Source organism: Drosophila montana, unplaced genomic scaffold, assembly GCF_035044405.1.
Source record: "Drosophila montana isolate Dmon_TW-CO22-7 unplaced genomic scaffold, ASM3504440v1 contig_3266_1, whole genome shotgun sequence".
Taxonomy (NCBI): domain Eukaryota; kingdom Metazoa; phylum Arthropoda; class Insecta; order Diptera; family Drosophilidae; genus Drosophila; species Drosophila montana.
In genome coordinates this window covers 287,827-357,543 of record NW_026998148.1, presented here as the reverse complement: position 1 = coordinate 357,543, position 69,717 = coordinate 287,827, and the positions used below count along the sequence as shown (strand labels likewise).

The window sequence follows — 69,717 nt, the reverse complement described above, 5'->3', positions numbered from 1 at the left end:
AATAAAAGTAAACGAAGACAAACGTGACTGACCAAAGTATAAAATAATAATAAAAGTGTTGCAGCTATTCAAACCGACTGCGCAATGCTCTATTTCCAGGGTAATTACCCATCAAGTGACGAAAAGAGTATTCCAGATTATTGTATTATATTACATCGCGTCCATTCTTTTTAAAGAAGTTCAACCTTTGACTGAAATCGGCTTGGTTTGATTACTTTGTGTTGAAAAAAAGTGTCATTTTATGACTTGACATCTTAATTGCCAAGTTTAGGGCTTTTGTATTTAATAGAAAGATTAGCCGAAAAGGTTTCAATCATTCACGACATTTAAAGTTATCTTCCCTTTCAATTTGTGGCAGCCAGGTCAGGTCATATCATCAATTTGGCAGCCCCAAATGTCAAATGCATTGGAATTTTGGGTCACAGCGAGGCCAATGTGTGACATGGCAATATAAATCAGTTGGAATCTGTTAAATCTCATGCCAAGCTGGATGATTTATTAAATTAGGTTCTCGGGCTCGGATAATAATGTCAATTTCCTGATGTGAAAAATCAACGAAAATTCTCACAGAATGTTCAAAAATGTCAAGCAGTTAATTAAGTGCATTGCCCTTTGCATTACATTTTTCAGTTTGAGCTAAAATTATGTGTAATGGGCATGAAAAGTGCACTAAATGAAACCATCAAGAAGGTCTGGCACATGACGTCGGCAAGTTGCTCGGCAATTTGTGATTTTCCAACAAATTCAGCACAATGAAATTCTATTGTCGGCGGCTATTGTCTTTCCCCTTTTGCTGGTGTAAGTTCATCTGAAAATGGCAGTCTGCCAATCTGATAGAGGCGGGGACGAGACACAGACTCAGTCGTTTCCACAATGGGATGCATTTTGTACGACTTACAAAATATGAATGGCGCCATAATTGCGAGGAATTTGGCTGGAAATTCGCGTAATAATCCCTTTTGATTTGTCGCCTTAAATGTTAAAGTAAACAAAGAACACAAAAAACAAATCAAAAGCCAAGTTCAAGGCAATGTGAATTATACTCACAATCCAGTAGTGCGTTTCAGTATGTTTGCTTGAATTCAGTTGCATCGCACGTTCCTTTCATTTATGCACGTCACAGTGGGTCGGCTGAAATGTAAAAAACCCACTGATTGATGCAAAAGTTTATAATACAAATAAAAAATAACATATGTAAGGTTTCTTTTAACTTCAGTTGAGTAAGTTGAGGAAAATCTCTTCCAACGCCCACTCTTATGCAGAACTGCAGTTCATTAGACAACTTACTTTAAGCATTTACTTTACATTAGCGATAGTAAATGGATGCTAGGACAACCCATTGATTAATGCAAAAGTTTAAAATACAAATAATAAATTACATATGTATAGGTTTCTTTTAATTTCAGTTGAATAAGTTATGTTGTTCAAGGGAAATCTCTTCTAATGCCCACTCTAATGTATAACTGCAGTTCATTAGACAATTTACTTTAAGCATTTACTTTACATTAGCGATAGTAAATGGATGCTAGGACAACCCATTGATTAATGCAAAAGTTTAAAATACAAATAATAAATTACATATGTATAGGTTTCTTTTAATTTCAGTTGAATAAGTTATGTTGTTCAAGGGAAATCTCTTCTAATGCCCACTCTAATGTATAACTGCAGTTCATTAGACAATTTACTTTTAGCACTTGCTTTACATAAGCGATAGTAAATGGATGCTAAGACAACCCACTGATTAATGCAAAAGTTTATAATACAAATAATAAATTACATATGCATAGGTTTCTTTTAATTTCAGTTGAATAAGTTATGTTGTTCAAGGGAAATCTCTTCTAATGCCTACTCTAATGTACAACTGCAGTTCATTAGACAATTTACTTTTGGCATAAGCGATAGTAAATGAATCTTAACACAACTCACTGATTAATCAAAAAGTTTAAAATAAAAATAATAAATTAAAATGTATGGGTTTCTTTTAATTTCAGTTGGATAAAACTTGAAATTTTCTATACCAAATCTTTTCCACTCGTATGTAGAAATCCACTCTCATTAGTTAATTTACTTTTACCACTTGCTGTACATAAGCGATAGTAAATGGATGTTAATGCCTACATCAATATCCGGATCATTACATTTCATTGATTTGTTTTACTAAATATAATTGGCAAAATGTAAGCAAACTCATCACACCCACCGATTCAGTGAGCCGACAGATTAGCTTCCCTCATCGAATTTCAAGAGCACTTAGTTTCGAGACGAGCTTCGCTAAGGACGTCCAGCTGGGCGTCCTGTGGAGGGGCGAGCGAAATTCTTGGTGTAGGCATGGGTGTGGCTGTGGGCGTGGGTGTGGGCTTGGGTGTGGTCATGCCAACGGAATGATTGCTTTGATTTACGAGAACCTGCTCGTTGGAGTGTTCCAGTGCGACGCCTGTGAAATTATCCTAGCATAGCTGTGCAATTATGACAGCCAGGCGCGTCTGTGGACGTCGGGGAGGTCTAACATCTTTGGATTTACTGAAACATTTTTGTTCGCTCTGAACAAATGGCAAACTGTTGATTTAGGCTCCGAGATGCTAGTCATGTTTTCTCGGTGTCGTCTCCCATCGCATCGCTTGGCACGCGCCCGACAATTCAGCTTTATACAGGGGACACATCACAGCTTCCACAGGGACAAGACAGATGTTCAACTTGTCTGCAATCTTTTGCATACTTTTCTTTTGACTAACTTACTTTGCAGTACTCCTATTAAAAGTTTATTTACATAATATTTTATTTACGTAGTTGACGAAATTGTAACTATACGAGAGCGAAAGAATTACCCACAAACAAATTTAACATGAAAATCGCATGCAAAACAAATGCAATTGATGGACATCGCAAAAAAAAAGAATACAAATGTCAAATTGTAATTTTGTTTTGTGCCAAAATTAAAAACAACAGAACAGACAAATTTACAAGCCTCGAAAGCTTTCCCAAGCTGCCCATTTGCATCAAGTTATGCACCCTTGTTTACAACGCTCGATGCCAGAAAAGTGAAAAGGGGCGAGGGGAGTGTGAAGAGCATGTGGCGCGAGTTAACAACTTTGCTTTATGATCGAAAAGTGGCCCAATAAAAATGTCAATAATACGATACAACACACACAGACACACACACAAACACACACTCGTAATGAACTCGACAACTCGGCACGCGAGTAAATTACTAATACGCAACGTAAGCCGCACGTCTGGTGGAAAATCGAGTGCGAGGCAAGTGCAGCTGACCGACTGAAAGTGTGCCACATGCGGCATGTGTTCATTTATCATCACTCGGCTGTCATGTTAAGCCAGCCAGCGTGATTTGTCCAACTTTGATCCAGAGCCGAGTGCCACAAGGGCGTGGGCCTGACACAAACATATTTGATGGCTTCACTTGTGTGGATTTTTTTATATTCTTGTATTTCTTGTATTTCTGTTTTCTGTGCGTGTTAGCACTTACTTTTCTGTGGCAAAAACTTTTATTCTTACAAAGCGCCCAATTCCGTGCACTGTTATAGGAACATTACGCTTAAGCGATTAGTTAATTATATTAATTAACGCAACTTGCTCTGTTCCACATAGCCTTGACATATGCCCATTCAATTTGACATTAATTGTAGGTTATTAATTAGGAGTACAAAATTTAATACAAATTTAGTTTCGAGTGGATCAATTAATTTAAATTTGGGTAGAAAAGTGACGATTAAAGTTTTATAAAAACTATATTCCGGGCAAAGTCTGGTGAAACTTTCCACCGAATAGCCTATATCCCTGTACGTTTTTCCATAAGAAAACACATTTTTCACATTTTGCAAAAACTGTTTTTAAGCATAGTGGAATTGGGCTATAACTTACACATTATATCTCCCTCTCTCACTTTCTCACTCTCTCCCTCTCTCTCTCTCTCTCGCCCTGTCTCCCTTTTTTATATCTCATTCCATGTCTTGTTCTTAGACTACCTTTACTTCATTTCTTTTAGTAATCAGTATCTGTCTGTTAAAGTATTCGTGCATGAATTTCTGAGTATCGAATAGGCTTATATGTTAGATCAATTTTTAGCTGGACCTACTTAACATATATTTGTATAATCCTGAGTCTAATTTGAAGTACCATTTATAAAAATAAAAAGTAAGTTGACCTGTGATGAGTGCAGCTTTATTTATTGAGTGTAAATATTGCGTTTTTCTTTTAATAAAAAAGCCAAGGAAAATTCGACTATCTACACTTCCGCCAGCTGGAAAGGAAAATAAATGGCGACAGACAACGGCCATGGCAAAGAGAAATGGCCAGAATGGCGCTAAGCGAAAAATAATGTGAAATGTAAATGAAATAAATAAGCCTCGACGCTGGTCAGTTTTGCACGAGTCTGCGCTGAAAATGGACGCCGGCTGCTACCATAAAATAGTATGTGAATTATTTTCAACTCATATGAAACATAATTGAATGGAATAGAGGGATAAAAATTCCGCACCAAGGTGTAATTTGAAATGCAAATGACCAGCAGAAATTAGTGCAATCAAATTGAATTGACAATCAATAAAATTGAAAAGGCCAGAGCACGTAAATGTGTGTAGGTAAAATGTGCAAATGCTTTTGTTGATGAGTTTCACAATCAGTTTTAGTGTGGGGCAGGTCAAGAGAGTTCCTTCCCTGCAAAATAAGATGACCAGATGAAGCCAAGGACTGGCCCGGCTTTTGCTGTATTTGCCCAGCACTTCGACATGACATTTTATTGTTCAATCGCGCGCCGGTAAAGGTCATGTGCTAATCACAGCGACCTGGTGCGGATGTGAGCTTGGAATTCGTCGCCAAACTCTGCCATGTCCGTAACTGCAACAGCTGCCGGATGTAATAAAAGCAACGAGCAGGGGAGAAACAGGAGGTCGCAAATGCACCGGAAGTGCAGGCGGTAACCGTCTACTTTTGCTGTCCATTTGCCCAGCAGCTTGGACCGACATGGCATTTTGTTAGTGTCGATAAATCGCGCGCCGGTAAATTTGAGGTTCCGTTGTGGCAGCTGTTATCGCCGTTCGCGAGCTTTCAGGGCTGGTATTTTAATTTTTGCGATGAATGTGAGCATTTGTAAGGGCAAAGGTATCGTCGGCCCTTAACACATCTGCACAATGCAATCCGTAAGCAAGGCCAGAACGAACAGTAGCTTTTTATTATGGACCGAGAACTCAAAGTAAACACAGCTTTATTGACAAAGAACCTAACGCAATCGTCTGCAAGTGGCGCTCGAATAAGTCATGTTGAGGTTCGACAAACTGCACTACAGTGAAGGAGCAGGCAGAGATATCGGTGTCGCATAGCACACACGGATTCCATAAGCGAGCCAACAAAGTGTTGCTCAAAGTTCTTGTCAGTAAGATGTCAGCTTTGGAGCCTGCCTGCACGCGCCTGGTAGTTTGTTACCGCCTGATGTCCTTGTTGACGATATTCCTTGTGTGTTCGATTTTTTTTTTTACCACACCAAATTGCACTCAGCAGAAATCGCTTTGAGGTTGCCGATGTGTTGGTCTCAGCCATGTTTATTATTTTATGACACGGCAAAAACAGTAATCCGCCGTCACAGACATTTTCCCGCGTGCTGTTATGCCAATTTCAATCTTTTGCTGAATGCAATGTTTGCTTCTTTTATTTGTTTGAAAAGGGCAAACGTTGCTTTTGATGTGCGAGGCCCTTATTTATGCTACAATAAAATCAGCACATTGTCTACCATCCGGGAGACTAGGCACTAAGAATATACGACTACAGTGAGAGAGGCGTTTCCATATTGATTTCGCTCAGACTACAGGGTATATGAAACTCAGATAGTGTCCACACTTAGCTATATATTGACTATATTGAGAACGTCGTTTCCATATTCTTTTGGGTCAAAATACAGGGTCTATGCAAGTAGGCGCTCGATATATAGTCATATTTATGTTCAGAGCTTGCATTTACTTTGCCACTAAACAGTATATAATCTATACGAGTGAAGGTAGCTAGCATAGATATCGGTGTCGAATAGCCACACTACGGTATATCATATAGAAAGTCGATATTTGCAAACAACAGTGTTGATCAAAGTGTTATTTTCATTAAAATGTCAGCTGTTTGAGCCATTACGTGCCTGCCTCGACTACTGACTGCCTGACTGCCTGACTACTGATTTGTGATCAACGCACAGCCCAAACCTAAGAGCTAGGACGCTGAAATGTTGACTGATAGCTACCTTATGTGATGTAGGTGCTACGTTGACGGGGTTTCGGGAAATTCCACCCGCACGTGTGGAAAAATCGCGAAAAACGTTTGAATTTTTACCAGCTGATCGGCCTCAAACTTATTTTCAAAGATCTTTGTTCAAATTGCCATTTGAGGGGTGTTGCACACGTCTCGAAAAATCCATTCCTCCTTGGTGGAAATGGGTTCAAAGATTTGGTGGGTGACGTTTCGCGCTCAAATTCATTTCCAGAGATCTATCACAAAAAGCCTTTGCGACGTGTTTCACACTTTTCGCAGCATTCGAACTGCTTCGGGGGGAGTGCCGATTTCAAGACTTTTTGGGTGAAGTTCTAATTTGTGTGCTTTCTTCAACTTATTTTCAAAGCTCTACATGAAGAACTTAAGATATACGTATTTCAGCGATTTGGAAATTCCACCCGCAACAGTGGTAAATTGGCGGAAAACGGCTTGTATAAAGTTTTTTGCTTACACCATCGGCCCCAAACTTATTTTCAGAGATCTTTGTTCTACTTCATTTCAGGGAGTCTAGCCACTTTTCGAATAATCATTCACTCCTTGGTGGAGAGAGGCGTTGGTGGGTGACGTTTCGCATCAATTCGATTTCCAAAGATCTATAAGAAAAATCATTTGAGACGTGTTTCACACTTTTCGCAGAGTATGGATGAATGGACTCAAAGATTTGTTGTCGCAGTTTTAAATTGTGTCCGATTTGCTTGAAACTTATTTTCAAAGCTCTACCTAAGAATGTGATGAATACGTCGTTTCCATGAGAAATTCCCTTGTATGGATGTTTGCAGAAATATTTCAGCGAGTTATATGAAACTGAGGATAGCTGTCCAGCTAGTTTAGTATATATTAACTATGTTGAGAGAGTCGTTTCCATATTGCCTTGGCTCTCTCTACAGGGTATATTAAACTAGAGAGTGTCCATATTTTGTATATATTATACTATATAGAGTGGGGCGTTTCCATATTGCTTTAGCTCAGACTACAGGGTATATGAAACTAGATAATGTCCATATTTAGTATATATTAACTATATTGAGAAAGTCTTTTCCATATTCCTTTGGGTCAAAATACAGGGTATATGAAACTAGATAGTGTCCATATTTTGTATATATTATACTATATTGAGACAGTCGTTTCCATATTCCTTTGGCTTAAAATACAGGGTATATGTCCATATTTTGTACATACTATACTATATTGCGAGAGTCGTTTCCATATTGACTTAAACTACAGTGTATATGAAACTAAATAATGTCCACATTTAGTATATATTAACTATATTGAGAGAGTCGTTTCCATATTCCTTTGGCTCGAACTAAAGGGTATATGAAACTAGATAGTGTCCATATTTTGTATATTTGTCTTTGTGTATATTTTTCATTCTGACTATGTGCAATTCTTTTATGCACTGTTTGTTATCCTCCCGTTTGTTATTTAAAACGCAGCTCCACTTTTTTATGTTTGTATTATTTTTTGGTTCGTCCAACGACGGTCTGTGATTTGAGCTGACACAATGCATATATTTGTATTTAATTTGCGTGTGCTGCATTCCAAGGACTCTAAAGTCTCTAACCGGCCCTGACACACATTTGGCTAGCTGGCCCAGGAAACCGGCTAAATTCGCGCTCAGTTTTGCCAGGCTTTGCCGGGCCGGTAAAGAGATTAATTACCCGAATCCGGCTGACGGTTAGCACATTTCCTGTCAGCAATATTCCGCGTACAGTTAATTAGCGGAGCTGGCTTGACTGATGATGACTTCTGTCAGCCTAACGTGCAGCATAAACAAAGCGTTCTCCGAATTCATAGAGCCTTTGGCCAGCACATGGCTAACACAATGGTCAATTACGCGCGCCGCATTCGACCATTCTGCTCCAATGGAAAGCCCGTAATTGTTGGCTGTGGACAAAGGCTTGATTATTTGCATGGAATTGCCCGACGAAGATGCTGACAGTTGTCATCGCTTTTGTTCAACATGACAACTATGAACAGATATCAATCATCATTCACTGAATTTGCACTGATTTTGAATAATTAAAAGTTCCAATCACTCTCGACTGACAGTTGAACTAACTATTACGAACGAAGTAGTTTTATGAAATTCGTCAAAAATAATTTGTGAATATTCAATCAAATATTTTGGGGAACATTTCGAAATTGGTATATATTAAATATATTAATGAAATATATAAAAAAATATATATAGTAAAATATATAAAATAATAAAAATGAGAGCATTAAAAAAATTAATTTATTGGTTTTTTAGGGCCTATTAAAACGTAGCGCTTTCCCTTTAATTGCAACAATTTATATCTGATTTTTTTTTTATTATCATTATATGCACTTCCACACACCTGGCACTTGCAGGCAGGTGTTTGCATGCAGGTATTGCAGCAATTTAGGTCGCATATTAAGGATTTAATCTGTTTTTTTTTTGGTTTGCAGGCTTTGTACCTTTTGTGGACATCAATAGAAATCAATTTGAACACATTGTAATAATAATTGTTAATAACATTTATTTTAAATTAGTCGATGACATCTTTTGCAATTCAATTAGCATTGGTAAAAGTGTACAACTATATATGAAACTATCATTATTTAATCTTCATATATGTCTATATATTAAACTGTTTGCCCTGACTTGCTGAAAATTCCGGACTTGGAAAATTCCACCGGAAAAAAAGCTCTACATAAGAGAGTAGTGAATATTTTTGGTTCCTAATTCGATGGATTTAATACTTCCTTTTCAAAGATATATGTTAAATACAACTTGAGATAGTAAGGAAATAAAAAAAATTGTTTTGCCCTTGGGTAAAAGAAAGCAGATAAGATGCAATGGCTAAGACAGCTAGACATAGAATTATTTAATAATTTTATGCCAAATTAAATGCAATTTAAATGCGTCTGAAAATAAAACTGCCTATCCTGCGTACTTGTAGCCAAGTGAAGGCGAAGTGAAAGCCAGGCTAATTCCATTTAAAACTCGCTCGTGGGATTATTCAAATGAATATTCGTTTACTTTTTGCCTATCAAGTGGGTGGGTGCTTCAGTTTCCATTATCGTGTGTATAAGTAATTATGCCAGATATTACAATAACCTAAACTGATTTGCATATGTATAGTATATATGCATGTGTTGGCATAGGAATGTGTGTGTCGAAAACGACCTCTGGGCCAGCTCTGTGTATATATCAATTGTCGACCCATTGCCTTAACCCTGTTGTGCAATGGCGGAGCAGAGCGAGAGAGCTGCGTGCTCTCGCTTGCACATACATACTACATTATACCTTTCTCCTTGACAACTTATATATGGCCCAAATGCGCTTTGCATGAATCCGGTTGCCTTTGGAGCTCAAGTAAAGGGCTGTGAATTTGCAGATTAATGCGGAGCAGGGCAACTGCTGCGGTTGCGGTTTGTATGCTCCCTGAGAACAGTTTTAAAGCAACTCCTCTAGCTGAAGGCTTATTATATGACCACATTTGCATTGATAATCACAAGTTTTAATCATAATGATATGAATACAAAATTATTTAATGATCTTAGAAGAATATTTTTCTATCTGATTACCAATTTGCAAACCCTACGTATACCTGTTGAAGAAGGTAACAAGGCTGCAACTATATATAAATATATATATATACATATATGTATATAGAGAGAGGGACAGAGAGAGAGAGAGAGATATAAACAAAATGCAGGAAAATCTGGGAACGATAAACGTTGATTGACCCAGCACGAGACCAAAAGGAAGGACGGGAAAACAAAACAAAACCTGAAAAGCAGGTAATGAAGAATGAAAGGAGGCGGATATGCAAAACGGAAGTTACGAGGACAATTTCAGTCCATTAGCTGGTAAGCCAAACCACAGGCCAAAACAAAAAAAGCAAAAGCAAAAGCAAAAACCAAGAAATAATGTCGTCACCGTGCACCTGCAAACGGAGCCATTCAACCGACCACAAACTGATAATGGCCCCCTACATACCTCCCACCCTCCCTCTTCTCATTACCATTACCAACTGCGAGCTGGAAATTTTCGAAACATTTGCCCAGTTCAATGTGGCCCCAACGGGTTTCTAAACATCTCTTCCCTCTGGTCATTTTGATTGCCAACTAATTAATAAATGAAAGTAGCCCAAGCAAGAAGCCATTCCCATTGCGTGCGACAAACCGGAAATGCACATTTCGTATATGCGCGCCATGTTTAATTTTTTAATTACACACACTTGTGTGCGTGTGTGTGTGTACGTGTAATTGCTATAAATTTGTAAATTGGTGCATGAGGGCTGCCAATGTGAAGCGGAAATGCAATTTATGTTTCAGTTTTGAGCTGCGCAAACGGAAGTTTGTACTTGTCGATAGACGTAAACATTCCTCAATTACTCACTTAAGCTGTTTAAGTTTATTTGTAAATAAATATAAGTAAAACAAGTAAGGGGCACTAGTCGGAAGCTCCCGACTAAGGGATAGGCGGTGGCGGGGATAGCTATAAAATGAAAGATACTTGATAAACTATTATAGAAGCTACATGTCAAGTTTGGTGACTAGCTCTTCAAACCTAAGAGATTTTCTCAAAAAACACGATTTCGATCGATTACTTTGAAACGGGGCAAGTTATCGATTATCGGAAAGAAACTCACACAGTGCGGGCACTGGGACGACCTAAGTTCCAAATTTCAAGTCTCTAGCTCTTATAGGTTCTGAGATCCTTGCGTTCATGCATACGGAAGGACGGACGGACAGACAATCGGACATGGCTACATCAACTCAGCTATTGATGCTGAGCAAGAATATATACACTTAATAGGTACGGAGATGCTTCCTTCTGCCTGTTACATACTTTTGACACAAATTCATTATACCCCTTTTACCCATTTTTAATCGGTTCAGTGTATAAAAATATAAATATTTTATTATAAACGCATGTCAGTAAGCAAATAGCTTAGCAAATTGACATAAATTAAATTAGCAATTGTCTTTTCATTCTGCAGTTAATTAAACGAAATTGTTATCGACAAGTAAATTGCTTTCCCTTGCATTTTTCTGCTATCCACGGTTATTAGCATTCAAGAGAATCTTTTTCACACACTTTTGTGCTTTTACTGACAAACATAATAAGCCAGTTGATAGTCCATATATACTTATGCAAACAAGACTTATTGAAAAATTGTCCCATTAGGAGCTAAGAGGATACAGAGCGAAAGACAATTAACTAACTAGTTAGTCGGGGACTGAATATCGATTACAGCATCTTCGAGACATATATGTGTCACGCTTGGATTTATTTAAATTTAGCATAAATTATAAATTTATGTGCGCGTGTGTGTTTGTGTTTTCATATGTGGGATGGATCACACATTCTGTCAATATGTTGACACCAAAATTAGCATATTTTCTCAAAGCTGGCACTGGAGCTCTTACCGTTAAACGTAAACACTTGGAGCTCATACTAACTCGCATACACATAGAAGCCAGGATCCCATCATCGATTACTCTCACACCATTTTGTCTATAGGCTCGTTAATTAGGTTCTAAAAAACTCTGAGTTAAAATCGATTTAAAGAATTTAATTCAATTTAGGTAATTTACTTAAGTCGATTTTATTTAAAATATTTGCGTCTTTATGGTTTTCCTGACGTTTCATTTTCCCACATAATCCTTTTACATATATAACATTTATAAAATGCTATTTATATTGATATTTTCTTATTGTTAACGAAATCTTATCATATTTTCATAGATAGCCCTGGGTTTTTATTTATAAAATAATTTTAACACACAGCCCACCAATAAGTTGTAATATAAGATAATCTCTGTATAGTAAAGGGAACAAATTGATCCTAAACTCGTATTTAGTGAGTTTTTACCGCACAAGACACACACACACACACACAAATACACAGTTGTTCATATATGACCCGTAAAAGGCCCAAAGTGAATGCCAAAGCAAAAATGTGGCCAACCTTTGACCTTTGTGACTATACGAAAAAGTAAAATAAACAAACAAATAAAAGTAAACACAGAATAAAGCCGCCTGTAAAGCTAAACAAAACGCCACAGCAAAGGAGTTGGGTGGAAAACGTGTGTAGTCTATATTGGAGCCTAAAAGTGTGGGCGGAGTCTGTAACATGAACTAATTCTCCCCTTAAAGTAAAAGCCAAAATAACCATTTTTGTGCCACCGAAAGAAGCAAAATTGAGGGCAGTAGGCGTGGCGCATAAATCACATAACAAGTATCCTGTCAAGCAATTTGCTGGAGCCAAGTTGGGCACTGGATAAGCGAAAACTTAAGAGTTTAGCTGACTGATTGGATATTAAGCGGGAGTCTTAATGAGATATTCAAATAGATTTCAGATCAAATTAGCATTTGCTTAAACGCAAACTGCCTAAAATTAATTTTTAGCCAAATATGGCTTGCTATGTCGATGTGATGCGAATTTTAATTTAACTTTGCAATCTCTATATATAAAACTGTTTGTCCTGACTGACTGACTGACTGACAGACTGACTGACTTATTGACTGACTGATTGGTGATCAACGCACAGCCCTTGCCGTAAGAGTTAGAAAGCCGAAATTTTCATTGTAGTTACATTATGTGATAAAGGGGCACGTTAAGGCGGGGCTTCGGAAAATTCCACCCGCATGTGTGGAAAAAGCGCGAAAATCGTTTGTATGAAACTTTTTTGTAAACCATCCGATCGGCCTCAGATTCATTTCCATTACATACATACATACATATATACATACATACATACATATATACATACATACATACATGCATACATACATACATACATACATACATACATACATACATACATACATACATACATACATATATCCATCCATCCATCCATCCATACATACATACATACATATGTACATACATACATACATACATACATACATACATACATACATACATACATACATACATACATACATACATACATACATACATACATACATACATACCTACATACCTACATACATACATACATACATACCTACATACCTACATACCTACATACCTACATACCTACATAACTACATACATACATACATACATACATACATACATACATACATACAAACATACATACATACATACATACATACATACATACATACATACATACATACATACATACATACATACATACATACATACATACATACATACATACATACATACATACATACATACATACATACATACATACATACATACATACATACATACATACATACATACATACATACATACATACATACATACATACATACATACATACATACATACATACATACATACATACATACATACATACATACATACATACATACATACATACATACATACATACATACATACATACATACATACATACATACATACATACATACATACATACATACATACATACATACATACATACATACATACATACATACATACATACATACATACATACATACATACATACATACATACATACATACATACATACATACATACATACATACATACATACATACATACATACATACATACATACATACATACATACATACATACATACATACATACATACATACATACATACATACATACATACATACATACATACATACATACATACATACATACATACATACATACATACATACATACATACATACATACATACATACATACCTTGGCGCTCCGCCTCCTGCTCCTCCGGCTCCTCAGCTTCCAGCGTTGAAGCCGCCTGCGCCTAATTCATAGGTGAAGCCTGCAAGCCTTACTTACATTTTTGAGAATCGAGGAGGAGGGCAGCTTTAATAAATACGTTTTCTTATTAAAATTTGCCGCGCAACAAGACAAATAGGTCTGCTAAAGGACAATTTACATGCATACATACATACTTATATACGCACATACATACATACATACACGCATACACATACACACACACATTCACTCACACTATATACACATACATAGGTCAAATCAACATGGTCAAATCTCTTCTAGGATTAAACAATTGTACGGGTGATTTGCTATCCATCTGTTAGATATGTAGATATTTTTTCTTGTTATACCCTGAACCCATTGAATATCCGTAAAAGTGTACTATGTTTTTGTGCAAGTGTATGTAAAAGGCAGAAGGAAGCCTCCCCAGATATGACGTTTTTTGGTGCTGGTTCAGGCTATCCTCTAGTCGGGCAGTTCGGACTAAAGCTCTCCTACTTGTTAACTTATATATTTGTTTGTGTCAAGGTAAATCAAATTCCCGCTTTGCGCTTACTTCCGACAACGACACATTTCCAGCTTAGTATTTTAACAAGCACGTTCATCTGCCAGATTCAAAAAGCATTTCTTGTTTTCTGTTAAAATAAACAGAAATAGCAAATATTATGCATACGCAAGGAGGAACACTTAATTTCTGTTGTTGTTGTCGAAACAATGCTTTGGGGCGTCAGCTAGCTGTCTGGCGTGTTCGTCAGGCGTTCGCATAATTAGCCTCAACGTCATAAATACGCGTACTTGGCTGCACGCAGACGGCGACATTTGGTCGCTGGGGTCGGCATCTTTTTATTGGGGAGCCCGCACGAAATATAAATATCGATCCAACTTTGCCATTGAAATTAACATGGAAATCAAATCAAAAATAAAACAAAGAGCACAAAAAGCACAAAAAATGCAATCAAATAAAAATGTTTGCAGAAAAACAAAAACCAAAAAGTAACCCAAAGACAAAAAAGCCAGTTGCCAACAATTTGTATTTCGTCATTCGCAGATTGCGTAGTTTTTGCACCCTGTGGCAAGTGCGTAAAACTAAAATACTTGAATCCAGCACGTAACCCGCATTAGCCAGCGGCTACAACCGGCCGTGACGTCCTGAACGTCCTGAACGTCCTGGCCGTGTCCTTGGGCTCGAAGCACGCCCCTCAAAGTAACAGCAAATAGCATTCAAAGTATTTCAAGCGTACTACTCAAGGGTTTTCAAAGTTCAGAGCCGAAAGGCGATGTAATTGTCTCATTAGAAGTAGTTTAAGCAGTTGTGAATAGAAATTACATTGACCCCCTGTACAAATGATATTCCGTGCACTTGCACTCCTGCGGCGCACTCCGTGCAGTATGTGCACCGCGGCGTATACGTAATGTGCACTCATTTTACAAGCACCTGAGCTTCCAGGAAAAGAACTGCATTATTTTTGCTCTGATTAATACCAGGAATCTGCTATGTAGGAAGCAGGAGCTCGAAAAGGCTCAAGAAATACTAAAGTGGTTCATTAATTTGAAAGCCATTTCTTAGAATGGACTCAACTGAGAGTGGAATTGAGAAATGGACCTTTTACCTTTTACTTCCGGCTAAAAAATGGTTGAGTTATTTAATAACAATAGAAAATATTTCAAGTAAATTAATGTTTTCCTTCAATAAAATTATTTAAAGTGAATTGCATTTTTTCTTCACATTCAGTTTAAGCGAAGTTTATCAATCTAAGCAGTTGCTGTGTACCAGATTTAGGTCAATGCTTTACGCCTAAGAATTTTGGAATTAAATAAAAAGCTGTGTTTAGCTGTGTGCATTAAATTGTTTTTCCTGAAATGTTTTTTTGTATTCCGCAATTTTGTAAATAATTTATTACTGAGAAGTTCGTCCTTTGTTTATCAGATTGAAATACTAATACGTGCAGACCACAAAAATTGATTTTGGTCTAGCCGAGCTGCATTTGGGTCAGTTAGCCTAGCCGAGACTACATTTACTGCAATTAACTAGCAGTAAATCGGAAAACTCACCTGTAACCAAGCAGGAAAATTTATAGCTGCAGGTGGCGGGCGGCGAGCGGCGCTTCACTTAGCTACTATTTGTGGTTCGTCTGTGGATTCTCTCGCTTGTTTAATTGAATTGGTTCGAGTCGTTGGGGTTGCAGTTGCAGCTAACAGTTATGCAGTTCAAACTCGCGGATGCTTCAATGCCCGCGATGACGAAAATCTGGACCTGTTCGGGAAGATGTACAACAGACGCGGTCAGTTGCTCTCGCGCGACTGGTGAATGACGCCTCGCTGTGGTATCCATTCGCGGATTCGGTTAACGGTTCTCGGTGCTCGGAGTTTTTTGCTCGGTATTCGGGCGATTCGGTATAGTATTCGTATCGTGCCTGTAGTTGAGTTGGGGTAATGTTTGTTGTTGTTTTGCTTTGGCTGGAGGCAACTGGCAAACAATTCTCAATTCGGCAACGGGACTCGGACTCGGACTCGAACTGGGACTGGGACTGGGCCAATGGGCCAAGTGCGAGCGCAGCGAAAGCAACAACAAGAAGCAGAGTAATAACGAAAGCGAAACGAAATAAATGCCTTAAATAATTTATTGCATTTTTAAATGTATATTCCGAGGGAGTGAAAGGGAGACAGAAAACGACAGTCGCGCACAAAAATTACTCACAAAAAACACACACACAAAATCATTAAACTTCACTTTTTGTTTCTACTTAATAAAATGTTATTATTTGGAGTCAATCTATTTATGTGGCTTAGAACTACCGTTACATTCAGTTAGGAGCGCGTGTTCGCCTCGCGCAATTGAGAGAGAGAAAACGTCCACTCCGCTGCGTGACTCGAACTGAATTAAAAAAATTGGCAACCTGAGGTTGCGAGTGTTCCTGTGTCTGGTGGAAGGTTCGTCTCACAATATTCTTGATGTTCGCTCCTCGTGCGTGTGCGTTTCGTATCTATAAAGTTTATATTTCCATTGACACCCTTTCCCCAAGTGTGCATGGTTCGCCTGACGCGCCTATCGTATGTTTCACTTCCATTCCGTTTCACATGAAAGCGACAACGAGCTTGCCGAAGCTCTCTCGACTGCTCCAGCTGTTTGCGTGAGATTTCCAGAATGCACAATAATAACAACAAATGAAGCTTTTTACGCATGACCTAACGGTGTGCCGAACTTTTGCATTCCGCTAATCGCATGTCTCCGCATATCTTCTAGTGGGCTCTGGCTGTCTCACTGCCTGTCACTCAGCTGTTTGTTCTTCTGTTCCAGCGAAGTAAATACAGCTGAGTTGCATACTTATTATTCACTTTTGAATTTTCAAGATGAAATACATGGTAATTATCGTAGAACGCTTTGAATATGACACTTTTTTTTTTTAATTGTTGACAGCATAATAATTTACTTTGGCCCAGAATTAATTTCCAACCAAATAGTTCAGTCGAATCGCCCATTAGCAAGTACCTGATAATAACGCTTCATTACACTTGCATTGCTTATGTCGAACTCTCTTTTGGTAATATAATGGGTTAAGAGAGCGTTGACGACAACCGTTTGCCGACACCTCCAGGCGAAAAAGCTTTTGCCTATTTGCGTGAGAGCGCAATCAACTGATGAGCTTTCCAGTTAAGTAACAAAAAAGGCGGCTACTCGCAGCTTTTACTCAGCCAGCGCAGCCTGCGCTCCGCTGTTCGCATTTCATTGATGCCCAAATATAGGTCAACAACGTGCTGCGGGACAGCGGCAGAGGTAGAGGCGGAGATTAAAGACATCGGCGTTGCGTTTATCAGTGCAGTGGAAACAATACTGCCGTTACTTTGCACTAGTAAATATATATGTGTGAGTGTATGTGCATGTGTATGTGTGTTGGCATTCCTTAGTAAATTTGCACTTGTAAATATATGTGCGTGAGTGTGTGTATGTGTACGTGTGTGTGTGTGTATTGCTTAGACGGCCACCGACGAAGCGGCCGCCATGAAACAACGCGAAAACAAATTGGACGGGAACATCGCGTATACGCCCCGTTATCATCAATGGCTAAATTTATGGCCGACCTTGTCGGCATACACAAATATTTCGTGCATTTGTCACGACTCGTTGTCCGGACAGTAATTAAATTTCACGCGGGGCAGCCGACAACTGAGGGAATCTCTTTTGCGGTTGCATTGCTTCCATTTTTGATGTTGTTATTTTAATTGATGCGATCCGGAAAGTGGGTCAAAAGTTGTCCGACGATTGCTGCTGTAGCTAAAGATGTTTTCAGGATAATCCTAAATGCGCACCACATTGCCACCACACCCCCCTCCCCCCCGCCTGTCACGGCAGTGGAAACGAGTTCATTGTATTACGCCAAGGACTCACTTAAGGAATAAAGCGAAAGCATGTTCATGCCGGCGTGATTGTCGCCTCGTTGAATGCGCCTCGAACAGTGTAAAGGACATCCAAGGATATTACAGCTCGTCCCGCAGCTCCCCGCTGCTTACGTGCATTCCAATGCCCCGCAGCCAAACAAATGCCATCCACTTCCTATTAAATTGCACCCCAGACGCACTTCTTCACATCCAGCACGGGCCCAGCTACGAAATTTATTTCGAATCACTTGAAAAATCCGCTGCGCTTATCGCAAAACAATTTGTTTGGCCAGCAAATTATCTACGGGAAACAATGAATGAAAATTGCCTTTGGCTTATGCCACTCTACTCAGGCCCAGTGCCAATAAAAACGGGCCAAGATATGCTTATAGCCAGCTTCCGGACGATACCCCACAGTCGAAGGTCGCTGCATATTGAATAAATTATTATAAATCAAAGCTGAAGTCGTTTTACCAAAATCCATTCGGATCTAAACATTATCTTAGTAGAGATAATAGAAATTAAATGTTTTAATATTAACTAAACTATCAAAACCGGACGTGACTGACACATCCTGGCCACATTATCTGCCTGCAATTAAAGGCGATTAAAGATTAAATAAATATGATATCAACATAATTGTTGCAGCTGCAATTTTAAGCACAATTTATAAAGTTTGACGAGCATAATCGTGTCCATATCGAAGTTGTTTAACTATGACTTTTATAAATGACAAGCACATTATGATTATGTGACATTTGTGATGATAACAAAACTCTATGACAAATCGTTCTGCAAATAAAACCGCGACTGGGTGGTTGAACTTTGTAATTTGTTTCGAATTAACGAAATAAGTTCACAATCTATCAATAATTGTACATAAGTATAAAGATATCAACTTTTATATATAGTGGTACATTGTATTTGCGTGTTTAATATCGAAGACAAATGAAAGTGTTTTTCCTAAGAACTTGTGCCTTTCACTGCGTAGAAAATATTTAATTAATCAAGCCTTTGTGATTAGAACTTTCACTGGTTCAAAATGATTTCCAACAGCTGCGATAACTGAACTGAGATTTTGCATATACATATTGCGAGTTTTTTAAAGTACGTAAAGTAAGTTTTAACTTTTCGTATTATTGTATTATTATTTTCCATCTGTGGGCTAATTTACTTGTTTTCATGCATTTGAATTAGTTATCATAATTTATCTGTATATAAAACAAGTAAACAATCCATGACCCCAGCCAAAAACCATAAAAAAAAAATCCCCCTAGTTCGGATTCGCAGGGTCCCAGACCTATCGACAACATTTGTAGAAAGAATTAAGCGACAAACCGCGTGAGTCATAAGCGGGGGTAATTATTGTCGTATGGCCGAGCTAATCTCCCGATAAGATCGGAAGACCATCGATCGAAAAATTGATGAGAGTTTGCAGTCTCTGCTCAGGTTCTTGGTCAACGTTATACGATTTGTCTTTTTCAAAACTGACGCACCTGATCACAGCCGGCCATATGGCGAGACGGCGCAGTGGGCCACGATAAGGCCAGACGCGGCTGCCAAAAAAACAAAAAAAAAAATAACATTCAATATTCATTATCAATATCAACTGCGCCGCCGCTCCGCTAGATAAGAAATGAATTGACAGCAAGGGCTCCATTTCGGAGCTCCGTTCACAAGTGAACGAGTCTCCGTGCCGAACAGAACCCAACGGTCGACAGCAGCAGTAATAAAAAACAAGTCACAAAAAACTACAAAAAATTATTGTGAAAACGGCTGTGAAAATAAAAAACGAATCGTTGCGCAAATATTTGTTGGGCAATCAAAAGAAGCCTCGGCGCGTGTGGGTCTCGGCAGTGCTCCAACTATCCAAAACTATATCTCGAGCTGAGTTCAGCTTACCCAAGAACTCAAAGACGAAGCATGTCGGAATTTCTGCGGGAACATGTAAGTTCTGCAAAGGGGTTTCCTTATGAATATCCGCGGCAAATATACGTGTAAAGTTTGCCAAAATTCCCGGGAATAATCGAGTTTATAAATACACAGAATTAGTTTAAATCTTGAACATTTGTAATTAATTATTTGGTGAAAAGACGTTGTCTCTTGAAAGAGTTTTACTTCCAATTTGTGCTGTATGTTAGCTCTGGCACGTGATAAACTAAAGCTGTTTCTTATCAAATGAAAGTTCAAAAAGTTCTGCAATCGGGAATGCCAGACTTGAAGATGCCCTTTACAAAGCTAATAAGAGCTGTGCTCTAATACTGTTTAGATTGTTGAGCTCAGACCGAAGAGACGCACATATTTTTTGAAAATGTCACATATTTGAAAAATGTGAAAAATGTGATTTCTTAAGAGGAAATGTCAGGTTTTTGAAAAATGTGAGAAATGTGTTTTCAAATGGGATAACGTACAGGCCACATTTTTCACATTTCACATCAAAAATGTAACATTCGCAGGAAAATGTAAGAAATGTGGCCAGTGGAATTAGGCTATTAGATTGTTGAGCTCAACCCGAAATTACACACATTTACCTGAGTTGATTTTTACCAATTTATATGGATACAAATTAAAACATTGTTTTTAGGGGAAAACAAAAAAATAAAGGTTGAAATGCACCAAAGTGGAATTTATGATGTCATTTCGGCGATATTTTGAATCTTTTCTTACCGAAATGTTCGGCTAAAATTTGCAGCCCACTTGTGTCAGTTGGCACTTTGATTATGACTTGGACTTGGACTATGCGATAATTAGATCATCGTAAAAATTAGTTTTCAATTAAATATAAATTATCAATTTGCAATGGGTTCAGCAGAGGATGACCTCATGTTCATTCACTGATTGCAAATCACGCTTATCACAGAATATTCGAATTGTTAACCCTTTCAGGAATTGGCTTTAAGTTATCTATTTTTTTTTTCGGTTGCCATTAGTCATAATCTTATCAAAGTGCCTAGGCACAGGTGCGCCTTATGTTATTATAGATAAACAAGGTCGCAGCGACTCCATAAAAGAACAAATATATATTGTGAGTTAATAAACATGGATTTAACTGTCTCAATGAGAGCTTAACTCTATAATGGAATACTTTATATTCATTTTATACACTTTCTTTTTGGCAATTATTGACTGTTTGTTGCCGTGTTGTGTTAACCGTTTTGATTGTTAAATACCGATAAGACTCTTTTTTGTATATCGGCATTCCGACGAGATAAGATAAGCACTTCGAACAAATTTGAGGCACCAACTGTTTGCTTAACGGCTACCGTTTTATTCTCCCAAAAACTTTGGCGACTTGAAAGCCTTATTTTAAGCTAACCAAAAGTTCATTAACAAATTTTTTCATATTGATTTCCGCTTGTTTAAGACATATCTTGATTACTTTAAGTGCTATCAGTTCTTTTATAAAGCCCAAGTTCTAAGCAAATTTTACGAATTTGATGTAGCCCCAAACAGACTAAATATTTTGCTGCAGAACTTTTAATCAAAGGTTTTTACTAGTTACATACCGAGGCAATTGTGAGTTGGTTTTCCTTTGATCATGTATAGGAATTTCTGAGCATAAAATCGCTTATCATCATTTATGTTGAGTCTATAATTGTGGTAGCTTGAAACAATATCATTATCAACGATAGCAACGACACGTATTGATTTACATGACGGCAATAATCAATTTGCAGTTACCGAAATTCCTTGACATTGAGTAATATTTCGACTTTTGATATCTAATCGCAAATGAAGAATTGAGGCGCGTGTACATCATTATTATTACATCGATAAGATCTCCCATTCGATGATCAATTGCAGGGCGAGTATGTTTGGGTCAAGCCGCAGAACACGAGCAGCGAATTCGCGGTGCCCTTCGGAGCGCGGATTGTGCGCACGGAGAAGACCCAGACGCTGGTCTGCGATGATGCGAAGAAGCAGTTCTGGGTGCCGGCGGGAGATGTGCTCAAGGCCATGCATCTGACCTCGCACGAGGATGTGGAGGACATGATCACGCTGGGCGATCTGCAGGAGTACACGATTCTGCGCAATCTCCAAACGCGCTACGCCAAACAGTTTATCTACGTAAGTGGGTAGAGAATCCATCTGAGAGCTTTAACTAATAGTTGGTACTCTTTTTGCAGACATACACAGGCTCCATGCTGGTGGCCATCAATCCGTACCAGATACTGCCCATCTATACGCATCGCGAGATTCAATTGTATCGAAATAAGAAGCTCAACGAGTTGCCGCCACACATCTTCGCCGTGAGCGACAATGCCTTCCAGCGCCTGCAGCGCCTGAAGGAGGACCAGTGCGTCGTGATTAGCGGCGAGTCCGGAGCCGGCAAGACCGAGAGCACCAAGCTGATCCTGCAGTACCTGGCTGCGATCAGTGGCAAGCACTCCTGGATCGAGCAGCAAATTATCGAGGCGAATCCCATAATGGAAGCCTTCGGCAATGCGAAGACCGTGCGCAACGACAACTCCTCCCGGTTCGGCAAATACATTGACATTCGCTTCACGCCGGAGGGCGCCATACAGGGTGCTCGCATACAGCAGTACCTGCTGGAGAAGTCACGGATTGTCTTCCAGAGTCGCGAGGAGCGCAACTATCACATCTTCTACTGCATGCTGGCGGGGCTGAGTGCAGCGGAGCGGGAACGCCTGCAGCTGCAGGAGCAGAGTCCCAGCCAGTATCATTACCTGGCGCAGGGCGGCTGCTTCACGCTGGCGGGCAAGCAGGATGCCAAGGACTTTGCCGACATACGCGCCGCCATGAAGGTGCTCTCCTTCAAGCAGGAGGAAGTCTGGTGCCTGCTCAGCCTAATGGCTGCCATACTGCATCTGGGCAACTTGCGCTTCAAGGCGACCGAAGTGGCCAACCTGGAGGCAGCCGAGGTCGACGATCCCGTCAACCTGCAGCGTGTGGCACAGCTTCTGGGCCTGCCGGCGACGCCTCTGTATACGGCGCTGACACAACGCACCATCTACGTGCACGGGGAGCACGTGGTGACCAGCCTGTCGAAGGAGGCCGCACTGGAGGGACGCGATGCCTTTGTAAAGTCCCTCTATGACGGCATCTTTGTGCGGATCGTGCGGCGCATCAATGAGACCATCAACAAGCCGCCGACGGAGCCGGTAAACAGCATCGGAGTATTGGACATCTTTGGATTCGAGAACTTCGATAACAACAGCTTTGAGCAGCTGTGCATCAACTATGCCAATGAGAATCTGCAGCAGTTCTTTGTCGGTCACATTTTCAAGGTATCAACTAGCTGGGCGGCTGTTCCTCTCTCAATCAATATTTCTAAATCCTTTGATCTTGCAGATGGAGCAGGCGGAGTACCAGCTGGAGCATATCAATTGGCAGCATATCGACTTTCAGGACAACCAGGATATACTCGATCTCATTGGCATGAAGCCCATCAACATTATGTCGCTCATCGATGAGGAGTCCAAGTTTCCCAAGGGCACGGATCAGACTCTGCTGGAGAAGCTGCACGTCCAGCATGGCAATCGTTCCATCTATGTCAAGGGCAAGACCACGCAAACCTCGCTCTTCGGCATTCGCCACTATGCCGGCGTGGTCATGTACAATCCATTGGGCTTTCTCGAAAAGAATCGCGATTCCTTTAGCGGCGATCTGCGTTCCCTGGTGCAGCGTTCCAGCAACAGGTATCTGGTGGACATATTTCCCCAGGAGCTGCCCATGGACACGGCCAAGAAGCAGCCCACGCTCTGCGTCAAGTTTCGCAACTCCTTGGATATGCTGATGCGAACCTTGTCGCAGGCACATCCCTACTTCATACGCTGCATCAAGCCCAATGAGTATAAGGAACCTAATGTGAGTAGACACAATATTCCGGGAGAGATAAAGATCAGACTCTGATTCGGGTTATATGTCCAATGTATCCTCGATGTCTCTCTCTCTCTCCCTCTCTCTGTTATTCCCTGATAAGTATGCTATAAAAAATGTATATGTTGCTCTATATGAAATTGACCACACGGTTGTTTATTCGGTTTAATTAGTATCTTCAAATCTTATACTTACCTCAATTTCTTTACTCCTCTAGAATTTTGACAAGGAACTGTGTGTGCGTCAGTTGCGCTACTCGGGCATGATGGAGACGGCTCGCATTCGTCGCGCTGGATATCCCATACGCCACGCCTACCGCGCCTTTGTGGAACGCTATCGACTGCTGGTGCCGCGCACGGGTCCGCTCGACCAATGCGACTGCCGCTTGTTGGCGCGACAGATATGCGACGCGGCCTTGCCCGCCGACTCGGATCGCCAGTTTGGACGCACGAAACTCTTCCTGCGGGATGAGGACGATGCGCTCCTGGAGGCAGAACGCTCGCGCATAATGCTTAAATGGATTGTGACCATACAGAGAGGTATACGGCGTGTGCTCTTCCGTCGCTACATGCAGAAATATCGCCAGACCATTGTCACAGTGCAGCGCTATTGGCGAGGACGTGCCCAACGGCGCAGGTACCAGGTGATGCGACTCGGCTTCCATCGGCTGGGCGCCTGCATAGCTGCCCAGCGACTGACCACCCACTTTACGATGGTGCGCAGCCGTACGATAAAGCTGCAGGCGCTCTGCCGCGGCAACCTGGCCAGAAAACGTTTCGCCATGGAGCGGCAAGCCAAGCGGGCGACGCAGCTGCAACTAAACCGAGTAAAAGAGCAGGAACTGCTGCGCCTAAAGGAGCTGGAGCAGCAGCGTCTCAAGCAGCAGCAGGCTGAAGCGGAGCTCCGTTTAAAGGAAAAACAGGCGGCGGAGCAGCGTTTCAAGGAGGAGATCGCGGCACGCAATGCTCAAGCCATGTTGGCTTTGAATCAGCCCAAACGCACAAAGTCCCTGAAGCGATCGGAGCAGCCGCAAATCCGAGCGCAAGTGTTGCCGGCGCCCACGTTGCAGGCACGCATGTCCCTGCCACCGCCCCCGCCGATGTCCCCAATCGCAATTGTGTCGCTGGGCACTCGTCCCTCCAGCAACAGCAACAACAGCGTAGCCAGGACGAATGGCAATGCTGTGGACAGCCCTGGCTACATGGACGTCGAGTCGTCCAAGCAAATTGTGGACGATGTGTTCGGCTTTCTCAACGACGAGCCCGATGTGAGTGGTCCACTGGGGCCGAATGTCAAGGAGAAGTCCTTGATATTCGAGCGGCAATTGCGCCTGCGCAAAGATGTCCCCACCAAGCTGCTGTCCCGACCCGTCAACTACTACGAGGCGGCGCCTCGCAAGGTCGCCGACCAGACGCGTCTCTAGCAGTTGCCGGTTGCCGGGGCAAATTAGACAGCCCTGAACAAATTAGACCGCCCCTTACGATAAGTAGTTAATAGCTGATATTATGAAAATATTCTTCTTCCAATTGATGCAAGCATCTCTTCCAATCGTCTCGCTTTCGTGGGCTTTCTTTTGATGCACCTGTACAAATGTTATATCAATGTCGGCTTGTATATATATATAGTATATATATACGCATACATAGTTTAAATCGATTCGTTTTGTGATCGTTCAATTTGCCCAACGGCTCCCATTTTATAAATGTATATTCTATGTACCAACCTATTTATTATATTTTTTTGTAAATAAAACCCGCTTCGGTGGTGACATCTAAGGAATTTAAAGATATACGCAATCCATTTGGTTTTTTCTTCACTGTAGTTGCTTATGGATCTGGCATTTGTGTCTCAGTTGTCATCGTTTTTGTACACTTTGGTCATTTCATATTGTGCTTTTTGTACTCGATGTCCAGTAGCTTTGCTGATCAATGTCAACTGCAAATTAAAAACATGCCTAAATAAATTTGGACTGAAATACTAGCTGCGGAAATTAGACCTCCTATTTTTCAAGCTATTTTCAGCTTATTTTGATAAGACATTCAATCGCTTGATATTCGAATAGCCACACTTTGGACTACCCATTGACAATATTTACATAAACAGTGTTGGCCAAAAGATTAGAGCTACGTAATCTATAAAATTTGATTGCCCCAAAGATAGAGTCAACAGCTTTATTTATTATTAAATGTGAAGGTGTACACAAGTGGAAACAATAGAAAACTTGTCTTAAAATAATGATTGACGAATTTTTTATTTATTTCGTGCTTTTTGTAAAAAAATAAGAACTTTTATTAAATGTATTTCAAGTTACCTTACCTTCAGTTTCTTACCTTTGAGCCTGCCACTTCTGTAAATGATTATATATGTTTGCACATTAAAATATGAGCATTGTACTGATAATATTAAATGTACTCATTTGATTCGGAATTGATGTGTATATTGAATAGATATTTCCCTTTTATTTTTTTGATATTTGTTCATTAACATTCTCTGTGGAGCATAGCCCATGTATATATTGAGTTATATTTGGTATTTGCCAAAGAAAATTTAAATCTTTTTTTAAGTGTGTTTTAAGTTAGCTTACCTTAAAATTTCGGACTACCTTTGAGCCTACCAGTTTGATCTTAATAGTAAAAGTGTAAATAATTAAATTCGTTTGCAAATTAAAATATAAGAATTTTGCTGATGCAAGTATAATATACTATGTGTATATTGAATAGATATTCCCCATTCATTTATTTATTTTAATAATATTTCTTCATTACCATTCTCTGAGGAGCTTAAACCATGTTCTATGTATATTGAGTGTCTTTCTAATTTAGGAATATGGTATTTCAGGCATTAGCTTAAACGTTTCATTCACCAGCAATATTCCATTGAAATGAAACAACAGCAAAACAGCAAAAACAGCAAAAATCTTTAATATTTATTGACAAAAATGTAGATTTCATTCCACAGCCGCTTTTTTAGAGTCCAGATACGCACGGCGTCGAATATAGTCAGCAACTAAGTTTAGAATTGAAATTATGTTAGCAAGAAGCTCCAGCTATCGCTATCGAAAAGCTTTGGCAGTTTAAAACAAATGCCCCGCATGATAAATGAAATAAAATGCGATCGTAAATAATCGGACGGACTCTTATCGGATCGGCATATCTACTTGAAAAAACCTTAATACCAGCGCGCTTTGTTAGGCGTCACCTACACGGATTAAAGCTGTCAGAATTTCATTATAAATTAACTCAGGGAATGTGTATAAGAGAAACTGACCAAAATGCTGAGGTTGAAATAATTAATTTTTTAGATACACTTACCCAAAAATGTGTTCCTATTCCTATTTACCAATATTGTCATTCCTTTCATTAATAGATAACCCTCAAGAAGAGCAACAGCATCAGCTCCGCTGGCACAATACGCCTGCCCAAGCCGACTCCCACCAATTTGGACACATCGGACTTTAGCTTCTTGAAGTTTGCCTCGACTTATTTCTGCAACGGCATCACATATCAGCACGAGAGGAAGCCTCTGAAGCAGCCTCTTTTGAAACATGATCTACCCATGGATCAAACGGCTGCCAAGGCAAGTGACCCTCATCTGACACAAGTTAATTCCGGACTCACCATTTTCTCTCCTTAGGCCATTTGGCTGATGATTCTGCGCTTTATGGGCGATCTGCCGGAGGCAGCGCCCAGCCCGACCCATCATTCCCTGCGTAACCCACAACTTATGCAGGATATGGCGCGCATTCTCGGCTCCAAGCCGCGTCGCTTTGTCAGGCAAACCGTCAAGCGTCAAACAAGTATGATTGGCAATGGTCATCAGGATGCCGAGGAGTTCTATCAGCTCTGGATAAACGTCGGCAGCAGCCATCTGGACAAGATTCACATCATAATTGGACATGGTATCTTAAGAGAAGGCTTAAGGTAAGTTGCGACTCTCTTGGATCTAGTCTCTTGGGTCTATCCTCTTGGGTCTATCCTCTTGAGTTTATGCCAGATATTTTTGGAATTTTAATTTTAATTATGATAGAATTAGCTGTTGATTCCAAGCTAAGGCCCATTTATACACACTTATGTTTGTTTACGCACCTTCTTTGATTTCCTTACAGAGACGAGATCCTCGCTCAGATCTGCAAGCAGCTGTACCTGAATCCCAGTCGCAGCTCGCTCTCCCGCGGCTGGTTGCTGCTCTCGCTCTGCTTGAGCTGCTTTCCACCCACAGCCAATTTCGAGCCCTATCTGCGCAGCTACATGAAGGCGGGCACCGCCAAGCTGCAGGCGGCGCCTTGTCTACAGCATCTGGAGCGCACCTTGGTCAACGGGGCGCGTTCCCAACCTCCCTCGCTCTTGGAGCTGCAGGCGATTCGCAGTCGCCAGCCTTTGAAGTTGGCGATTTATTTGATGGACGGCGAAGCTCGCAAATTGCAGGTGGATGCAGCCAGCACGGCCAGGGAGGTAGTGCAGCAGCTGTGCGATGGGCTCGGTCTAAGCGACAGCTTTGGCTTCGGCTTGGTTTTGTCGTTGCACGAGAAGCTCATGCCCCTGGGAGCCGGACGCGAACACGTGCTGGACGCTATTGCCAGCTGCGAGCAACGCCAAGCGGATGCACCTTGGAAGCTGTACTTGCGCAAGGAACTGTTCGGGGCCTGGTATGATCCTGCGCTGGATCCCCAGGCAACGCATCTCATCTACAAGCAGATTCTGAGCGGCTTAAAGTGTGGCGAATATCGCTGTCGCTCAGAGAAGGATATCGCGATGGTCTGTGCCCTGGCCTCCTACATTGAGCATGGGGCACAACCCGTGGCAAGGCTCTCTGACAGCCAGCTGACGGCCTTTGTGCCGCAGGATCTGCTTGCGCCGGGCGAACGGGCCGTACAGAACTGGAGTCGATTGATTGCAGCAACGTACGAGAGCAGCGCCTATGTGAAGAAGGGCCAGGACGAGAAGTCGCAGCAGCGTGCCAAGGAAGACATTTGCCTGTTTGCCCATCTGTCCTGGCCCCTGCGCCATTCTCGTCTCTACGAAGTGCTCCGCGTGTCCGGCCCCAAATTGCAGAGCGATGATCTCATGCTGGCTGTTAATGCCACAGGACTCTCGCTCATTGACGAAACGGAGCAGGTGCTCGCATCCTGCAGCTATGCGGAGCTGCTCAAGGTGCACTATCGAGCCAGCGACCAGATACACGTCCTTACCGCCCAACAGGAGAACTTTGTGCTGCAGTCCAGCGAGGCTCTCGATGCAGTTGAGCTGATTGACTTCATGCTGGTCAGCCTGCAGCAACGCTCCAGCTACGGCGTAGCCATAGACAACACCCAGGCACAGTCTGAACAGGATGACCTGCTGGCGCTAACAGCCGGGGATCTGGTGCAGTTCGAAGCGGGTGTCACGGGTGCCCAGTTGATGGCAAAGGATCCCAGATGCAGCTGGCGTGGCTGTGCCAATGGACAGTGGGGTCAATTTGTCGCCGCCAATGTGCGCATCCTGGCCACGCTCTCGAAGCCCAGCGCACAGTTACAGCAGATATTCAAAGAGCGAACGAGTCGGAACCTTGCAGAACAACCTGAGGCAAAGGGCTCGACGGCAGCTCCGCGTCGTCGAAATCATAGTTTGGCCCAGTTTGCTGAGATGCAGTTCCGAGAGCGCTTGGAGTAGGTTCCTTTGTAGACTTGTGTTTAATTTGAAGTTGCTTAAAGTTTCGCCTATCCACAGATCGGAGCAGTCCCCTTTGTGGAGGTATTCAGCCGAGCCACTGAAGGCACCGCTCCTTAGGTCTCTGCACTCCAAGCCGCAGCTCTACCAACAGGCACAAGTCATTCATCATCACATACTGAAGGTAGGCCAGGTTTATATGCTATTCTGATCAGCCTAACAGTTCGTATTCCTTCAGTACATGGGCGATATAGCACGCGGTAATCTACCTGTGAATACGGATTTAATCTTCCAGCCGGCTCTGCAAGAGCCGTTGCTCTGTGATGAGGTCTTCTGTCAGCTCTTGAAGCAGCTAAGCGACAATCCGCTGGAGGTGAGCGAGGATCGTGGCTGGGACTTGCTCTATCTGGCCACAGGCATCATGGCGCCCAGTGTGCTGATAATGCGTGAACTAATTCTGTTCCTGAGCCTGCGGCACGATGCACTGGCAGATGCATGCCTGAGGCGTTTGAAACGTTCCGTGCAGTACGGGCCGAGAAAGCATGCCCCGCACCTGATTGAGGTGGAGGGGATCCAGCAACGTTGCATGCACATCTATCATAAGATCTACTTCCCGGACGATACTGTGGAGGCCTTTGAGATAGAGTCGCATACGCGGGGAGCGGATCTCATCAGGGAGATAGCAAATCGTTTGGAGCTTAAGTCGCAGTTGGGTTTCAGTATTTTTCTGAAAATGGGCGAGAAGATTTACGCCATTCCCGAGGCAGAGTTTGTGTTCGATTTCATCACGGAACTTTTGCACTTTCCCCGCCAGCAGAAGACAATCCGCGCCAGCTGCGATGGCCACTACCAGCTGCACTTTATGCGCAAGCTTTGGCTCAACTGTCAGCCGGGCACGGATTTCAATGCGGATATGATCTTCAGCTATCCACAAGAATTGCATAAGTACCTTAAGGGCTACTATGCCGTTGACCTCGAGCTGGCCTTGCAGCTGGTCAAACTAATTTACAGGGCGGATCGGGATAATGAGGAAGGTTTGCCGCTGCATGAGCTGCTGCCACGTCTGGTGCCTGAGGACTTGCTACCGTTGCAGACGCTGGCCGAGTGGCATCAACAGCTCTCGCCAATTATGCAGCAAGAGGACGGCGTTGACGAGGAACAAGCGAAGCTGATGTTTCTACAGGAGCTTGCCAAGCAGCTGTGCTTTGGCTCCACGTTCTTCGTTGTCAAGCAGCTGAACGACAAGTCCCTGCCCGAGAATCTTTTGATAGCGATTAACAGCACAGGCTTCCATCTACTCGATGTGCATACGAAAAATCTTCTGAGAAGCTACAGCTACACGGAACTGGGCATGTGGAGCTCCGGCAAGAACCACTTTCACATACGATTTGGCAACATGATTGGCGCCTCGAAGCTGCTCTGCAGCACTAGCCAAGGCTACAAGATGGATGATCTGTTGGCGTCCTACATGAGCTACTTTAATGATGACCAATAACCGATAGAAATAAATTTTGGATTATATATAACCTAGCTGGCTGGTCTTGTCAATCAGGGCAACCATGCCGGCCATCAGCTCATCGCAGTTGGGCAGAATCTGAGCGGGCGGTAGTACGAAGCCAAAATTTCCCTTATCTCGAAACTCAATGGTATAGCCCACCTTTTTGTCCAGCTCATTGAAGACCCAATCGACAGACGAACCGGAAGCGACATCTACAAAAATAAAAATAAATTTGTTATTATTATGAAAAGTCTGAAAATTGATCGACCTACATAACGTTGAGGCTGTGGAACCGTAAACATAGTCAGTGCCATAGACCAAATTTTTGATGGCGCCGGCAAAGGCGGCGCCAATTTCTTGCAAATCGTCGTAGTTTTCAGGGAACTCTTCTTCTGTGTGGCCATAAGGTGACAGCAACCATTGGCCGTAGGAGTGAAAAGATAGGTACACGCTGAATTTATCCTTGATGCTCGTTAGATAATCGGCGAGCGCCTTCGTCTCTGGCTCCGACCAAGCTGAGTCGCCGGCAAATGTCTGGCTGCAAGGATCCGACGAGGCGCCATTATTTTCCATCCAGTGTGAATTGAAGTTACGATTGCCATCGACTCCGATGCAGGACGAGGTGGCGTGCGGTTGACGCGTCTTGCGCCACAACCGATTCTATGTTACAAAGTTCGGTTAGCTAACCCAGCTATCAAATAAATCGTGAGGCTTACCGATCGATGGGAGTATTCAAAGCCATCAACATTAAACACGGGCACAATATACCAATCGTAGCTCTCCGCCAAGTTGCGCACCTCAGTTTTCTGTGAGGTAAGCAACTCGTTGATGAACCATGTGGCACTGGCCGAGGTGATCCACTCACGTGCGTGTATGTTGGACTCAATGAATATGCCGGGCTTATCGGTGCCATGGGAAATCTTGATGCCACGAATGTTTCGTCCCTCGTAGGACTGGCCAATAGAGAACCCTTCAGTCACGTTTGGATAGGTTGACAATATTTCATCCAACCACGCCTCGATCTCGGCCAGTTCATGGTACCGCTTCCAGCCAAAGGTGCCGCTATCTCTGTTGGATATTTGCTCGTCGTCGATAAGCCTAAATATCAAGCAGTAAACTTTATAGTACGCAATATTAATACACGATTTGCCCACGTCTTATCGTCGAACAAAAAATCAATTATATAACAGGGCTCTAGCAAAGGAATTTGAAACATGAAAAACCCTTTTCTAATATCCTTAGGCAATACTTACTTTTGTACATTGTCTATTAAGAGCTGGCTGCTGATACCAAAGAATTTAAGGAGTAGCTGAAAGCGCGTTGACTCAGACGGACTGACCATAATGTGCATTTGCTTGGTGTGCTCATCGTATTCCTTCCAGATATTATACTAAACCGTAATTGCATACAGAAATCACAATAGCTTCAGCTTTTCAATTTACAATCCCTTACATACCTTTTGGCTAAGCTCACCCAGTTTATTTATCAGTGATAATTGTATTTTATTCTTTATGCGTAACTGGTACACACTGTAGTTATCGTATCGCGTCTTCGGTGGGTCCTTGAGTGTCCCAGCGCTAGCTAGGACCACAAGCGTTGCAAGCACCCAAATCAGACGCATAGCGATAATTGACTGATTGATATCGTAGTCAAACTAAAACTTGATAGCTAAGTAGCATTCCAACACATTTTTCTGGAAATTATCTTTATTGATTTATGACTGTCCAGCTTTCCAGCCAAATTAAACTCACATTTAGGTTTCAGGTAAACCAGCTTTTAGATTCAGCTTTCAAAGATATTATGCCAATTAAGGCGTCTTTGGCAAAACATGTAACGTGGAGCCCCTTGCTTTTCGTAGATTTGAGTCAAAATTTGTATGACGCCAATTGATAGTAGGGATCCGTACGAATGCAAATAGGTATAACATTTCAAAATCAGACAATATTTTCCCGAGATAACCAAAAATAATCATTAAAAAAGTATTGATTTTCGAACCGACCCCGACTTTGAGGAAAAAAACCAAGTAACCTTTTGCCATTTTGATGATTTTGGTCAAAATTTAGATTTTTTGATTTTTTGATGCCAATCGATGGTACTGATCCTCACGAGTCCAAAATGGTATAAAATTCGAAAATCTGACATTATTTGGCCGAGATGTTCCAAAATATCATCAAAAGACTTTACAAACGAATCGCTTTTTGGTCCACAGCTTTTTTCAACCTATCGAATTTTAAATTGTTTGAATGCCAATTGATAGTAGGGATCCGTATGAATTCAAAAAGGTATAACATTTTAAAATCAGACAAGATTTACCAGAAATAAAAAAAAAAATTTCAATAAGTTTTGATTTTCGAATCGACCCCTTTTTTAAAAAAAAAAGTGACCCTCAAATATCCCATCCTCATAACTCTGTCAAATCTCTTTGTTTATGGTTGGACCTCTTGATCAATTTGGCATCGAAATCTGGCAACATTATTCTAGGTCAAAATTCATGGGAAAATGGTACGTTAAAATTATTTTGTGTACTCACCTTTATCATGCCTATAAAACTACTTGTTGTGTGCGATGTGATCAATTTGCAATTTTACATAACAAATATACTTTTTGGACCAGCGGATGTGATTAATCTTTACTCTCCGTATTATTATTGTTCCTGCACTGCCATCTCGCTTCATCTCACATGTGGTATGCTAACATTCTTTTCAAAACGTAAATGCATATTAATACGCAGCTCCTTGCCGGGCCACCTTGCAGCTTCAACTGAAGCCCAACTGCAAAGCGCTGCTCTATTTATACTGTTGACTCTTCTTCTTTCAATCGTAGCTGTTGGTCCAGCAGTTGTCATTACTCTTTACTCTCCTTATTATTATTGTTCCTGCACTGCCATCTCGCTTCCTCTCACATGTGGTATGCTTACATTATTTTCAACACGTAAATGCATATTAATACGCAGTTCCTTGTTGGACCAGCTTGCATTTTCAACAGAAGCCCAACTGCAAAGCGCTGCTCTATTTATACTGTTGACTCTTCTTCTTTCAATCGTAGCTGTTGGTCCAGCAGTTTTCATTACTTTTTAATTTCCTTAATATTATAGTTTCTACAATGCCATCTCGCTTCCTCTCACATGTGGTATCCTTACATTATTTTCAACACGTAAATGCATATTAATACGCAGCTCCTTGCCGGGCCACCTTGCAGCTTCAACTGAAGCCCAACTGCAAAGCGCTGCTCTATTTATACTGTTGACTCTTCTTCTTTCAATCGTAGCTGTTGGTCCAGCAGTTGTCATTACTCTTTACTCTCCTTATTATTATTGTTCCTGCACTGCCATCTCGCTTCCTCTCACATGTGGTATGCTTACATTATTTTCAACACGTAAATGCATATTAATACGCAGTTCCTTGTTGGACCAGCTTGCATTTTCAACAGAAGCCCAACTGCAAAGCGCTGCTCTATTTATACTGTTGACTCTTCTTCTTTCAATCGTAGCTGTTGGTCCAGCAGTTTTCATTACTTTTTAATTTCCTTAATATTATAGTTTCTACAATGCCATCTCGCTTCCTCTCACATGTGGTATGCTTACATTATTTTCAACACGTAAATGCATATTAATACGCAGCTCCTTGCCGGGCCACCTTGCAGCTTCAACTGAAGCCCAACTGCAAAGCGCTGCTCTATTTATACTGTTGACTCTTCTTCTTTCAATCGTAGCTGTTGGTCCAGCAGTTGTCATTACTCTTTACTCTCCTAATTATTATTGTTCCTGCAATGCCATCTCGCTCTCGCTCACTTGTGAACCGCTTACATTATTTTCAACACGTAAATGCATATTAATACGCAGCTTCTTGCCGGGCCACCTTGCAGCTTCAACTGAAGCCCAACTGCAAAGCGCTGCTCTATTTATACTGTTGACTCTTCTTCTTTCAATCGTGAGCCTTAATGCACTGCGCTCTCGCTACAACATTTTTGTCTGCTGTTCTCTTCAGAATCTTGACTTACTTTTACTACTACTCTCTCTCTCCTTCTTAACAGCAACTCTCATCTTGTTGATCATCATCATCATCAGTCAGGACAAACAGTTGTTTATATAGAGATAATATTTAGCTTTCAATGCGATTGGACCAAATACCGCACCAGATCATCGTAACTCTCTTAAAAATGCTCAATTATATTGTCCTTTAAAATACATAAATAATTGTTCCAAGCTTTAATTATGTAAATATATATAGTTTTTTCTCTTAAGCTTAACCACGAGGTGTGCAAAGCAATAAAAAATATAATATTTACTGAGCTCACCTATGTAGTCAAGTGAGACTGTAAATTATAGAGTACCAAGAAGCTCATTAATGAAAGCATGTGAACTTCATTACGTACTTTAAATCTACAACCACATGATTAACTAATAGAGGGTCATTGATTGTGCCTGAGTATTACTTATAACCAAAAGCATACGGCAAAGGTATTTCATGGAAATTTTCTTAATAGCGTAGCGCTCTTAAGAACCTGATAACTAAGTGGACAATTAAAAGGCATTTAAATTAACGTTGTTTTATTTGCTTATTGTAGTTTACCTGCCAAGCGACAACATGGTTATATGTATTTGGGTTCCAAATAACCCAACTCTTTTGATTCAGCCAGTAGGGCAATTATACCAATCAATGCCTCTTCGGCATTGGGTATTATGAACGCAGATGGCAGTACAAACCCGAAATTCCCGGTGTCACGAAACTCAATGGTGTAGGATATTTTGATATCCTGTTCGTTGTATGCCCAATCGATAGTGGTGCCTGAGGCGGGATCTAAAATTGATTCATATTATTATATGCCGAATATGTATGTAATTTTGTATAGCTCACAGAGAATGCCAGCTGACGAGCCGTATCTGTACACTGTGCCATAGGGCAGATCCTTAACCGTATCGCTATAGGCCTTGGCAACTTGCATTAGGTCATCGTAGTTCTCCGGGACCTCGTCTTTGGTATGCCCATAAGGTGATAACAAGAGTTGACTATAGGAGTGGAAGGCTATCATAATATTCAGTTTATCCTTGATGCTGGCCACAAAATCCGACAAGGCCTTCGTCTCCGGCTCCGAGAATGCATGCGGCCCAGCGTAGGCCTCATTGCAGGGATCCGAGGAAGCGCCGCCATTCTCCATCCAATGCGAGTCGTAGTTTCGATTCGGATCAACGCCAATGCACTGGGAAATGTTCGAAGGTTGACGTGTCTTACGCCACAAACGATCCTGTGTACAAATAGGCGGTAAGATAAATATCCTTACTTAGGATTCAATTGGACTAACTTTTTCGTGGGTGTAGACAAATCCATCTACATTTAGCACCGGCACAATATACCAGTCATGGCTTTCGGCCAAATCCCGCACCAGATCATCGCTAGAGCTGAGTAGCTCATTGATCAACCACGTGGCCGTGGCTGAGGTTATCCATTCGCGCGCATGTATATTGGATTCTATGAAGACGCCCGGGTTTCCTGATCTATATGAGATCTTTATGCCGCGTATGTCACGACCCTCATATGATTTACCGACGACAAACCCATCAGTAACATCCGGATAGCCAGCGAGTATTTCATCCAGCCAAGCATCAATTTCAGCCAAGCTATTATAGCGTGTCCAACCGAACTTATCAGAAGCCCTTGCATCCGCCTCATTCTCTTTATCGATCAAACTTGAAAAGTAATATTAAAAAGTTCACAAAATAATCCCATTTAGATCCCAAGTTCTCTTCTACTTACTCCTGTACATTTGCAATAAGGATCTCAGCACTAGCATTATTTCTTTTCAATGTTTCCTCGAAAAATGGCAATGCATTTGGCGCGACCATCAAATAACACTCAGAACTATCCTCGTGCCACAATCGGAACTGCAAAAACGTTGCGAGTGATCGGAATATCCGGCGCATTTTAATTTATATCCCACTTACACTCTGATATATTTTGGTCAAATCGAGCAGCTTTTGTCGCTGCATTTCGGTTTCGTACTTGATTTTAAAAACCTTGTAGTTATCATAGCGCACTTTTTGCTGAATTTCTGTTTTTTGAAAAATACTAGCCGCGTTAATTGTGGCAACAAAAAAGATTACAGTAAATAACGCGTATAGCCTCATGTTTGCCGCTTGGTGTTTGTTGGACAACTGATATATTTCTGGTAGTTCGGCTAGCAGTTGGGTAAAAATGTCAAGCCATAAAGATTATGATTAAAGAATTTACTAGTCGGTAGTACTTATTGCAATGATAACAACTTTTCAACTATTCTCAATTATTTTACCTATTAAGAATACCCTGTAAATTGTTGAAATTTCAATAAGGACTCTTTCATTGAGGACTCTTAAAAGAAACTTACCCGAAAATAAATGTTCCCAATTTATTTAGTTCAGAATCGATAGAATCTTGGAAAAAATTGACGATATGACAACTCTTGCCATACTTTATACATTTGTTGAAAATGTTGAATTTTTGAATAGTCGTTATCCGAAAATTGTACGTTGTTTCTGCGATATATATTCAGTACTTTAGGAAATAAATGAATGCTAAATAAGCAATTAATAATGCACATTAATTTTATTGAAACTTTATTGAGCTGCAGTTATATGGTGGATTATTCATGTCTTTGCTTTGTCTTTGAGCAAGTTGGAGGATCAACAACTGTAGTTTACTTGTCCTTTTTGCATCCTTCACCACAATCGGTGCCTTCGCAAATGTCACACAGCGAGGACTTCACCTGATAGTACTCGGTGGCACGGCGATCCGTCTCGTAGTAGTCGTACAGGGACACAGCGGCGGGTTTTTGTTTGGCCACCGAATGCGCCCGGACGCCTTCCACAGGTAAACACTTCACATCCCCCGGTGTCAAGCTGTCGAAGTAGACAATCACCATGGAGTTCGCGTTCTTGGTTTCGATGCGCTTCACTCTATCGACCGCTTGAATTTTGTCAAAGCTATCCGTGTCGCCAACATAGCCGGAAGGCAAAGTTATTTCCATAACGGCCATGTTAGAGTCCTTCTGCTGGTCGCTCATCTCAAGGGGCACGTACTCGGCGCACACCTCCAGAGTCAGTTGCTGCAGGGGCGTGTCCTTCACAGTAGGCGTCACCTTAAAGCTGGGCTTCTTATCCTTCTCAGCTAGGTTATATCTGTAGGACAATTGAACCATTGCCGACCCCTGGCCCTTGGCGGTGAAGTTAACATTACGTGTGCTCTTGGGCAGAACATGACTTTGGAGTACCAGTGAATTTTCCGGATTCACTTTAATACTACCCTTGTTGTCACTATCCGAAACGAAGTCAATGTCAACATTGCCAGTGCCAGATCCGGTCTTGGAGGCAAAGTTTGTCAGGGCTTGCAGTCCGATGACCGTGTCCTGCGTGGAGGTGAAGCCGCCATTGCTGTTTCGCTGGGCGATCAGCCACTTGATTATTGGCAGCGAAGCATCTGCCGGCTCTTCCTCCAACAGAGCCAACAACACATAGGAAGTTATTTCGACATCATTGCTGCTAGGACGCCAATAGGTTAAGCGCTCAGCTGAAGTGAAGGACTTTTCGGGAGCCTTGGTCCACCACTTGCGACCATCCTCCTGTTTAGCGACGCTCTGAAGCTTAGCTAGAACTTTCTTTGCCTGCGGATGCTTGGCTAATTGCAGAGCAACAGCCGAGATCGATAGGGAATATTGATCATCTGTCTTGTCGACCTCTTGAGCGACGTACTGCAGAGCCTTGTCAATGGTCTCTTGATACTTTGATATGACCTCCTGCAAATCGTGGAGTTAACTAAGGTTAAGACCTTGGAACAAGCAGGAGTTTACTTACTTCGTTTTCGAAGAACGCGATCAGCACGAAGGAGGTGAGTCCTAAGGCATTCTGATTGGCATTGTCAAACAGCTTGCCCACCTCGGGGAACTCGCCGTTATCCTTCTGCTTGGATGCAAGGAAATCCAGGCCCTGCACTATAACCTTGGGATCGACATCCGTGTATCTAGCGGCCTGGTGGAAGGAGCGCACAACATAGGCCGTTAACCAGGTGCTACCCGAAGGATCCGATTTGCCAAAAGCGCTGTAGGAGCCATCATCGTGCTTGTAGGTGAGTTCACGCTGGTAACCGATTTCGAGAAACTTCTTCGCCTTGGCCACAACGCTGGGCATTTTTCGACCAGTCACCTCCAGATATTTGACTACCAAAATATTTGGAACAAAGTTGACCATGTTCTGCTCACCACAGCCATAGGGCATTCGCACCAAGTTATCCAAGTTCTTAATGGTGGGGCCCAGAAGATCACCAACCACAGAGAACTCTATAAATTCCGAATCTTCAACGGCTTCGTTGGGTATAGTGGCCTTCAGCTCTTGACTCATTTCGGATTGGTTCTTCAGATTAACGAAAAGAGCCTTATTCTCGAACTGTGTGACGCCCTCCGGATCGACCTTCAATTTCTGATGAATCGCATCGCCCGCTAGTGGAGTTGTCGCTGTGATTTTCAAGGTGATCGATCCCACTTTCTTGGGGCGTATCATAAAGGAGACGCTCTGGCCGTTGTTCGAGGGTATGGTAATGCGCTTCACGCGTTTTATTTCATCTATTGACTTCTCCTCGACCTCGTTGGTAGCCTCTGTGAACTCGTACTCCTTGTCTGAATTGTCCATTGTGACCTCAGCGTCGAGCACTTTATCCATGTAGTTGAAAACAATTACGGGTACGGCAATGACCTCACCTGTAAAAATGATGACAGTATTATATATCATATTGGCGACTATCTCTGTTTGGTACTTACCGCGCTTTACCGAATAGGGTAGATTCGTGGAGACGAAGAAAGGCTGGAACACTCGAATCTTGCTGGGATTCTGGGTTAGAGCAAATCCGGTAATCGGATTCAACGAGAAACCGGTAACAACCCACGAAGTGATCGTATCTGGGATCTTTTTGGTCAAACTAAAGCCCTCTGCATCCGTGCTGTTTCAAGGAAATTAAATAACACACAAAATATTCCATTCAGATATCGACATTCGCATTTAAAGGGTTAAGCACATAAAGGGTTAAGTATTTGTATTTCCTCTGTTAGCAATGAATGTTACAAATGATAAAACGAATAAACCAAACACATATGATCCAAATGTAAGTTAATGTGATGAATGTTATTTTTTTTTTACTGTTCTTGATGCGAAATATTTGTGTACGTTTTTGTGAAATTTCCTTGAAATATCCAAGTTTCCATAAATATTTCGCGTATGGCAGACAATTTTGGGTTCGTCCGATCTTTGGAAATGTTTTCAGTATCAATTGGCTTTTGTGTGGTCTTTCGTATTTTGCTGGCACTCTGCCTTTCCCCACTGACTTTCATTATTGGTATGAAACCCGAGTCCAGTCTCTTAATATTGTTTACTTTAAATGCAGATAAAATGTTTAATTAGTTCGTTAGTAATTAATTACGGTTCTGTGTCAAATAATGTACATTCTGTGTGTGTTATTTATTTGATAATACTGAAAGCGCAGCCCTTTATACCTTTGGCACATTTATTTCTAATCAGTTTAAATGCAAAAGTTACGTTATGTTGTTTAGAAAAATCCAAGTTTCGGGAAATTCTTTGCGAATTTGAGGGGCGGCTGCGGGACCTGGTGCTGGCCGCGGCGGAGGTCCTGGACGACCTGGAGCTCCCGGAGGTACAATCGAAGATGACCCCGCGAGGGGAATGGGAATAGGTCGCAGGTAATATACAATAATTTCTAGGTACAAATTTGGTTTTTTAAATCAGCTATAATAACATTCAAATCAAAAAAAACAAGAGGACTTTCCTATTATTATAATGTAAGATATTAAGCGCGAGTTTTGGCGACCTTTCCATATTTTAAATATAAGATATACATTTATTTTTGTTATTCCGAAAATTTCCCATTTTAATTTTACTATAAACGTTATTATTGTGCACTTATTAGGTGAAGTGTTCGGTGCGATTTTACGATATCAATCATTCATAATATAAAAATGTGTCACAATTACGTTATGTTTACGGCAAATATCCAAGTTTCAGGAAATTCTTTTCGAATTTGAGCTGCGGCAGAAGAGGCGCCTAATCCGGTAATTCCTATAAATTCTGTAGGCTCTACAGTGTTGCTAATAAGACTTGGAGGAAGCGGAACCCCTTTCAAAGCGAAAACCCGATGCACTGGATGTCGCAACATTCGCAAACCTAAGCGCAAATAGCTCATTTTAAAAATGTGCCTAAATATCTAACAAATACGTAGTACTTAATCATAAGAGGGTTTTAAATGTAGAACTAATTTCTTAACCGACTACCAACACATCAGTTTAAAGAAAGATTCAGTTTCAACATTTTTTAGAGGAACACAAAACTAATAATTACCCGTAAACCTGAAGACGAGTGTTTGATTTAACTGTTTATGAAAATAAAGGTGATTTTAAAGGTGAGGACTAGAAGTCCGAAAAATTGATAAACGTAAGTTTCCCAAAATATTAACTGTACAACTTTCATACTTCTCGCTGTGTTCAAAAATCCAGCTTTCGGAAAACTCTTTACGTATTTCTGGTATATTCTGGTCGGAAACGATATCAATGGAAACTGCCACGCTATCTAGTTCAAGTGCCACATGGAATACATCTGCCAGAAAAAATAAAATGATTAATGTTGCCTGAAAAAAAGGCTACTCCATCAAATTGGTTAGCTGCAAGCGCCTTGGTAAAATGTGATCAATGTTAGTTTTAACGCTTATTCCATACAGATTTTTAGACTAGATATAACAGTTAGTTGTTTGCCCAAAAAAACACAGTACTATGTAAGATTTTTACAATTACGTCAGATTGTTAACAAATATCCAGGTTTCAGGAAATTCTTTCCGAATTTCGGGGACCACAGTAGGAGCAGAAACTGCTCCTGGAAATCCTGCCCCAGAAAGTCTGTCAGCTGCCATCGAGTACAGCACAATCCCGGGACTAAACAAAGGTAGGGCTTCGGCATAGTATATGTGACCTACGTACAATTGGTTGGTTTTTAGTAAGACTTAAAATAAAGATGATTTAAGCGGGCCGAGACATTGAGACAAAAGTGAAAGAGAATCCAGACTGAAGACAATCACATTTCAAATCAAATCAAAATCGTACTTTTTCACATTATCAAATATCCAGCTTTCCGGAAACTCTGCACGAACTTGTATCTTCTCCTCAAAGGCAATTGTGTCTGCATGATACACGTTGTCACTTAATAAATATGCCACGTAGGGGTAACTATCTGATAAAAAATATATATAACCATATATAAGCGAAAAGATCTACATGCAATAGGTTGGGTTAAGTAAGCCTTAAAATAAAGTTGATTTCAACGTGCCGAGACATTGACAAAAGCGAAAAATCTGAATCAGAACTGAAGACAATTACAATTTTAAGAAATAATCAAAATCGTACTTTTCAACATTCTCAAATATCCAGCTATCCGGAAAGTCTGCACGTACTTGTATCGCCATTTCAACGGGACGATTCACGTGGGCACTTAATAAATATGCCTTGTCGAAGTAATTCTCTGCTTAAAACATATAATCATATATCACTTAGTATATATACATACTAGGAAGAAAGACCTCAACCTTAGCTAGCTAGGTGAAGTCTCCAACTAATTGTTACTTTGTTTAATACTTCTAATTAATACGTGCGCTTCATGCTTTAGGACTTTAGGCATCAAAAACCCACCTCAAATTGGCTGAATGCCAAATCCAAAGCTCTGCGAAATTATCGCGTACCAATTCAATTTGATGCGCTTGCGGCGAATCTATTTCATCTCTGGCAACAAAATCATCTAATGCTTCATCTTCTTCTAGGTATATTGGATAAGTATCAAACATGCCGTCAACCGCATCGTATGAACGTGTCGCTAAAATTCGTACACCAAGAAATAAGTTCTAGCCCTAACAGAATATCTCCTCCTCTTAATAATTGAGCTATATTTGCTTGTTCCGGTTTTATGCCCCCCTTGAACTTACCGAAATTATAGGGATAATTGGCATTTGTTAGGGTTACCAAACCGGAAGACTGCCCCGGATACCGACCATAGCCCTGTTGCCAGGGCGTAGATGTTTTGTACTTGTTGAGGCTATTAAAGACATCATCCCGAGCCAAATCATTGCCCGACTTAAGCAAGAGAACACTCTGATCCACGCCAAGTAGCCCAACATACGAGTCGGCATCAGTTTTGATTTGCAGTTTGACCTCCTCGCTGGGCTTGGCTTCCAGAGGAGCAGAAATCTCGATCTGTGTTTGGTAATCTTTATTTTCGAGCTGGAAGATTGCGGTTCTGTCTACATACCGAGTTCTCGAAATCCTTATCGAAATCAATGGATCGCTCTTCGAAGCGCAGCTCGTTGTTAAAGACGTAATACACATAAATCGAGGACTGCGGCACCATGGCAAAGCTGGGCGTAAACTTCACGGTGTGGCTCTTGCGACCTTCTGGTACCTCGACATGTTCGGCCTTCACAATATTTCCCCGGGCGACAATTGCGTAGACGAAGTACGGTATATGCTCGTCCGACTTAACATCGAAGGAAACGTCGTTGCCGAGCTTAAGACTAATTGTGAAATTATATTAAAGAAAGGGAAATGGATGTCTTTTTTGGAACTTACGATTTTGAGTTAACTTGAATCTTAAGCGGTTCGGATGATTCGACAGTCGGCTCAAATTCGCGTATGGAGCCCAGGTAGGAGCTGGAGTCCGCGTAGGATCCTCTGATACTTAAATGGCTATTCTCTTTTTTGGGCAGGACAACGTTAAATGTGGCAATACCGTGCTCGTTGACAGGAGCTTCGAACTCAATGGTCTCGTTTGAAGCTGTGGGCGTCGGTTGTAAATCGAAATTGAAATATCTGTACGACGGATCGAATGCCAGTTTTGCCTTCTTCGTGGCATCTCGTACAGGTGAACCGTCCAGATTTTTGACTACAAACTGATAGACAAACGCCTTGCCCGGATGATATTGGGTCACTGGATCGACGGACTCAAGTTTGTGGCGCTGCGAGTGCAGGGTGACAACAGTCGATGCGTTTTGTTTGTTGCCCGTAAGATCCTCGGTTACCTCGGCAAAAATCTTCAAGGGCGGCGTATAACGTGAGTTATATTGCGAGCCTTGGATTGGGAATTCGACATGACCCTTGCCATCGACGTCGATTGTTTTCATCTGATGCACGTTGCTGTCACCGGGGCTAAAGTAGCTATAGTTCGGCTCAATGGAGACGGTCGCCTTGCCCTTCACCGGCTTGCCGTATGTGTATTTGGCCCGAATTGTGGCCTTGATGACACCATCTTGTACGGCCACATCCTTGGCTGATTCCACAATTACCTCGAATTTCGGCAGCACATATTTGGCCACCTCAAAGGACTTTGATTCCGCCTGCTCATCCGCCACATTGACTGCGATATTCCACATGCCCAGCACCGGCTGCTCCGACAGCTGCAGCTCTCCTACAAACACGCCCTTGGTCAACTGAACGTCCGTCAATTGCTTGATGCGATTCTGGGCTCCGTCCGTGATTGCAATCGTAATCGGCTTGTCGATGCCCGCAGGTCGTGTGTTCTCGTCCAGAAATAGAACTCGGAACTGGACTAGATCTGATGGCTTGTAGGTTGCCTTATCGGATTGTATAAATATTGATGGCTTGTTATCGGCATAGTTCAGCTTGGTGGAATTTTCAAAGATAACGCCCTCAATTCCGGCTGCTGTCAAATTGTAATCTCCATTCACCAACTTTGGCACATCGAACTCCACGTTCGCCGTCGACATGGGCTGCAGCTCCACCTGCTTTGTCTCATTATACGATGGTCCAGTTATGCCCACCTTTATGATGCTTTTCCCCTCAGCCTTGTGCACGGAAACGGCCACATTATATTTGAAATTTGAGCGTATGGTGCCAGGTCCGATTACCGTGTACAGACTGAAAAATTCAAATTAATTCATTAGTACTATTATTCTAAGATAATTTTATTAGCTAAACTTAATTTTTTTTTTTATTTTATACTTTACAAATATGCAAAGTAATTCTATTTACATTAATCTGAAATTCTAAGCGCTATGAATAAGTAATGGTTTTTTTTTTTATCATTATCTCTCACTCTATGCCAATCAGAAACGAGAAAGAAGTTCTATCTTCGGCACGCCGAATATTTAATACCCTTGCAGACCCGAGTATGGTCAAGATATCTTGAAAAACAAAAAAGTTTTCCATTCAACAACTTACTCTTCGACCGATCGTTCCTATGGCAGCTATATGATATAGTGGTCCGATCCAGCTGGTTCCGATATATCGACTCGACTGATGATACTTATCAAGAATATATGTACATATATAGTTTATGGGGTCGGAGATGTCTCCTTCTATGCGCCACACATCTCACGACAAAATTATAATACCCTCTGCAAGGGTATAAAAATGCAAAGAATCTAAACGTCGCTCGCTTTCAATCAAGCATATCGAAGACATTTTTTTTCGGTGTTGCTTCATTTTTTTGTTCTTCTTAAACATGTCAAGAGATAACGTAATGAGAAAGGTATCGCTATGGAAAGTATGCACACGCTTTACCTTTACCTTTGCGCCTATCCAACCGGTTTTAAATATACAATCATTATCGTAGATAATCTTTCAGTTATATTTTCATTGAATCACTTTGCAGTGTATAAGCATATAAATAGATAAAAGTTGAGCACCTCTTAAATAAGCAATTATATAAATAACTCAAGGCCTAATTTTGGCTTAACTTAGGTTTTGTACATATTACTTACCCAGTGGCATTTACGAGTAGTCCCAATTGAAATACACAAAAATAAAAAACCAAAATCCGCGACATAATCGCGTATTTTGTTATTTTTTTTTTAGTTTTCGGCGAATTCAATAGAAATGGGGTTCCGCGAAACTATAGTCAGGGTATCACTGATTGTGCTTAAACAATTATAATTTAATGATGTACTATATATTCTTTATAGAATAGTGCTGTTGCACATGATTCACAGTAAGTATTGTTTTTATTTTTTTTGTTCTCTATCAGTACACAATACACAAAAAAAGAAACACAGCAAAACAAAGCTCAGCTTCAATTCGTTTGAGCGATCGCAACAGACGTTTCGAAGTGAATCGGATGCCGCTCGGATCCACAATGAGCTCGCTCTGATGCGCAGCGGGCATTAAGTATGATTTTGAGTGTGACACGAACACGGGCTACTATTGTCTATGTATATGTATGTATATATATGTATACGTACCAAGTGTCACAGTGTGTGCTGAGAAATTCCCCGCTGTTTGGGACATATCTGTGAAGTATCGGCATTTCTTTTACCAACGTCACAGCTGAGACTCTTTTCTGTGTGCTTGTTTGTTTGTTTTCGTCGGACTCAAATGAAGCGGACAACTTTGCGAATCAAAAATCTACAAAATCTGTGTTTGACGCAAATAAAAAGATTAGTACATACAAAAAAAAAAACTATCTAATTAATCACATTATTAACTGGTTTACCCCAAAACAATTTTTCGTGTGAATTATAGCAACTAACTTCGAATTAAATCAGAAGTAATAATAATAAATATGATAATAATAATAATAGTGAATAGATTAAAGAGAAACATTTATCAAAATATAAAAAGGTTTTAAAGTCAACGCCCACTTTATACCGCTTAGCGGAGACAACAACCATGCACGCAAGCTTTTCCCCTTTAGTATTTTATACTCAATGCAAGCAAGCTATAAATTCAACAATATATGGTATCTCACTCTAGCTTATTGTCGATTGCGCGTGACGTAATCTGTGTTTAACAGTGTTAGAGCGAGTGCGATAACTCTTATACTCTAAATAAATGTGCCGCGAATTTAAAAGCTATTACAAACTTATATTCCTTGTTACATCTGAATGAACACACAAATACAGATAAGCTAATAACAAATTATGAAATATATTATGATAGTTTTGGTTTCTTTATTAAAAATATTCTACTGGATTGTTGTGTGTTTTGTATATGCGTGTGTTTTCGTATTATACAATTAAACAACTAAGAATATACATACACATAATTTGTTATTTAACTGTTTTGCCCAATAGACAATTACAATATTAATAAACTTTGCTCCTCAGAGGATGCGTAATATGTGGCCACAGCTTGCTGTTTAATATTAATTTAAATTTGCTTTTTATTTCTACATGTATCACAAATTATGTATAAATGATGGGGCAACATAATCCAAAAACGCTTTCCCAATTTATCGGTCGAATAGGTCGTCTTTGGCTTTATCGGCTATTGCTGGCCTTTCTTCCATAGCGTTAGGTTGGGTCTCAAATTAGATGTAAAATTAATATTGCATTTCTTTTGGCGACATTTCACGTTAAAACTAAACATTTACTTAATTTAAAAGATGATGTGTGATCACACATGCGTCTATAAATTACAAAAGATTTTATTGAAGATTAATCGTAAAAATTGTGATAATAATAATAATTGCTTCATATCACCAGTTTGCCTGGACACAATCGAATTCCGTTCCCGTTTCTACGATTTTTCGTCATATTTGTAGATTTTAGATGTTTAATTGCAGTGTTCTTTTCTGTATCACAAAGTTCATACTATATTATGTTTATTTGGGCTCTAAGCACGTTCTATATTATCCGTTTGCACATCTTCTTGAACTCTGACTAAAGACAATTTAGTGAAAGGGATTAAAGTTAAAAGCTAAAATGTTGTCAAAAGGTGGATTTGATTTACGAATGCCTTCAACATAGGGACGGAACGATCAATAAAACGTTGGGCTTTTCTATTAGGTTAAAATAATTGAGTAAAGCAGAAGAAGAAGAAGGTGGAAGGCGAAATATACACAGCAATATAGAAACTTGACGACTTGTCTAAAATTTGTTTATACTTGTTTTTTTCAACCTATTTAAGTTCAGACTCTTATGCTTGGTCACAAGATTTATACTTTATGGGGCTATATTGGGCGCTGTCGAACGTGCCTAATCCGGATGGCTTGCCTATTTATAAATGTACAACTTTATGGGAATTCCGATTTGAGTGAGTGTAATCTACATATTTCGTACCTGGAACAGCTACAATCCGTGTATGATAATATCCTCAAGTTATACAAAGTATTCTACAGCAAATAAACGTGAAACGAAAATTCGAAGCACCATTAAGCTACGCCTATCTACAGTACTTGAAATATAATATAACTCCAATTGCGCGTCCTCTATTTACATTAGATGGAAAGGAAAGTCCTTCTCCTTAGCGTATCATATGCAGCTTCCAGCGGAGCACAAAGTAGGCAATAATACGCAGTGCAAAAAAGATTCCTATCAGAGCTACGGCATCGACCCAGAAGCGTGCATCCTCCATAGACATCCACTCGAGGAACTTCTTGGGAACGCGATGATGACAGTATATCTCGTTGCAATGCAATTTGGCGCGATCCATGCCGTAAATGGAGACCATGGCGCCTACAAAGCGAGAAAATATATAACTTGGACAATTACAGGATATTTAAGATTGCAACTTACCCTCAAAGCCGTAACGCACGTAGCTAACATATGTGACCCACTGTAAATAGGCCGGTATAGTATCGAAGTTGACAAAGAAGCCCGAGAACAGAATAGTTGGTATCGTCGTGACGGGTCCAAGAAAAACACCCGACTCGACATTCATGCCAGCACCAATGAGCAGTCCCAGAGACTGGGCCACGAGAGAGTTGAGCACGCAGATGAACACAAACATCGAGATGCGTTCCAATTCCATGGGCTGCGAGGTCAGATAGTAGACAACCAGTACAAAAACGCTGGAGAAGACGATCTGGAGAGCAACATGTCCATTAATATTTGCAGGTAAGATGCCGAAGTAAGTTATTACCTGAAAGGGAATGTCGGCGATGGTCTTGGCAAAGTAGAACGCCTTGAGTGAGTACCAATAGTTGAGATGCTCCCGCACAAAAACGGACATCTCCGTGGGAACTGTGTGGGATTATATTCATATTGTATATTTGTAAAATTAAATTTTAAATTTCAGCCCTTACATGTCAGAATGGTGGGCATCATGGCCGTAAACGTGGTGAAGAGGGAGACAAAGAAGATGCAGCCCGCATTGCTCATAATCTTGCTGGCCTCGTTGCCCACATCATAGTAGATCATCCCAATGATCGCACCCACAATTATATGCGAGGCCAGCCGCATATGGGTCAGCATTCGATCCCTCATAATTGTCCGAAACGAGCGTTTCAACAGTATCCAAAACTGCGTCCAGCCGCTGGTGGGGAAGCCCGTCTTGTTGGGCAGCGTGACGACACTTTCGTGCGAGTCCAGCAACGAGGTCATGCAACCGACTACGGCATTTGTGCCGCCAGATACGGCATTCTGGCTTTGGCCACCTTTCGACGAACTGAAGCTGCAACTGTCCTCGTTCGTTGTGGCCATGCATTCGGAGTTCTGCGACTGCTGTGCCTCCAGCTTCGGTGGTTTCAGCTCCGTTAGCTCGTCTGCGTCCGCATAGCTTATGGGTTCTAGTGTAATTGGCGACTTCTCGTCCTCCAGTCGGATCGTCGCAACAGCCGTCGATGCGGCCATGGTGTTGGCGTTGCTATTGTCCAAACCGCTGCCACTGCCCTTGATAATGTCGTTGGCTATGCCCTTGGCGTTGGCTAGATTGAGCCCGTAGTCCTTGTGCATGTACTTCTTGCACGTGCCGCTTTTAACGGCCTCGACTAGCTTGGGCACTGCCTCGCCGTACTCTCCGGAAGCGACCTCGAGCACATAGTCAGCGGGATTGTGGTACGAGGGGCATTCATAGCCGAGGGATGAAAGGTACGGCACCAGGCCATGCACGCGACCTTCGTACACGCACTGACCCTGGGCCAGGAGGTAGAGATGATCGAATTTCTCAAAGAGACGCGCCGACGGCTGGTGGATGGTGCAGACAATGGTGCGACCTCCACGCGCGAGCGATTTCAGCAGTGAAATCAACTGAAAGCAGGTGGAGCTGTCCAGGCCGGAGGTTGGCTCATCGAAGAACATGACCGGCGGATTGTTGACCAGCTCCAGGGCTATGGACAAACGTTTCCGCTGGCCGCCCGACAAATTACAGGTAAACGTGTCGGCCGATTCCTTTAGACCAATGGTATCGAGTATCTCCTCGACAACGACGCACTTGGCGTACTTGATCATGTTCTTGCCAAGCTTTAGATTGGCGGCCACCATCATGGCCTCGCGCACGGTTAGGTTGGCAATCAGGACATCGTCTTGCATAATGTAACAGGAGAGCTTACGGAACCGGCGAAGATTTCTCTCCTTGCTGTTGATCAGCACCGAGCCGCTCAGCTGAGAAGTTCTGCAAACAAAAAGAGGATTAACACGCAAGTTAAAGTTGAGCTGAATCATTAAACATACTTATATCCAGCCAGGATGTTCATCAGTGTGCTTTTCCCTGCTCCGGAGGGTCCCATTATAGCCGTTATCTGTCCATTGCGAAATTTGCCAGAAACGCTCTTCAGTATGGTCTTAAAACCACGTATATGTCCCTCGGCCACCGAGTAGGAGATATCACAGAACTCGATGTCCACGGGCGGACGCTGCGGCAGATGCGACAGCGAGATGGTGCCCTTCTTCTGTCCGTTCGGGCTGTTGCTGTTGTTTTGTATTTTGGGCGCCAGCCCGTAGTTGTTGTGGCTGTTCGTGTTGATCCGGCCATTGCATAAGTTGTTCTGGGAGCTGCAAAGAAGTCGTGGGACTGTTATATAACTTGCTAAGCGGCAGGCAATTAACTAGGAGAGCTGCCTACTTGACCACGACTGGCTTCTGCCAGCATGGAGCACCGTCTTCGGGCCGCTGCAGCGCGCTGACACACCCGTTCTTCGTCAGCTTTGTCTGGACAAAGGACAGCGAACGTCTGCACTTGGCCACATCCGCATAGGCCTCCACGTAGGCGGATCGCCTGCATGTTGCCTCGAAGCTGGTGTTCTGAATGCCATCCAGCTGGACAGGATGTGGCTGCTGCGCCGCATTGCTGTCCGGGCTGCTGCTGCTGCAGTTGATTAATGTCAGCTCCAAACTGTTTGGCATGCTTGCTTATTTTGATTTGTACGCTTCTATTGGCTCATTTCTTATTTTACTCAACACTATCAGCTGGCATCTGGCGGGGCATCATGAATTACGCTTTTCGATTTATCAACAGCCAGTCGACAGGCCAAATAGCCAATAGTCAATAGTCAATAGTCAATAGTCAATAGTCAATAGTCAGTCGACCGTAATCATGATTCAATCGTACAGATTCGTGCCTGCGCTCCGAGAGCCCGTACCCAACCCCCCCGTTCCCCTGCCGAGCAATCGTTCGTAAATCTTGTAAAGAGCAAAGTTCGATTTGCGTTTCATTCATAAATGCCGTGTGATGCCCTCGTTCATTGGTCTGCTATTGATAAAAATATGCCGACTGACTGCACGACATTCTTGCCAAAGCTGCCAATATCAATTAAAAACACAGTTTTCGGTGCAAACTACTTATTGCAACCAGTTGAGCGCAGCTAATTGATGATGGTTGATGAACTGATGTACAATTGATGTAAACTGTCGGTCTTGAAATCTAGCTGCTGCTGCTAGAACAAATATACAATGTACAACGATATATGTACGATGTACAACTCTGCAACCAGTTGAGCGCAGCTAATTGATGATGGATGATAAAGTGATGTGCAAGTGATGTGCAATTGATGTACAATTGATGTAAACTGTGGGTCTAGAAAGCTAGCTGATGCTAGAACAAATAAACAATTAATACTGCAACTAGTTGAGCGAAGCTAATTGATGATGGATGATGTAGTGATGTACAATTGATGTAAGCTGTGGCCAAAGAAATCTACCTGTCGCTAGAACAAATAAACAATTAACCCTGGAGATATCTAAATGCATTTGTTCATTGTTCATTCAAAGTTCATTTCTAAAATACACATATGTACATTTGTCGACTGTTGTGTATTTTTGTGGCCGTCTTTGTTTATCTTTGCCGATTCACACAGAGCACGTACACTCAAACAAGGCACGTTGGCCTGGTGAGAAACTATGCACTCAAAAATAAGGGAACAACTTTTAAACTCTTATAGAATCATTAGAGCATACAGCTGATGCCTGAAGTTAATCAATTAAAATTCCGATATCTGTCTTTTGAGGCAACACACATTTTTGACTACAGTTTCGGTATATGTATATGTATGTACATATCAGATCCGTCCACCGACAAACAATAGTGAGTCGGTCGCCAGCGACAGGGCCAATCAGCTGTTGGCCCAAATGGTCAACAGCTGCGATTGAGGCGCACATTTGTTATCCAAAGCGACGACAACGACAGCAACAACAACAACAACAAACAAATATCGCGACAACGTCATCAACTTGCTTTTGTGTTGGTAGAACTCGGTTTGTTTATAGTTTGCGGCTACGCTGCTTTTAGATACGATAAATACGAGTTTGTGCCGCTGCCCGCCCCACTTGCCCGCTTCCCCACACTTCCGACAGCAGCCACATTGCCTTCTCGCAATCGCCAATCGTTTCGCGCGAATTTCTCGGTGCGCGTGCACCCAGCGACTGGCCTGGGCTGGGTACATTTTAGGTGCGCATGTACTCGCTTGCACCGAGAGACGCGAGACGAGAGACGATGCTTTGGCTTCGTGCAGCGCAGCGCATGTCGATGTTAACGAACCCGACCAACAACACTTTCTGGCTTACATTTACACGTACAACCAGATAAATTCCAAGAAAGTGGATATATTGTTTTTATACCCTTGCAGAAGTATTATAATTTTGTCTCGAAATGTGTAACGCATTGAAGGACCCCAATAAGCATATACATATATTCTTTTCAAAATCCTATCAACATCGAGACACTATATTATATAGCTTTCATAGGAACGATCGGTTGAAAATTAAGTTACTGTATTGAAAACTTTTTTGATTATTAAGATATTTTGACCAAACTCGGCATTTATTAGTTTTACTATGCTTCTTACATTTATGCAAAATATGATTTGCATTGGACCACTATATCATATACATAGCTGCCATATGAACGATCGGTCGCAAATTAAGTTGTTGTTTGAAACACTTTTTTGTTTATATAGATATCGTGACCAAACTCGGTATTTAAAGGTTTAACTATGCTTCCTACATATATTCCTTATCTTATGTACACTGGAACCTTATATCAAATAACTGCCATAAAACCGATCGGACGAAAATGAACTTATTGTATGAAAAACTTTTTGTTTTTCAAGATATCTTATCCCTACTCGACATTAACTATTTTCCCTTCTTAGATACGAGCAAAGCATTACGAGCATTATGAAAAGCTTCGGTCTGTAAGGGTATTAAATATCCGGCACGCAGATGATAGTTCTTGTTTCTCTATTTGTTTTCTTCGCGTGTGATTTGAACATTTTTTAACAAAAAATCGAAGCATTGCTCAACACTTTAAAAAAAAGAAACTGTTTATCAATAATAATGTCTTGTAATTACTGGCAATTTAACTGAAATTATATTGATTGATTAGCAGGCCATAACTCAGCAGCTACTGTTCCTCATAGAAACTAGTTACAATTGAGCTTTGCCCAGGCTATAAATGCGCCGGGTTAGATTTGTTACTCTGTTGTTTTGCACCGATAAAAGTTAACCGGAAATATCAGATGGCACGACGCATTAGATCATCCACGTTTTGAGGCAATTAAGCGTTTAGGCATTTAATAGCAGCCATAGCTGAGTAACTGAGCTGTTTCCTTATTTAAATATAAGCTCGTTCGTTGTACTTTGTGGGTTCATATATCAAGGCATAACTGGGGACTGTTTGTACGCGGGTCGGCTCTTAACTCAGTTGAAACTTTGCAAGTACCCAAAACAAAAGTGACCGATAAGTGCGTTGAGTTCAGTGAATGATAACATTTTTCCGATAGACCTATGTATATCAATAAAGCTTAGAGATGTCGCTCGGCCAGGTGAATATCCTGCAAGCTATATTTAATGTTAACAAGTTCTAGGAGAATCAAATAAACTCTTGACGGTCAGTCTTTAAGGAGCAGATGTTTCAGAAATGGATTGGCTCGTTCTCGATGACCTCGATGTGTGGGAAAGGTCAATATGTCTGAAGTGTACGCCCATGCCAACTTCTCTGCCCGTCTTATCGCTGGGTAAGGAACGCCTCGGAGGGTTTACAAACTGACAAGTGCGGAGCCCAGCTGTCTGTCAGTATTTTTTTGTTTATTACTTTATGTCCCACGTAATATATTCCGTTTGAACTCAGTTGCATAATCCTCGCACACGTCGCGCAATTTTCACCTCCCGTATGTTGCCCGATTTCTAGAGCCGACGAGCCACGACATCGTTTTGCTGGCACATTTTATTGTGGGAACATTTTGAAATATGTATATATGCACACAAATAATTAAAGCCCAAATTGCAACGCTCAATAAATAAACACTGAAAAAGCCGCCGTAAGGCGACGACTGCAGCGACCCGAAACGAACTGAACTGAACTCAACTCAACTCGGTTGAGCTGACTACGGCAAAGTTTGGACAACTTGGCGGCTTGTTCGATTTTTCCAAGCACGCGGCGCCGTCGTCGGCTGCGACTTGGCCATAGTAGCGATAATGCTTGGCCAACTATTTATATACCCTTTCCTCCGCAAGAGAGTATGCTTATTGTTCGACAGTGCTTGTCGTGGCAGTTGAATCAAAAAATTGATGTTGTCATTTTGAGGTAGAGTATTCTTGCGTCGTTATGGCGTGTGAGGTCCTGTGCTTTTTCTTCCGCTTCGCTTTGCTATTGCTCCTGACAATGGCTGGCCCTCTTGGCTGTTCACCGTTACGTATACATACATATACGTTGCCCACACTCCATGAATGTGTCTCATGTATGTGTGTATCTGTGTGTGTGTGTGTGTGTGTGTGTGCCCTTTTGTCTGTAGCACTGCCAACAATATGAACGAGCAGATACAAGTACTTGGGGGGGAAAAGGATGTGTCGAGAATTTTAAACGTTTTTTATGAATTCCAACTTTTGTCTGGCCGGCTTCTGCTTGAAAATACGGAAAAGTGCAGCTATGCAGCTACCCGCAGGACCTGCCAGAAAGGGCTTTTTTAATTACATTCATTGTGGGCGATTGGTGGGCGTTATTTGCACGTGGGCGTGTGCATGTTCTATTTTAAATTTTAATCATGGGTAGCCCGGACTGTTGTTCAAGGCCAAAACAGCTGGCTACTGAACAAAAGTTATTTAACACCTCTTATTCTTTTTTTTCACCTATTGCTATCAGCTACTTAAAACCCATTTAAGTGACAGTTGCGCTCGTTGGGCGACATCGGCATAAGAAACACATATGTTACAGGTGCGAAAAGTGACAAGACAACCATTTGTTGACCAATTACTGGACTCAACAATCCAGCTCATTTATCTATATACATGACTGACTGGCCCATCAAATGCGAAGATGGGGCTTTGGGAAATTACGCCCGTAGGTGACCTTTTAAGTCCAAATTCATTTCCAAACAACTGTATGAAAAATTATTTGTTCCCAGAATCCATGCTTCCTCTGTGGAAAATGCGATTCGAGGATTTTGTACACGAATAACTAATAACTAATCTAGTAACATACTAATACGATGCTAACATACAGATTCGTGCTTCAGCAATTCTGAAAATTCCACCCGCAACTGTGGAAAATTGTAGGGATGCCTCACACTTTTCAGAAAATCTGCCCATAATGAATGATAAATGCGGTGAAAGGTTATAAGGGCGCAGTTTAAAGATTCGTTCATCGGCCTTAAATTTGTTTTCAAAGCACACCTTAAGAACATATTAAATTATACGTGTGTAAGAAGCAGGCCTTACTCCAGTTATTAAAAAGCTAAAGCAAAACAAAATCAATTCATATTCTATTTCTAAAATTGGTTAGTCAAAAAAAAGAGGCTCTTGAAAGACTCCCCAACTTTTGGATGTATATGTATAAATTTGGTAGATGCCATTTTATGCAAGAGTTCAAATTTAGTCCGCTTCTATATGAAAGTATCCACGACTAGCAATAGTTTTAGTGGAAGGGAAGTTATAAATAATAGTTAAATTCGTTCTGAACGTTATGGTTGTTTATCCGTTTCTTTAAAGAATATGCTTTTATTTTATAGTTCGTTTAAGGTGAATGTTATTCAGCTGCGAATAAGTTAAATGAGCTGTCAGTAGACGGTACTTGAACATTTTGCAGGTCGGCACGCGATTTGTGCTGCTCCTTAGAAATGAGCTCGAGCCAAGAATGACTGGAAACAACTCGCACATTTATGTATGTGTACATACTATATTTTGTACTATATTACATATTGTCTATCGATTTTTCACAGCTGCTAACAATTTACGTGGAAGGTGCGTCGCATCGTAGAAGGAAGAAGATATCGGTTCCGTCGAATGTTCTAATATTAATGCGTCTGCTGGCAGCAAGACCTGGATACAAACTTAGCTCGACAGCCTTTTGATTCATTGAGCAACTGGACAAAGCCAACGCTCAAGTGACCTAACGTGATTTGGCCGAGTGGCCTCATAGTTTGCGGAAGACTATGACTTAATGAGCAGCCCGCTCCCTCGAAAGGCCCAAACACGCCCTGATTATGCCAGCCTATTTGGGTCATTCAAAACGAAGCTCCTTTTCACGAAGGTATCCCGTACCCCCCACCACAATTATAATCTACGCTAATCTCATTAGTTTTCAGCCCTGCTCAGAATTTAGGTGATGAAATATCTGCCCCATGCTACTCACCCATAGACGGCATTGCATTGCTTCAAGTCGTTGGTCTTCTGCAGGGGCAGCGCCTGCAGCTGATTCAATGGGGGGGCCACAGGCTCAGCGCCTGATCCTTGCTGGCAGATTGGGGGCGCAGCAACTGCTCCTCCTTCCGCCGTTGTTGTTGTTGTTGTGCTGCTTTTGTAGTGCACGGCATTGAGAGGTGTCGTCGACGTTGACGTCGATGTTAACATTGTCTGGGCGGGCAGTATGACGGCGCAGCTGCCGTTTTCTTTGTCCACGAGTGGAACATTTGAGGCATGCAACTCATCCATTTCCTAGACGTTAATGAGTATCTGACTAAATTGTAAATTTCATAAAGTTGCGATTGGCATCAGGTTGTGTCAGTCACCATTTAGCTACTTATTATTATTATTATTAATTTTTTATCAAATTAATAATGTGTTTTTTTCCTATTTTTACAGGATATATTCTGCGTTTATTGCTCGTAGATTTAACGTTGAATTATTCATTGTTGAGTCTCACAATTTATTTGGCATATCTGTTGTTTTATAGTTGGAAGTTTATAAATAATTCAGTTTTCTCGATTCCTTCTGCTGAGAAGATGCCAAGCAGCTGTTAAAGATACAAGCAAAATAGATGGAGAGTATGTTAATGAGAACATCTGCTTCTGCTGGATATATCTTATTAATTCCTAGACTTTTTGTATAAATAAATCAGAAGATCAACTAAATAAGGCACATTTTAAAATACAATTTCTCTTTGGTGTCGTTTTGATCTTTGTCCGAAACTTCAATAGGCTTTAAATGCAATTTTCCGGCGCTTTTCGTGGCGCGTGTCAATGAACAGGAGCTTCTGGGTTTAGCTGCACCCGTCGGATGCTTTGGCAGGTGGCCGGGCGATAAGATTGCAACAGTGTGGAACCGTTTCGCTATTCAGCGAAAGGTATAGATTATAAAATATAGTGTACAAAGTGCCTACACATACAAGTTTATTACAGATTTGTTTGACTGTGCGATTAGGGATGATTGTGATAAGCGGGGCTATTGAATGCCTTCTTTTCCTGCTAATCGCAGATATGTAATAGTCTATAAACCGGCGACTGCCCAAGTGTTTTATATAGTTATGTTATATAGCCTTTGCCTGGTTGTCGGTCGTCTGATTTATCAGCCAACGGCAACAGATATATTTCTGGCTAATCATCATGCCAAGTGGACTTTTCTGCCTGTTAAATCCGAATTCTACACAGGAGCCGTAAGTAGGACAATTTGAACGTGGGCGTATGGCCCTACCTTAAGCTCTTTCAAAGTGGGTTAGTGGCACGAACAGAGGTGCGGGGCGAGCTCTGACAACTTTATTAACTGCAGGCAAGTTGATAAAGCCAGACAGACGACTTTCAATCATAACGGCACGAAAATTTGCACGCAGATTCACATTTGGAATAATTTTCATAAACAAATTGCGACCGTAAACAATTAAATAAAAATAAAAATGCTTTGCCAATTCCGCTCAGCAGCATAGAGCTGAGAGCGACACCGCGAGAGCCACAACAGGGAAAAGAGCCAAACAGAACGCACGCGCGCTCAATAGATACAAAAGCAGGAAAGATACATTTAAAGATACATATGCATTTTTTCTTTTATTTCAAGCTGTTTCTATGGCAGCGGAATTGAAATATTTGTGGCTGAAGCAAACAAAACTGTTAATCTTTACACAATATTCCGGATTGGGGTTTAGGGGTGGGTAGCTTAAAATAAACAACTGTTTTTGGTTGGTTTACTGCAATTTGTAGTTGCGTGGCTGGGGGAGGGGAGGGGAGGGTAGGGGTTGGAACCACCACCACCACGCAGCGGAATAACATGCCACTAAACGGCGCAACTATATTATATTTTCATGTATCTTTCTAGTGTACTATGATATAAATTTTAGATTCTGGCTGTAGCTCACCTTAATCACAATAAATGAATTCCAAGAATTGCCAGCGCATAAAACTTGTTTTTTCCGTTTTTCTTTTCTATGTTTTTCGCCACTCTCAACAGATACAGATACAGTTGGGGCTGTGTGCTAGAGATGCTCGTTACCGTTGCTTTATTTTAGGCCCGTTTTATCGTCAAATATTTCACATAAATTCGGCAGTTGTTTCATCAACACAAAGCTTTTGTTGCTATTCCTATTGCTCTCTCACTTTTTGAATACGTAATTGTTTAATATTATTGTGCGAGGAATTAAACTGCGATGCGAACGGCGGACAGCGAACTGTTGTGGGGAAGGAACTACCGGAGCATAGCACATCAGTTACTCCTATTGGGCCGAGAACCGGTGACTGTTGTTGGTTTCTTGGCAAATTTAAAAGACCACAGCACAGCAGCAGCAGCAGCAGCTGGCCGAACAAGACAATAAACGTGTTTCCTTTGGCGGATCGCGCGACGAGCTTCTCCAAAGAAGGCAGACAACTTGAGTGCAGCACGAACGAACAAGAACTGAAACTGTGAGCGCGGCTAATGCTGCTGGCAGCCTGCTGCTAAGCTACGCGACGTCTCTCTTTTTCTATCTCTCCCTTCCGCTCGCCCCGCTCTCACACAATCTCTCGTCAAGTGTGTGCCTGTGTGCCCGTGTGCTCGCGTGTGTGGGGGAGCAAGTACAACGAAAAGACGACACGTTTATTTCGGCAACGGCGTGTAGCCCGAGAGGGAGAGCGAGCGAGAGAGAGCGGGCAGAAGCTGCTCTTGCCCCATTGTGCCTCAGCTGCTGCCGCGTAGTCTTATTTGCTTTGTTTGTTGGGTGTCTCCCAATGCTGCCACACTATTACGGCCTCTGTCCCTATATGTTAGTGCGTGTATGTGGCATGCTGCAGTCTGCGCATGCGTCATTCCGTGTGTGTGTGTGCTGCTGCTGCGTTGCTTCTGTTGAGTGTGTTTCAGCTGACTGTAAACAGCTGATCGTAAACACAAAGTAAACGCAGGCCATACCTAGCCCAGCATAGCCCCAGCCCCAGCCCCCGCCCAGTTCAATGCAGTCGCACTGCACTTGATTTGAGTACAGCTGCACTCAAACTGGTTTCTTCTTTGTCTGCGCTGATGGTCGTTGTCTTTGCGGTCTGTGCCAGCCGCATTTGCAATTGCTTCTTTAAATGAATGACTAACAATTTGTGGATAAGTGTACTTCAAAAACACGACATTACAATTAACTGTTATGTTCTATAGCACTTTGATTGCTGGCATTTCATATTGAACTTTGAACTGAGAGCTTTCTGGTTGATTCGGATTGCAAACAAAGCAAACGTCGAACAACATTATTTTAAACCAAAACAAAAACAATTGCGATTTGCGGCCAATGAGCAATACGAATGAATACACTCACACTCACACTCACACGATCACATGCACATTTCATTCAAACTCTCAACCCTAACGGCCAAAGTGCGGAATTAACTAAGTTCAACTTACACAATGTGTACAGACATGTGTATGTATGTGTGCGTGTGTGTGTGTAAATGTACATGTATAAATACTTCACAAATTGGCATCCAGGGAGAGAGGGCACACGATACTTTTAACATTGACCCCATTTTAAAGGCACATTAATGTACATATGTAAACACATAACATGTATGTACATATGTACATTAAATCCATTAAAAAGTAGACGCAGTTTAGCTCGGGCTCTTATCAGCTGCGAATTGTTTTAGCTGTTGCGTACCATTTGCCTCTGCAACGGAGAGGGCTCCAGTCTCGAATGGATGCCGTTAGTCATGATCGTGATTGGAACCGAATGAAATTGGATATCGTGATATCAACTCCCCCCTTTGTTGCGCGACAATGTGGGTCAGGGGTGCCCTTTTCTCACGAAGAATAACTGCATCAAAGAAATGCGAGTGCACAACATTTGGCGGTCTGGGTTAAATCAATTGAACCTGTCGGCGTGTCGCTGTGGATGAAGCCAAATAGTTTTGAGTGCATTGCATTTGGTCGATGCAGCAATTAAGCCGAGTTGGTTGCCTTGCCGCTTTCCGGTGCAATCAGGTGTTTTTTCTTGCGCCGTTATGTCGTGATCTGAAAACGACTATCTTTATGGCAGCAATTAATAGAAAATTGTTTATGGATAACACGTTCATTGCTTTAACTGCTCGTTTTCTTCATCTTTTTCAAACACAGATTATTTCGCACGTTTTCAAAACTATCAAATTTTGTAAATGAGTTGTAAAAGTAACCGAAGTCAGGTGTCAACTTGCGCAGGCTACTCATTGAGTAATAATAGATATACTTATTACTCATTGAGTAATAAAAGATATTATTACTCAATGCAGACTACTGTAGGCTATACAAGCTAATAATTTGCATCTTATAAATTTCAGCTTAATGTAATTATTATTTATATTATATATTATTATATATTAAATATTGTATATTATATATTATATAATATAATATATATATTAGAAGAAACGATAATTACTCACTGCGATAACTCGTATTGGGCTCCATTAACAATGCTTAATTGCAACATATACCTAAAAAGTAAGGAACGGAAGTTACATTTTGTCGAAACAAATATAAGTAGGAAAACTATAAACACATTAAAAATGCCATTTAAATTAAACGGTCAAAGCTTTTATTAAAAGCTTTGTTATTGCTTGGCTTTCGCACTGTCTGTTTATCTCTTTCCCACTTACTGAAATTTGAACAAATTGCTTGCTCTTAAGCGTAATGTGTGGGAAAGAGAAAACACAACTGTTGCTGGAGCTCAACATTTGAAAAGTGCTGCCCATAAGGCGGGCAATTCAAAAGCAAATTAAAATATCTGTCGAGTTTAATATTTGATTCTCATTAGTTGACCTTTACATAAGGAAATTAGTAAAATGGTTTTTTGTACAATTAGAAGCTAGAAATAAATTATAAATCAGTATTAGACGGTACTGAGTATTGATTTTCGGCAAAAATGTAAATCTAAAATTATTGTATTATTATTTTCATCCTGGCACAAACACAACACACACTCTCGAACTTTGCTCCTTTGACCTTTCGCTGATCTCCTCGAACCGCCACGTGATCTGCATTTCTCAGGAGGCTGCGCGAATCTTATTGCTATCCCGCTCCTGGTCGCTATCACAATCCCCGCTCTCCGCTGTGTCCTCGTCCCCGCTGGCGCCCTCGTTGCCCCGGCTAAACAAATGCCGGAGGCAACTACGTTTCACGTATAAAAAAGCGCACAGTGCACAGAGTAAAAATATAATGCCCACAGAGCTGCCAATGATTAGGGCCCGCACCTTGCGCTGGGAAGGCACCTCGAGCACGAGCTCCGGGCTGGCCACCTGGCGGGCGTCTGCTCCGACGGCCACGACCTGAATCTTGAAGGTGACGTCTTCCTTGAGGTGGCGCAGCTGATAGAAGTTGTCAAAGGTTTCGGCGGTGCCGATGAGAAAGTGATCCGGCTCCTTCCACCAGCGGACCGTGTACAGGCGCAGCGTCTCCAGGCCTTGGGTGGGATGCTCCCAGTGCAGCAGCCAGCCCTGCGGCGTGTTGATCACGCTCAGATTCCACGGAGCACCCAGGCCGCCGCCGCCGACAGACGGCTGACTCTGCTGGTGCTGCAGATGCTCTGCATCGAAGTCCTCGCCGCGCAAGGCCGATGCTGGAGAGGATGGGGATTAGGATTAGTTGGCTTCAAGGCTTTACTCAGCTTGCGCTCACCTTGCGTCTGGAAGCGGAACTGTTTGCTGAACATGCCGTCGCCATACTTATCCTGGCTGAGCACCATGAACTCGTACTCCCGTCCAGGCAGCAAATGCTGCACGGTGGCTTCCATCACGGTCTTGTCCAGCACGCGCAGCGTCCTCCATTCCGGCGCATCGCTCAGACGATACCAGACGGTGTACTCCAGATTGGGTCGCAGGTAGCCTGCTGGCAGGGGATTAGTCAAAGATTAGTCAATCCTCCAGCCAGATCCGACTCACCTGGCTGCCAGCGTATCGTTATGCATGTCTCCGTGCTGTTCGCGGTCAGATTGAATGGTGGTCGTGGCGCAATATTCTCAATCATTAATTCCGCCTCGGCTGTGATTGTTGCGGCTTCATTTGTCGCCGAGCACTCGTACATGCCGCGGTCCGTTTCGACCAGGTTCGTGATGGTCAAGTTGCCGCCGCTGAAGCTGTGCCGCTCCACTGGCAGGGCCTGGCCATCTTTCTGTGTGTAAATCAGTTAAATCAGAATCATAATCAGAGTCGTGGGTGGAGGGGGGTGGAGGGGAGGGGGCCCACACCCATGCGTGGAGCATGTGCAGCTTTCCACGACATCCCATGCATATTTCAAAATGCAATCAAGCATAACTGGGAGAGCAGAGGGGCAGCGAGAGAGGAGGCGTGGCAATTGGAACTCACCCGGCTCCAGACAATGGTTGGGCGATTGTTTCCGTCCCGGTCGATGGCTTCGCATGGCAGCTCGGCCGTCTCGCCCAGTTTCTGTATGTAAATTGCCTTTGGGCTAACGCTGAAAATGGGTGGACGGAGCACAATTACGCTAATGATGGGCGAGGGTCCGTCCGTGCCGAGGTCGTTGTACGGCGTGCAGGTGTAGCTGCCGGCATAGTTCTCGTTCACCTTGGAGAAGAACAGGCTGCCGTTCATCTTGTAGAAGACGCCGGGCACATTGTACGAGTCGAACAGCAGGCCGTCCTTCTCCCAGCGCAAATTCTTCAGCGGCGGATTCGCCCGGAAATGGCAGTCGAGCACGGCGGGCTGACCGAACGGCAGATAAACCTCGGGCGGTGCATAAATCACCTTGGCCTTATCTGTCCAAAGTAAGTTGGAACTTAATTAATAATTGGGTTAACAATTTATGCCGGCTACGCACATTGAATGTTGAGAAAGGCCTTGGCCGTTTGCAGCTCGCCCTCGTTGTTGCGCACCTTGCACTCGTATTCGCCCAGGTCGCTCATCATGGTCGGATCGATGCTCAGGCTGCCGTCGGGGCCGGTGAAGGAGCGTCGCACCAGATCCTGCACCTCCTGCAGCAGCACTCCGTCCTTGTACCACGACGCCTGCGAGCTGTCCGGATACTTCATGACGCAGTGAAAGAACGCCGTCTGGCCCTCCATTATCGTCTGATTGACGGGCGGGATTTTGATCAGGGATCCCCCCTGCACAGTCAGATGGTATCGCGTGCCGTTATTCCGCACGCTCGGTGCGCGATTCGGGAATATGATCTGACAGTGATACCAGCCCTGGTCCGATTCACGTATCGAAGTCAGATTGACCGACGCCTTGCCCAGGTCGTGCGGATGGCTCACCAGGTGCAGTCGCCCAATGAACAGCTCATTTGTCGATGTCTCGTTCTCGTACCAGGTGAAGATCTTTTTGTTCTATTACGGCACAGACAGACACAGATACAGATACAGGATGGAGGATACTTGAGGCAACTCAAATGTGATTTAAATTAATGTTAAAATTGCAATCTATATTCACGTAGTAAATCCTACGAGCACCAAGTTCACTCTCACATCTCCCCAGCAGCCCAGACCATGTAACAGTTACTGATCCATCATCATCATTCTAATTTTATGGGTTGACCTCAAGGGGCGCCCCTCTCTGACTGTGGAGCCAGACATGGCCAGGGAAGAGCTTAGCCCAAATGGAGAAAATGTTGGCTTGTAATGTTCCCTAATTTCTAATAGTTAAATTGCCATTTAAGATTACTCCTATCACTTGGACACAACAAAGGGTAAGTATTATATTATTTAAATAAATTAATTTTAAATCCTAAACAGCCACTACATAAAATACTATTGGAACTTGCAAGTACAACAAAAGCTAACCGAGTAGAGAAATATTTAAAGAGAAAATGTTGACTTGAATGTGCCCTGATTTCTAATGCCATTAAGGAAAACTCCTATTACTTGGACATAACAAAAGGTAAAAAAGAAAAATAAAAAATATTAAAATAAATTCATCTTAAATCCATGAAACCCTACACAAAATACTATTGGAACTTGGAAGTACAACAAAAGCTAACCAAGTATCAAATTATGTAAATTAATTCATTTTAAATCCATTGTATAAAACTTTACATAAAATCCTACTCGAACTTAGAACTACTTAATTGGTTTTGAACAAATTGATTTCTAAAAATGCAACTTCAATAAATAATTTGTGTTTTAATTAAAGTTGAATGGATTTGTCAATATTTGTATATATCTAAAATTATTTTAATATACTTATTTTGTGACAATGCGCTAACGAAATGAATTGGTTGAGCGTAAAGCAACATTTGTTTGCACAGGCGTTGCGCAAACACACGCAAAAACCAAAGCAAAATTACAATTTTTTCGCAAATGCTGGAAAACTGTATTGATACTGTATTGGCGTATTGACAGGCAGTTAGCCAGTTAGTTGATAGGCCCCACTAATAAACCACATGCTGGGGATTTGGTTGCCCGTCGCTTTTTGGTTATTGATAGCTGACGCTGACGCTGACGACCGCAGAAAGTGTCAGCCCGATGCAATTGGATAGCTTTAATTGTGTGCCACAAGTTGCGGCTTGATCTATTGACATTACTTGTCGAGAAAAGGTATGCAATTGAAATCGTCGAGGAATCCGGCCCACGTCCCGCCCAGCCGCCCGGATTTGGACTGTGAGAAATATTTAGCGCTGGGCGACGCGTTGCATCATTTTTGTCTACTTAAAGCTACACGGCGGACAGAGCCCGGGAGAGGGATCCAAGTACACCCAACTGTGTGTCAACCGTACGCCGAGTACGATTTATCAACATTATCTAACAAATTACAGAACGTAACTTGATTTATCCGGTAATTTTTTTACCGCTCGCCTACGTGCGCGAAAATTCGCAATGGCCATGAAGAGTAGTTTTTGATTGCGCGCAACACACGAGCATTTGCATAAATATTTTTGTTGTTTTTTTTTGTTTTTTTTTCGCTCAATTTTGAGGCCAAACACGGGGCGGAAGGTTGCCAAAAACTGCATCCCATCAGATCTGATATGTAAATCTTAGAGAGCGAAAAGTGCATTAATTGTGCTACATTTTATATATGAATTAATATATCCATCTGGATATATCCGGTTGGGATTGGGTGTACAGGTTGCCAAAAAAGAAACTAGCATAACCAGATCTTAGATAGCCACGGGTTCATCAATTATATATATATAGAAGTTACATTGAGATAATTTCTGTGTATCTATTTAATTTAATGTACCCATCCGAGATTCTAGCTGGCCACAACGCATTTGCATCCCATCAGATCTTATTTGTAGATCTTAGACATCCCAAAAGTCCCTTAATTATGCTAATATCTTTTACATTGAGATAATTTCTTTCCCTCTAAAAATAGCTTGCCCTGAATTCGTAGTTCAACTGATATTTTTGGTAAACTTGAGCGCAATTAAAGTGAATCTATCAAAATGACATCATGACCCGTTGACCGAGTGGAATTTTATGCATTAATACAATACAATAAAAGAGAGAAAAAACAAAGCCAGACTCAACTGTGCGTGTGTGTGTGTGTGAAAAGTGCCAGCAAATTAAGCAAGCAACCAAATAGTTAAAAACATTTACGCGACGGCAGTCAGACAGACAGACAGACAGACAGACGGACAGACAGACGGACAGATGATGGCAGACGGTCGACCCCATCCCAGCTGAATCCCAAAGCGCTCATGAATGTGTTTTTTGGGGGGATAGTGCTGGGTGGGGGGGAGGGGGAGGAGGGGGTGCGTGTGCGATGAATAGTAATTTACTTGATTTAAATACAAACGTGCGCCGTATGGGACAGTAGGCGTTGGGCGTGGCGTTGGGCGGTGGGCGTGGCGTGGCGTGGCGTTGCGTTGCGTTGCTGCAAATAATTCGCAATTGAATTTAATTGCATTACTCAGAGTTGTCAACAAATGCCAAGCATTCAATTCGATTGAATGCAATTGAAATTTATTTCAACACTTTTCCGATGCCATTTTCTGTTTGCCCCTCTTTTGATGTCACACTTCACACATTCACACTTTTGAGGAATGGCAATGGAAGGCGATTTAACACAGAAATCAGCGCAGCGCGTTAAATCAAATTTAACAGGACGTCCTGGCGTCCTCGACTGACATGGCTGCCCCTTCTGCGATCCCAGCCATAAAGTTCCTTTTAATGAATGTGGGAGCCCATCTGTTTTTTCGCTGTGGCAATGCAGCTTCCGCGTGGCTCCCCTGTGCTCCACTGTGCCCCTCTCCGGCCAGCTGCTGCAATTAAGGCTAACCAAGCGAATTACATCCCACGCGGCTCGGCCACCCACAAGTACTTTGTGTACATGATAAATTTATAATTTCGACAATTTCATTTTGAAGTGCGTGCGGACTGGCGTGTGTCGCAAAAATTGTGATGCTAAGAGATATGTGTGTCTAGGCAATTGAGGCTGGCCAACGCGTCGCATGCGCAATATTCACCTGTGCTCAATACTTCTGACTTATATGGGGGAATCGCATGGGATTAATAATTAATAGCTTCGACAATTTTAAAGTGCGTGTGGACTGGCGTGTGTCAGAAAAATTGGGATGTTATGAGTTTATGTGCATGTAGGCAATTGAGGCTGGCCAACGCGTCGTATGCGCAATATTCACTTGCGTTGCATCTTCGACTTGACTTACATCTTTGCTCCAGTGGACGACGTAGGGTATGGGGGAATCGTATGGGAAATCTATATAGCAATTGAAAACGACATGCGAGCCAACTTTGGCCTCCAGATTTGTTTGCTTGCGATGATCGCGCGCGCATGCCACACAGGATATGTTCATTAAGAGCGCCAGCAGCAGCAGCAGCAGCAAGTTTCCCCGGTCCATGAGATTGCCAGCATGCTGCTCCACCTTCTCCTGGCTCGGCAGGAGCAATCCTTGACGTTCCTTGGCCATTTTGCTGGGCATTCAATTTGCACTTGCACTTATTGCACGCACGGAGGACACGCAGGTCCAACTATTGGAGGCATAGGGCACTTTCGCATTTTCTGAGCGTAGCCAAAATCAGGTCAATTGAGTCTCGTTGCTTTTCTTTACTTGGACAAAAAGTATAATACGTTATGCTCGTAATGCGATCCGCGCGCGCTGTACAATTTATAAGTCGGAATCGGGCAACGGGGGTGAACTGCACACAGCGACTGGAGAAGCTCGACTGAAACTGGAAAAAATAAACAACATGCGATCAAAAGGCAGAACATTCTGCTCGACGATGATTCTGTCAACGAGCACGAGTATTTAGTGCACACACGAGTATGTATATAAATACACTTGATGCTCAATAGAGCGAGCATTCGCGCACTCCACTTTCACATGTCAGACGAGACGAGAGGCTTTGACATTTGACATTCGACATTTGACATGACGCCCACGACGTACGCCTCTTCTAATTACAATTTGCTCACAATTCACTTTCATCGGCGTTTATTCACTTAATTAATTGGGTCTGCACTCCAAAGAGCGCAATAACAATTGCATTTTCCATGAATTTCGACGCCTTCGCTGGCTTAAATGTGGCTGAGTTGGTATTTCTTTCAGTGTATGACAAGCTGTGCTGCGCAAATTGACGGAGCGTATCCAAGCTTCCGGGTTGGCCGTGTTGCCGGGGGGCTCAATGAAAATGGAATGAAATTCGGCATTGTTTTATTTGATCAATTTCAAATTGCTTTTTTTTTTTAAGTTTATTTGTTTAAAAATTTTGTTCATTTTGCTAAATTTGTTTTTTATAATTGTGTCTTGTGTTTAATTACAATATATTTCGTTCTAAACTGATTTTACTTGTACGTGTTTATATGCTGAAATACTTGGGGGGAAACTCTTATTGGAATGAATAATTTGGGAATCGAAGCGAATAATGATACGAGTGAAGGTCCTCAAGAAGGTGCAAATGGAAGTAAGGAAAAAGGTACGAAGGAAAACAGACAGGAAGGAAGGAAGGAAAATGTTCCTGTTCTCATTGATAGTTGTGTGTGTTTTGCATTTTTGTTTTGTTTTGTTATTTGTTCGAGTCGAAAAGTTGAAGTTGACTGTCGCACCTTGTCCAAAAATCAAAGTGGCAGCATAAAGCGTTTGATTTACTTATCGAGTAAATTATTTGTTAATTTATCGGTTTACTTAATGTACATGCCATTTAATTCAGTAGTTGTAGTAATTTGTATTCATATAAATAATTGTATATATATTTATTTATATATATATATATATGCTTTTAAAGTCCTTCACTTAACGTGTATATGTGTTGCACTAATTTTCGCCTCGTTGCATCCTTCAATGCTTTTCCTCTATGCTCAATTAATATGCAATACATTAATTCGCATACTTTAATTGTTAATTTTCGCTTTACTCGATTTTCGTTTATGCTCAATTAATTATTCAATTGCCTTCTAGTTAACATTATGTGTTATATTGTGTGTGTGTGTGTGAGTGTGTGTGTATTATATTTTTATTTATTTTTGTCAGAGTCAGTTTTGTGTTTGCCTACTCAATACAAAAATCAACTTATCTTAATATTCTTGGTTAGCATTTACAATAATCGAACCTCATCAATATGGCATTGTGCAATAACATTGGTAAGTATT

The 69,717-nt window shown here is 41.8% G+C and overlaps 7 protein-coding genes across 16 annotated transcripts in view; 1 reads left to right on the top strand and 6 right to left on the bottom strand.

Moving 5' to 3' along the window:
* Nucleotides 1-16,591, bottom strand: part of Slob (Slowpoke binding protein) — a 27,611-nt gene extending 11,020 nt beyond the window's left edge. Inside the window, exons 1-2 of one of the 4 annotated variants that reach the window (XM_064690498.1) lie at nt 16,047-16,591; nt 1,048-1,131 (exon numbers count right to left, since the gene is read on the bottom strand). In XM_064690498.1, coding sequence (XP_064546568.1) covers nt 1,048-1,092 — 45 coding nt within the window. In that variant the 5' untranslated portion in view covers nt 1,093-1,131; nt 16,047-16,591. Of the gene's footprint in view, nt 1-1,047; nt 1,132-16,046 lie in introns of those variants that run through there. The other 3 variants (XM_064690496.1, XM_064690495.1, XM_064690493.1) reach the window with 3 other exon arrangements.
* A 3,468-nt stretch (nt 16,592-20,059) lies between these two features.
* Nucleotides 20,060-31,369, top strand: Myo28B1 (Myosin 28B1). The gene is made up of 10 exons (XM_064690462.1): nt 20,060-20,318; nt 22,176-22,439; nt 22,499-23,620; nt 23,685-24,200; nt 24,430-25,479; nt 27,579-27,788; nt 27,846-28,132; nt 28,318-29,856; nt 29,918-30,041; nt 30,096-31,369. The coding sequence occupies exons 1-10, from the start codon at nt 20,295-20,297 to the stop codon at nt 31,350-31,352; spliced, it is 6,393 nt and encodes a 2,130-aa protein (XP_064546532.1). The 5' UTR covers nt 20,060-20,294; the 3' UTR covers nt 31,353-31,369.
* On the bottom strand, nt 31,240-33,009 carry LOC135434083 (zinc carboxypeptidase). The gene is made up of 5 exons (XM_064690461.1): nt 32,812-33,009; nt 32,609-32,745; nt 32,072-32,453; nt 31,628-32,015; nt 31,240-31,567 (listed from the first exon to the last, which is right to left on the bottom strand). Exons 1-5 carry the CDS (start codon nt 32,974-32,976, stop codon nt 31,374-31,376), a joined length of 1,266 nt encoding a protein of 421 aa, XP_064546531.1. The 5' UTR covers nt 32,977-33,009; the 3' UTR covers nt 31,240-31,373.
* Nucleotides 33,010-35,887: 2,878 nt separating this feature from the next.
* LOC135434082 (zinc carboxypeptidase) lies at nt 35,888-37,486 on the bottom strand. The gene is made up of 5 exons (XM_064690460.1): nt 37,297-37,486; nt 37,109-37,236; nt 36,657-37,041; nt 36,212-36,599; nt 35,888-36,154 (listed from the first exon to the last, which is right to left on the bottom strand). The coding sequence occupies exons 1-5, from the start codon at nt 37,477-37,479 to the stop codon at nt 35,946-35,948; spliced, it is 1,293 nt and encodes a 430-aa protein (XP_064546530.1). The 5' UTR covers nt 37,480-37,486; the 3' UTR covers nt 35,888-35,945.
* A 506-nt stretch (nt 37,487-37,992) lies between these two features.
* On the bottom strand, nt 37,993-46,493 carry Tep2 (Thioester-containing protein 2). 5 transcript variants are annotated; one of them, XM_064690459.1, is made up of 8 exons: nt 46,142-46,493; nt 43,992-45,296; nt 43,675-43,936; nt 43,337-43,619; nt 43,062-43,185; nt 40,137-40,315; nt 39,178-40,076; nt 37,993-39,119 (listed from the first exon to the last, which is right to left on the bottom strand). In XM_064690459.1, the coding sequence occupies exons 1-8, from the start codon at nt 46,204-46,206 to the stop codon at nt 38,025-38,027; spliced, it is 4,212 nt and encodes a 1,403-aa protein (XP_064546529.1). In that variant the 5' UTR covers nt 46,207-46,493; the 3' UTR covers nt 37,993-38,024. The 5 variants fall into 5 exon arrangements, with proteins under 5 accessions (XP_064546529.1, XP_064546525.1, XP_064546526.1 ...); XM_064690455.1 differs by lacking the exons at nt 43,062-43,185; nt 43,992-45,296; nt 46,142-46,493 and adding an exon at nt 42,174-42,348 and having other exon boundaries at nt 43,352-43,619; nt 43,675-43,909; XM_064690456.1 differs by lacking the exons at nt 43,062-43,185; nt 43,992-45,296; nt 46,142-46,493 and adding an exon at nt 41,856-41,979 and having other exon boundaries at nt 43,352-43,619; nt 43,675-43,909.
* An 809-nt stretch (nt 46,494-47,302) lies between these two features.
* On the bottom strand, nt 47,303-59,392 carry Atet (ABC transporter expressed in trachea). 2 transcript variants are annotated; one of them, XM_064690466.1, is made up of 7 exons: nt 59,091-59,392; nt 57,159-57,758; nt 50,768-51,088; nt 49,402-50,708; nt 49,239-49,339; nt 48,893-49,181; nt 47,303-48,832 (listed from the first exon to the last, which is right to left on the bottom strand). In XM_064690466.1, the coding sequence occupies exons 2-7, from the start codon at nt 57,455-57,457 to the stop codon at nt 48,621-48,623; spliced, it is 2,529 nt and encodes an 842-aa protein (XP_064546536.1). In that variant the 5' UTR covers nt 57,458-57,758; nt 59,091-59,392; the 3' UTR covers nt 47,303-48,620. The 2 variants fall into 2 exon arrangements, with proteins under 2 accessions (XP_064546536.1, XP_064546537.1); XM_064690467.1 differs by lacking the exons at nt 57,159-57,758; nt 59,091-59,392 and adding an exon at nt 51,159-51,546.
* A 2,548-nt stretch (nt 59,393-61,940) lies between these two features.
* bdl (borderless) lies at nt 61,941-67,947 on the bottom strand. 2 transcript variants are annotated; one of them, XM_064690491.1, is made up of 6 exons: nt 67,778-67,947; nt 63,992-64,499; nt 63,520-63,929; nt 63,097-63,325; nt 62,834-63,043; nt 61,941-62,774 (listed from the first exon to the last, which is right to left on the bottom strand). In XM_064690491.1, the coding sequence occupies exons 1-6, from the start codon at nt 67,922-67,924 to the stop codon at nt 62,203-62,205; spliced, it is 2,076 nt and encodes a 691-aa protein (XP_064546561.1). In that variant the 5' UTR covers nt 67,925-67,947; the 3' UTR covers nt 61,941-62,202. The 2 variants fall into 2 exon arrangements, with proteins under 2 accessions (XP_064546561.1, XP_064546562.1); XM_064690492.1 differs by having other exon boundaries at nt 62,834-63,040.
* Nucleotides 67,948-69,717: the final 1,770 nt, after the last annotated feature.

What these genes read in the sequence shown, in the direction of transcription:
- Myo28B1 (XM_064690462.1), top strand. Translation starts at nt 20,295, where the DNA reads ATGTCGGAATTTCTGCGGGAACAT. An exon ending in CGGAATTTCTGCGGGAACAT is followed by an intron (nt 20,319 to 22,175) that starts GTAAGTTCTGCA and finishes GATCAATTGCAG; the next exon opens with GGCGAGTATGTTTGGGTCAA. An exon ending in ATGAGTATAAGGAACCTAAT is followed by an intron (nt 24,201 to 24,429) that starts GTGAGTAGACAC and finishes TTACTCCTCTAG; the next exon opens with AATTTTGACAAGGAACTGTG.
- LOC135434083 (XM_064690461.1), bottom strand. Translation starts at nt 32,976, where the DNA reads ATGCGTCTGATTTGGGTGCTTGCAACGCTTGTGGTCCTAGCTAGCGCT. An exon ending in TGGGTGAGCTTAGCCAAAAG is followed by an intron (nt 32,746 to 32,811) that starts GTATGTAAGGGA and finishes ATTACGGTTTAG; the next exon opens with TATAATATCTGGAAGGAATA. An exon ending in TTAATAGACAATGTACAAAA is followed by an intron (nt 32,454 to 32,608) that starts GTAAGTATTGCC and finishes CTTGATATTTAG; the next exon opens with GCTTATCGACGACGAGCAAA.
- LOC135434082 (XM_064690460.1), bottom strand. Translation starts at nt 37,479, where the DNA reads ATGAGGCTATACGCGTTATTTACTGTAATCTTTTTTGTTGCCACAATT. An exon ending in TTGTCTACACCCACGAAAAA is followed by an intron (nt 36,600 to 36,656) that starts GTTAGTCCAATT and finishes ATTTGTACACAG; the next exon opens with GATCGTTTGTGGCGTAAGAC. An exon ending in CTCGTCAGCTGGCATTCTCT is followed by an intron (nt 36,155 to 36,211) that starts GTGAGCTATACA and finishes AATCAATTTTAG; the next exon opens with ATCCCGCCTCAGGCACCACT.
- Tep2 (XM_064690459.1), bottom strand. Translation starts at nt 46,206, where the DNA reads ATGTCGCGGATTTTGGTTTTTTATTTTTGTGTATTTCAATTGGGACTA. An exon ending in ATTCAAGTTAACTCAAAATC is followed by an intron (nt 43,937 to 43,991) that starts GTAAGTTCCAAA and finishes TTTCACAATTAG; the next exon opens with TCTTAAGCTCGGCAACGACG. An exon ending in ATAAGGATTTCGAGAACTCG is followed by an intron (nt 43,620 to 43,674) that starts GTATGTAGACAG and finishes TACCAAACACAG; the next exon opens with ATCGAGATTTCTGCTCCTCT.
- Atet (XM_064690466.1), bottom strand. Translation starts at nt 57,457, where the DNA reads ATGGATGAGTTGCATGCCTCAAATGTTCCACTCGTGGACAAAGAAAAC. An exon ending in AACATCCTGGCTGGATATAA is followed by an intron (nt 50,709 to 50,767) that starts GTATGTTTAATG and finishes TTTTGTTTGCAG; the next exon opens with AACTTCTCAGCTGAGCGGCT. An exon ending in TCGCCGACATTCCCTTTCAG is followed by an intron (nt 49,182 to 49,238) that starts GTAATAACTTAC and finishes GTTGCTCTCCAG; the next exon opens with ATCGTCTTCTCCAGCGTTTT.
- bdl (XM_064690491.1), bottom strand. Translation starts at nt 67,924, where the DNA reads ATGAACATATCCTGTGTGGCATGCGCGCGCGATCATCGCAAGCAAACA. An exon ending in TCGTCCACTGGAGCAAAGAT is followed by an intron (nt 64,500 to 67,777) that starts GTAAGTCAAGTC and finishes GTGCCGTAATAG; the next exon opens with AACAAAAAGATCTTCACCTG. An exon ending in GGCCTTTCTCAACATTCAAT is followed by an intron (nt 63,930 to 63,991) that starts GTGCGTAGCCGG and finishes TACTTTGGACAG; the next exon opens with ATAAGGCCAAGGTGATTTAT.